Source organism: Balaenoptera acutorostrata, chromosome 11 (assembly GCF_949987535.1).
Source record: "Balaenoptera acutorostrata chromosome 11, mBalAcu1.1, whole genome shotgun sequence".
NCBI classification, from domain to species: domain Eukaryota; kingdom Metazoa; phylum Chordata; class Mammalia; order Artiodactyla; family Balaenopteridae; genus Balaenoptera; species Balaenoptera acutorostrata.
The window spans coordinates 57,979,973-58,052,061 of NC_080074.1; positions in this window are offsets into that span (position 1 = coordinate 57,979,973).

The window sequence follows — 72,089 nt, forward strand, 5'->3', positions numbered from 1 at the left end:
ACTGCAACAATGGTAATCATGGTCTCCGCCTTCGTGGGGCAACAATGGGGATCGTGGTCTCTGCCTACATGGACCTTAGTGCATAGTGAGAAAGACAGCATAAGGGGCTTCCCTGGTGGCGCAGTGGTTAAGAATCCGCCTGCCAATGCAGGGGGCATGGGTTCGAGCCCTGGCCTGGGAAGATCCCACATGCCGCGGAGCAACTAAGCCCGTGCACCACAACTACTGAGCCTGCGGCGCCTAGAACCCATGTTCCACAACAAGAGAAGCCACTGCAACGAGAAGCCCTCTGCAACAAGAGAAGCCACTGCAATGAGAAGCCCGCGCACCGTAAAGAAGAGTAGCCCCCGCTCGCCGCAACCAGAGAAAGCCCGCGTGCAGCAACGAAGACCCAACGCAGCCAAAAATAAAAATAAATTAAAAAAAAAGACAGCATGAAACAAGCAAATCAAACAAAATTTCATCATTATTTTATAATTAATTTTATATTAATACATTAATGTATTTTACCAAATGATATGAAAAAATGATATGATATTAAAAAAATAAGATTTTCTAAAAAAGAAACACAAGATGGTAGAAATACCTAATTTAGATAGGAAGGAAGGAATAGATCTCTGAGTATGATTTAATTAAACTGAGATTGAAAAAAAAAGGTAAAAGTCTTTGGAAGTGTGGGCGAAGTGTTAGAGGATAAGCAATTGAGGTGATAATTGAGTGGTCCACGAAGAAAGATCAGCCTGTGCAAAGACCATACAGTAAGAGTTAGAGCATGCTCAAGGAAAGGAAGAAGTACAGCAAGGAAAACACAACATGGTACAGGAGGAAGCTAGTGAGGTGGCAGAGCAAGAGATGAAGGTAAAATCGAGCAAGCTGAACACCTAGCACCTCCTCTCGTCCACATATAAAACTCATTTTCTGTTCTTCACATCTTCCACACTCATATGATGCCTGAAAAGTCCCTTCTGCTTTTGTAGGTCGGTTCTCCCCTGTAAAATCCCCATCACAGATATATGTCTGTGTGTGTGTGTGTGTCATGATCTCCTTAGTTATTAGTAAACATACTAATGAAAACCGATGGCCCTAATTGATAACGTTAATGAAAAATCATATGAATATTCTTCTGTTAGGTAGTTTTCAAGCCCTCTGAACTTTTCCTGTGGAGTGTATGTCTGTGTGTGTGTATGGGTTTCAGAAAGGGAAGACATGTCATTCTCAGAACAAGAGTCATTAACACGGCCCAACCAAGGTTATAGCCCCCTACTTAACTTAATGGAACATATTTTGGAGTAAATTTCACCTATGGTAAAATTTGTAAACATTAATGAAAAATTGGGCTGTAATTATGGAAAGCAGTTTGGAAAAGTTTTCTGATATTTAGATAATAGAAGAAAATACATAAAGATCAAACTAATTATCACTATTTAATCCCTCTAAAAGGATAGCATATTTCACATTCAAGGGAAAATAGATCTCTACCCTTTTATTCAGAGATTGACAGGGATGAGAGAATAGAAAAAAGTGAACTGTCAAAACTTCTGCCAGCTTTTCCATGCTACTGAAGGGGAAGAATGGGCATAAATAGCCCATTGCTTTAGCAAAGGCTTGGAGTCTTTGGATGTGTAAAATTAAGCCTGGAGTCGTGCCAAGCGTAATTTAGAGAACTAACTTGTTCTGCATAACAAGGTGATTTGAGTATCTGTGAAGGAACCGAAGAGTGGGGGGTTAATGAAGAGAAAAAAGTGGGTTCTTAGCAGAGTCTTGAGAGGAAAAGGGGATGAGCAACTCCATGGTAGGAAAACCCTGTTTTCCTCAAAAAATATGCTCTTCCCACAAGTGCTTTGTGTGAAGTTCCTTTTTTTTTTTTTTTTTTAAACCTTTCTTACAACACTTCTTAATTTTATTTATTTATTTATTTATTTTTTGCTGTGTTGGGTCTTCGTTTCTGTGCTAGGGCTTTCTCTAGTTGTGGCAAGCGGGGGCCTCTCTTCATCGCGGTGCGCGGGCCTCTCACTATCGCAGCCTCTCTTGCTGTGGAGCACACGCTCCAGACGCGCAGGCTCAGTAATTGTGGCTCACGGGCCCAGTTGCTCCGTGGCATGTGGGATCTTCCCAGACCAGGGCTCGAACCCGTGTCCCCTGCATTGGCAGGCAGATTCTCAACCGCTGCGCCACCAGGGAAGCCCTGAAGTTCCTTTTAATGTATTTATATGTGTGTGTGCCCGTGTGTGTGTGTGTGTGTGTGTGTGTGTGTGTGTGTGTGTGTGTGTGTGGTGAGCGGGGGGAGAACCTTATAAAGAGATTGAATTCTATGTTCATGTAAGAATAGAGGGAGAATGACAGCTAAGCACTGTGAGATACACGTGAAAAAGATAGTTCAAATGGACCAGAAACTCAGAAGCAGAATTAATTCTAAAAATGAAAAGCCCCTGGAATTAACAGAAATCTTGAGTAGGGCCTTAGAATAGTGACAGACTATAGGTTGGGACAATCAAAACATCTTTTTCATTTTTAATTTCAAAGGACAGAGTGACAGTTGAGTTTCATTAATCAATAAACAGTACAAACTTACAAGCTAGAATTAAGTCACTCCTCTGGCCAAAAGAAGACCTATCTTAAGGCGAAGCAGACATAATAATCAAAAGTTTACTTTATCAGCCTCAAAAATATTTCATTTCCCTACATAGTGCTCATGAGAGCTAATAGCTTAGATACATCTCTGTTTTATAAAGCTAACTATCGTCTTACTATATGATCCAGCAATCATGCTCCCAGTTATTTCAATTCAAATGAATTGAAAACTTATGTCTACATAAAAACCTGCACATGACTGTTTATAGCAGCTTTATTTATAATTGCCCCAAATTGACATTTTTATATGGTTGGTATTTTCTCTGCTCTTACTTAAATTCCTTCTTCTTATAGATATAATTATGAAAACTGTAAGAACCAAATGAGGGCAAGTAGAATTATCATTCTACTTGGAGATTTAGGAATGACATATACATTCAAAGTAAAGAAGAGGAAATGAGGTTCTAGACACAGTAAAAAAAAATTAAAAGTTGAATCTGTTGGCTACTGAGCTATTACCTTTCTGCTTCAATCTTTTCCACCCATCTTGCTAAGCAGGTGACTAATTGACTATAAATTGTTAGAGATTATTGTCAGTTGCTCATTTCTCTTCCCTTCCAGGTTCTAAACAACCAAGAATGATTATGAGGAAAGAAATGGGGATCAAAATATCAACTCTATAAAAGATAAATTAGAATAAAGTATTGGATTTGTAGCCAAGAATGAAGAATCTTCTTACTCCCTGGCCCCTGATTAAAGATAACGCTCCTTCACTAAGTGCCTGCATTACCCACTCAGATGCACACAAAGAAGCTAGAACACAGAAAGCAGATACCTGGCTGGATATGCCATTGTTTGGATGTGCAGGACCAGGCCATCATGTGTCATTGTGTAAAGTGCAAGATAATAAAACCAGAGAGCAAGACATGAGACAAAATGCACTGTCAGTGATAAAAATCTCATTCCAGAGAACCAAACCAATGTGGTTGAAGTGACTTATTCCTAATTATTCTTCTGGTCTACGTTAGCCTGCTACCCATTGGTGATGTAATTGTCCAATTTTCCCCACAAAAGTAATGCATTCTATTTGCCTGGATAGATAGTTGGTTTTATCAGTCATGTGAAATGAGGGTACCAAGAATTGTTACTATGCTTTACGACTGTTTCTTCTTGTTGATTTTTAAAGGAAAACCGGGATTGAAGGATTTCATCCTTTAATTGAAGGATTTCCCCACTTAAATTAGTTGGAACTTATTTACTAGGCTAAAATCTACACACATGATATCTTCTATGATTTGCTCATTTATCTAATTGGCGTCTAGCAATCAGTACATGTTTGAACCTCACAAATATTTAGTGTGTGCATACTTAATTATCCTATTCAAGTCAATCGAAACATCTGCTTAGGTAAAGCAAACAGTATTCCCCAGTATGCTGGTGGGTAGCAGTTCTAAGAAAGTAGCTATCTAACTCAAACTTGTCACTTTGTCACTTACTTACAAATAGATACCAGCTAGTTATTTAAACAACAGTCCACCAAATCAGACAGGTTATTTCCAATGTATCTGCTGCAAGGAATTTATTCCTTAACATGAATTAAGTTAAAAGCCTTAGGTCTTTTTTTTTTTTTTTTTTAACACTGTACACTTCACCAGTTCAATTATATTGACTATCATATGTCATTATCCATGACATCCTATTATTGTGATAATTCCAAATATCATTCTTGGTTATATGAGCTATTCTCTGAAACATTATTAGCAGTTGGGATTTTTTTGCTTGTAGAAGGAAAAACATGAACATTTAAGTTATACATTACTTCAGCATTCTAAAACCTTATTTGAGGTATTCTAAATGTGTGCCTGGCCCCCATTCTCTAGTGATTATAAATTCGATATCAAAAATCAAATTGGACAAGATTAGACTAAAAAATCAGGCCATGACAAAAAATGTTAATAATAAAGAATTTTTATTAAAGTTGTATCTATTGTCCGATTTTACTGACTCCTTGAAACCATATTTTTCTTAAAGAGCCTTCAGTTATAAAATATGGATATATCTTTTTGAAAATAGACATGGTTACTAACTTAATAAATGTCTCATTTGTGTATATCTCATATTCTTGTTGCTTTCAGGTAAGTACTCTTTCAGGAGGTTGTTATAAAAGCATTAGCTGGAAATCTCTGAATATCCTTGTTTGATATCCACTAAACAAAAAGGAGAGAAAACTAAATGGCGATTTTTGAAGCTACATACAGAAAAATAAAAGTGTCACATGTAAACCAAGGTAGTCAGAGATCCTTGATATATAAAAGTTCTTCTAAGAGCTCATAGTCAATAAAATTTTGGCAAATGTATGAAGTATTTTCATTTATAAACCAAAAATATTAACTGTTGACATATGATCTTTAGAGTTTCTGAAAAACATGCTTATGAAAATTGATGAGTATTTATAGAATGTTCCCAACATCCAAGTTATCATTACATATATCTTCCCTAAATTTTCATACACTAAATCTAATTTTCTCACCCCACCTTCAGAACATTTTTGCCTTTTTATTTATTGGGTTTTGAAATAATTTCTTCTTTTGCTTTCTGTTACCCCCCATTATCGTTGATAATGATGATTATTCAAGCAAATAGTTTTTTTTATTAAAAAATATCTCTATGTTAAAAATAGTTATCAAATTTTGATAGTCATTGGTATATGACATGCTAGAGAAATACCAAGGTCATTTCATTATATAAAATCTGACAAATATTGATAGACAGCCATGCAAAGGGCAAACTCACATGAACTTTTTTTAAGTTACCAATTATCATTTTTAAAGGGCAATTCAGTGCCTGAAAAAAGAAGTTAATTTATTCTAGTTTGCAACTGATTCCTTAACAATGCTTGTTAAGTAACATCCATACTTCAAGTATGGAAGTACTTCCAAAACTTACATACTTACAAAAATGAGGTAATTTTTTTCTTTACATTTTAAACATATTTAAAAGACACCTATTTAACTAAGTTTCATGGCCAATAAAAAGTGGTAGTTTTCAATATTATTTTATTAAATCATATAATTAACTATAATGTAAAATTTAAAATCTAACTTTTAAAATATCTTATCCATTTTACTTATATGTTTTTAGTATTATATTCATTCACTTGCTAACTTATTTGCTAAAAAATACAACTTTTCTTAGTGAACATAAAGCTCTGTATTTAAATTCAGTGTGTATACAGAAAATAGCATCACATGCTGGTTTTTCTGAAGTTCACCTTGTCTTTTGAAGTTTCTCAATAACTATCATGGCTTCAGGAGATTTACTGAACATCAGAGAATCCTTTATAATAATGACCCACCACGCCTAAATTCCAGTCTCTCAGTTTCTTTGTTGCAATTCTTCAAAGAACTCCAATTAACTGATCTCATCTTCCTGACCCAAGCCTCACAAATCATAGTTAACCAGGCAATCTACGGATGCTCACCATTTTGTCAGGGGTCATTCCTGATCCAGTTAACTGTTGGTGTGGGGTCCTGTGATATAAAGTACACCTGCTGCCCTTCAGAAGGTTCAGATAAGGGCAGTTTTCTGAGGAGCTTTGGGCAGGTAAACATTTAAACTATGCCTACTGCATTTCCTTGCAAGGCAATGTCGTGAAGTGAAACAGATTGGGTTGTTGATTATAGCAGCCCTGCATTTGATCCCGAGCTTTCAGACCTTAAGCAAATTCCTTAAACTCTGAGCTTTAGTTTGCTTATCTATAATAAACTCCCTGACTTTAGGCAAGGTACTGAACTTTTCAATATCACAGTTTTTTCATCAGTATATGTAATCAATAAAGACTATCAGTATCCGCTACATATTTTATGAACTAATTGATTTTTATATAGTGCTTAGCAGAGGCTCTGGCATATAGGAAACCTTCAAGTCAATATAGTTACACATGTTCATATTAGGAACATTTGGTTCCAAGAGCTCTCCCTTGGGAGGCCTGAAATGCATAGCACTGCTTGTAGCTGTATAGAAAAGATCTAACACTATGGTTCATTTTTAAGGAGTACAAGGGTACTTCACACGTGAGCCTTATCCACCTCTTTCGGTGTTAAGGGGATTGTGTTTTGCCATCTGTAAGTGAACTCAGACAGGGAAGTGGGGTGCATTTGCTAGGTCCTCTTAAATATATACAAAAATGTTTCTTTGATTACAAGTAAATAGTTTGGTATATTTTAGAACAGCAAAGTTTCCTCTGAGTTATGCAAATTTTCAGTCCCTAATCTTTGTGTGTCTGTGTATGTGTGTGTGTTTATCTCAGAGAGTGTCATTTCATTTTATCTACCTGTATCTATCTGTCCGTCCATCTGTCTATCTATCCATACATTTATACATGTCTGTATTTATACAGTGTTTGTACATGTGTGTGTGTGTGTCTTTTTTCCAAGACTTGTCTATATATCTAGACAGCTATGGAGAGATTTTTTTTTTTTTCATAGAATTCCTGCAAGCTTGGTTACCATCATGGTTTCAGAAGTTGGACTAACTTGGTCAGAACCCTCACACTTTCTAAAGAAAACCACTGTATTTGTATTCAGTAAACATGTAAAAAAAGGACACAGACTCTTCAATGCATCTTAGTTTAGAGGGACAGTTAACAAGCCCTGCAGGGAATAATGCAGATGGGGAGATCTCACATAGATGTGTCACGGAAAGTAGAATTTGAACTGTAAATCAAATCTTTATTCATCGATTTTATTGCTTCAGAGGTGTTTTAGCCTCATTTTTGATCTTCAGTAGACAGGATCTGCTAATGCTGTCTGGAGGACAGAGAGGGAGGGTTTGTGTTGTGGAAGAGAGAAATTCACAAAGATACTGTGTTCAGTTCTCATGATAAAAGTTAAAAATGACAGACTGTTGGCAGTATATGTTTCCAAATGGAACTGCTTCATTTTCAGTGTGTTACCTGATTCATTTAAAATTTTTCTGCCCCAAGGTAGTAAACATTTAAACTACCTGAGGGGAATTTATTTCATAAAGAAAAGCGCATACACAGTTTTTGCCATGTGAATTAGACTCCCTGGTGCATGCTCTCTTGGAGAGTAGAAGTGGGAGTTATTTGGACTTTCAGGAAGGAAAATAAAAATATAATTTTCTTATATATGTGTCTTTGGGGTATAGGACTCAAGTCACAGTTCGGACAACTCAATACAGTTATCTACCCATTTAACAGTGTCTGAAGAAAAAAGAATTACGATTCTTTACCAGCCGATATTGTAAAATGGTCTGAAATTACCTCAACAGCAGCAAATCAAAAAAGAAAGACCGTTCTTTTTCTCCCCAAATTGCATGTCTCTCAAGTGGCCTTTTCTACCTTTCTTTCTCTCTCTCTAAAGCTCCCTTTGAAAAATAACAGTCATAACTCTTTAAGGAAATGTGATCTATCTTTCCCTGGACACACCAGTCTGCAGAGAGATAGGGGTGGTCACAAAACCATTATTTTCCTGAATTTTCCCCATCTCCTATCATTAAAACCAGTTTTCTTCAAACTCTGCCATAGAGTTGAGATTTCCCAAGAAGTGCATAATGAACATGCCATAAATCAACCCTCCAGGCTACCATTTTGGCTCCTCTTCTGCCTTAGCTAATTCTGATGATATGGGGGTTAATTTTATGTGTTAATATGACTGGCTACATGGTGCCCAGATTAAACATTTCTGGGTGTGCCTGGTTGGTGAGGCTGTTTCCAGATGTGACTAGCATTTGAATCCATGGACTCAATAAAGTAGACTGCCCTCCTCAGCATGGGTGGACACCATCCAATCTATTAAGGGCCTGAATAGAATAAAAGCCGGAGAAAGAAGGAATTCACCCCTTATTTCCTGCCTCACTGTCTAAGCTAAACACCTCATCTCATCTTCTGCCCTTGGACTGGGATTACATCACTGGCTCCCCTGGAGAACAGGCCTTCAGACTTGAACTGAATTACACCACCTGCTTTTCTAAGTCTCCAGCTTGCAGACAGAAGACCCTGAGACTTCTCAGCCTCCAAAGTAGCAGTTCTGTTTCTCTGGAGAACCCTAAAACACATAGTGTCTCCGTCATGCTCCAGAAAAGAAGTTTGAGCTATACAGCCAAAGCAAGCAGAATGTTTTGCTGCTGCCGCTGCCTGTCACCCAAGACATGTACCAAGGCTGCCTGTCCCTTAAGCCCTTGCTTCCTGATTATATCATACTGGCTGCTCTGCCCCCTGTTATGGCTACTATGGACACTACTGCAGCTAGCCACTTCAGGCGACACCACTGGGGCCAGTGCCAGCCAATTTCTACACTGCAGCAGCTACTGAGAGATGCAGCGGTCCCTTCTGTCTGTACTTCTGGCGTCATCTCTCATTCTGGCCCATATGATGGCATCATCACTCTTTGCCTTTATAAGTGCTGACGGCAACAGTTCTGATGCCCCGTGCCCTCAATACTTTGGGGAGGCTTTAAGAGAGCGAAATTTTAGTTTTCACTTGCTCTTTTATTACAGGCTTTTTACCCAAGGATAAAGATATAAATCTGTAAGTGTTGGATGGAGAACAACTTGAGTGACAGGCATGGGGCTGTATTCAAATTTGCCCTCTAGCAGGAATCTACTGCTTTTGAACCAGACTAGCATAATTTTACTTGTAGAATCTTATAGAATATAAGAATTTTGGGTTTTCATATAAATAGGGCCCCTGAATGGTCAACTTACAAGAATGCCAGACATATCCAAGTGTTCTTCAATGATAGGCTGAACACAGAAAAGATTCTAAGTGGGATTTTTGATAAACAGCACTCAAATATTGATTAATTGCTACCATGTAACACATATCACACTAAAGCAGTCGGGGGCAAAGTCTGCAATGATCAACTTTCTTTAGAGCACTTAATGGTATGGGAAATGAAAAAAGGAATATAAAATCATGCTCAAGGTGCTCCGTATTTGGATTAGTAGCTAAAGTTCTGTTTGTGATTATCTAATGCTGGAGAATAAAAAGGGGGAAAGAAAGTTATTTTCTGAGAAATATTATTTTGACTTTTCTTCTCTTTGAGAAACAGAATTGAGATTCTTAACTAATGTCAGAATTCCAATAGGATGTTTTGCCTCCAATATGGATAATAAATCAAAGAGAATTGTACTGGTCAATACAATCTAGGCCAAAAAAAATCTGATTCAATAAAGATAAAAATGAGAGCACATAGGTCTTAGGAGGAAACAGCCCAAAGGGAAACAATCCTTGTATAAGTGAAGTGACAGCTTGGAGAATAGGGGCTAGGAAGATTCTGCATCTGCTCTGATTAACAGCAAAGGAGTTGGTTGGGGGTTGGAGAGTACTGTCAAGTCAGAGACCTGCAGACAGACAGGACCTGCTACCTTTGGTCATTTAAGCATCATGTATAAACAACCCACCCAGCTTCAGCTCCAGCACCCTCTAGTTTCAAGGCAAGAACTAGCCACCAAAGCTGAGTCATATTCTAGGAGGTGGTATTAGCACAATGCTAGACAAAGGCTACATACATCCTGAAAACAAAAATACCTACAAATTGAAAGTGTTTATTCCCATGACATGGGTGGGAGAATGAACAGAAAGGATAGTAGACACAGCGTCCCTCACTTGTTTGCTGTTGTTTGCTCAAGGTACCAGATGAGGCATGAGCTGGCAGAAACTGAAAAAGCCTTTCCATAAAATTTCAAGCTAGCACAGAACCACACTCTGCACTTAAAAAAAAAAAATGTTTACCTTATCTTTAATGATCCAAGGTTGTGCAAGACACACTGATATACCCAGAATTAGGTGGAAATACAGCATCTCATCAGTGCTTCTGACAACCTGGGGGGAAGGGGCTGGGTGCTGACTGGAGACCCCTAAGGTGGAGTCAGTTCCAACCTCACTGGGAGACTCAGTGCCCTATCTCCATGGAAAGCAGTCTGGGATGCGACGCTAAGGATCCCATATGAGCATCTCTGAGAGGTATTTCCCATCAAAAACAACCCCAGGTTCCCTACCCCACCCAAAGCTACTGTCCAGCTTCCCCTCTTCCCCCTCTGCCCGCCAAGATAGAGGAAATGGAGTGTCCATGAAAGGATAAACAAAAGCAACTGTGCCCCATATTAGGGAAGAAAAACAAAGGAGGGGTAGGGTAGCAAGGTAGCTGTGGCAAACGGGGATGCCATGATTGCCAGAGGACCACATGCAGCCCAACTCCGTCAGCACCCTCTGTAACGCTGGGGCAACTGCTGCAGGGGCACAGAAAAAAGGCAGGTCTTTCCAAGCGCTCCCAAAGTCCTACGGATGTCTTGAATCATTCCATAGACAGTAACCATGTTTGTCAAGAAATATTCAATGAAATAATTTTTTAATGTTTCTTTGCTATAAGAACATTTGTCTACAAATAGAAAAAGTATCTATTTAAGCTTCCCATGATAACCTTTTTGAATGACCCAATCTTCTATATCATCCCCAAGAGTTCCAATTTTCTAAAGCAAGCAGTGTTTTTAGTTAAACGTTTAATGTTTGTTGCAATTAGCATATCAGTTAATGATATCAGTTTATGAGGCAATACAGTTGTAGTTTATATGCCATGTGCACATTTTATAGTATGTTGGGGCCTGTTGTAAAGATGAATGAGTAGACAATGTATTCCATCTTAGAGGGTTTTTGTATGGGATGTTTGTGCCATGGTGTTAAGGTCTACTGATTAGGAGATCAGAGTTCTGGTCCCAGATTTGCTCCTGGACACAAGAAATACACCTGGCAAGTCACTTAACCCTTTGGAGTCTGATTTTGCTATCTGTAAAATGAGGCGCTGCATCAGAGAGTCCCTTTTCTTTTTTTTAACATTTTAAAAAAATTTTATTGAACTATAGTTGATTTACAATGTTGTGTTTAATTTCTGCTGTACAGCAAAGTGACTCATATATATTATGAGTCACTTATACATATATATTCTTTTCATATTCTTTTCCATTATGGTTTGTCACAGGATATCGAATATAGTTCCCTGTGCTATACAGTAGGACCTGTTGTTTATCTATCCCATATGTAATAGCTTGCATCTGCTTATCCCAAACTCCCAATCCTGCCCTCCCCCAACCCCCCTTAGAGAGTCCCTTTTGATTTGAAATGATTTTCTGGCTTAGATCATAATTTTTAAGTTTTAGATTTTAATTTTACATTACTACCAAATCTTATAGCTATTTTTTGCTTTTTATGCTTATTAGAGAAGTGAATTGACAGTCATTGTGCCAGGAAGTATCTTAGTTGGTCTCTTTGTATAAAATGTTATCCAGGCCTAACAACCCTTCCATTGTTGTGGTCATCTCCCATCCTAAGTGAGGAAATGGGCTCTCAGGGAGCAGTAGATTTCCTCAAATTTATATTGCAGAGCTAAGATTTGAAAATAGGGCTGCTTAACTTCTAATTCCTTGTGGCTTCTACTAAAACTGTCTTCTATTAATCCTATCTATGACTTATTTGTGTCCAAATATTAAATCTGAATGCAATCTTCCATTGCATCATTTTTTCTGTGTAAAAATACTAAAACTTTATAACCATACACTTTAAAATACGTACATACACTTCACAGCACAACTCCAGAGAAAGCATTAGCATAAAAGCAGCAAGAATGTACTAGAGCAAACACCCAGGGTGATACGTCGATAGCAATGTAAACAGAAAGCCCATGTTGTTCATAGTAATAAAAAAAAAAAAATACATTCCCATAGCTAACTGGCATTCAACATTAAGAACTGCCTGTAGAAATATAATATAAAATTTTGAAATATGAATTTGTGTGTGTTCTCTCTCTCCCTTATATATCTTGAACCTGCCTTTAAGCAGTCAGAAGCATCCCTGTGGCACTGAGAAAAAAGAGTATTACTAGACAAAGAGAGAGAAACCATTGATATTCAGGGTTTCAAAATATAAACTAAGCTGTTTAGAACAAAAAGGGAGGGAATTCCCTGGCGGTCCAGTGATTAGAACTTGGTGATTTCACTTGTCGGGGAAATAAGACCCCACAAGCTGTGCAGCCTGGTCAAAAAGAGAAAAAAAAAAGAATAAAAGGGGAAAATCTTGTAGATAATGGAACATAGGAACTTTGGGGAGGATCCCTGTTGACAATCCCTGCCCCGCACTAAGCAAATGACAGCAGAAACTTGGTATCCTTTCCCCTTTCAGCTAGAGTGCAAGAGGGATTACAGAAAGGAGGGAGCTAGAGAAAGGAATCCTTTATCTGTGTATGAAGTTTAGGCTCATCCCCAAGTGGCCCATTCATAAAACCAACCATAATCAAAAAGCAAAAGCTTTGAGAGAAGAACTGTGGGTATGGAACACCACCCAGGTTTCAAATTGATTTCTCTGTAGTACACAAGCAAGGCTGACCAAAAGAGCACTGCAAGAGCTTTGTAACCTAAATTGCCGTTTGAACCACAGTCCCTGAAAGAGGGAGGGGATGTGCATTCTGAACTTAAATACTCCAGCTCAAATGAAAGATTTAAATAGAAACCAGAGGTACAGAGCATAATATTCAAAATATTCATGATACAATCTAAAATTATTGAGCATAGCAAGAACCAGGAAAATCTCAAGTCAAATGAGAAAAGACAGGAGATGACAATGCTAAGAAAACACAGATATTAGAATTATCTGTCAAGAACTTTAAAGCAGATACTATAAAAATGCTCTAGTAAGCAATCATAAATTCTCTTGAAATCAATGAAAACTGTCTCAGCAAAGAAATAGAAGATAAAAAGAAGAACCAAATGGAGATTTTATAATTGGAAAATACAGTAACTGAAATAGTAAAAACTCATCAGATGGACTCAAATGCCCATATACCCAGAGTATATGAAGAATTCTCAAAACTTAAAGAGTAAGAACAAAAACAACCTAATTAAAAAAAAAACAAAACAAAAAAACAGGCAAAGACTTAATCAGGTGCTTAACCAAACAGGATATACAGATGAAATAAATTCACGAAAAGATGTCCAACATCATTAATCATTAATTAGATGCAACTTAAAACCACAATTGGATATCGCTTTATGGCTATTAGAATTGCTAAGACACAAAACACTATCACAAGTGCTGGTGAGGATGAGGAGCATACATTGCTTGTGGAATGTAAAACGGTACAAATATTCTGGAAAACATTTTGGCAGTCTCATAAAGTTAAACATACATTCATCATGTGACTCAGTCATCCAACTCCTGAGTATTTAACCTACAGAAATAAGGGCTTATATACAAGCAAATTCCTGTACATGAATACATGGATTTTATAACAGCTTTATTTGTAACAGTAAAAAACTGGAAACAACCCAATGTCCTTTCATGAATGAATGGATGAGCAAACCATGGTTCCCTCTTTGAATAGAGTACTATGCAACAATAAAAAGAAACATACTATGGATGCCTACTACAATTGGGATGAATTCCAAGGGAATTAGGCTACATGAAAAAAGCCAATCTCTAAAGAATACATATGGGAATAATTCCATTTATATAACATTCTCAAAATAACTAAGTGATAATGATGGAGAACAGATCAATGGTTGCTGGATATTAGGTTTGCATGGAGGGTGTGAATACAAAGGGATAGCATGAAGCAGCTTCTTTGGGATGATGGAACATTTTTGATTCTGATGATGGTACTGGTTACTTAAATATGTATGTATGATAAAATTTCATAGAACTATACACACAAAAGACTGCTTGTAAAAAACTGATGAAGGGCTTCCCTGGTGGCACAGTGGCTAAGAATCTGCCTGCCAATGCAGGGGACACGGGTTCAAGCCCTGGCCCGGGAAGATCCCACATGCCGCGGAGCAACTAAGCCCGTGCACCACAACTACTGAGCCTACTCTCTAGAGCCCGCGAACCACAACTACTGAGCCTGTGTGCCACAACCACTGAAGCCCGTGCTCTGCAACAAGAGAAGCCACTGCAATGAGAAGCCTGAGCACTGCAATGAAGAGTAGACACCGCTTGCCGCAACTGGAGAAAGCCCGCTCACAGCAACGAAGACCCAACGCAGCCAAAAATAAATAAATAAATAAATTTATTTTTTCAAAAATGATGAAATCTGCATATGGTCTGTAGTTAAGAGTATTTTATGCTAATATCAATTTTCTGGTTTTGACTATTATACTATGGTTATATAAGATGTTATCACTGGGGGAATCCAGGTGAAGGGTTAATGGGAACTCTGGAATTTTTGTAGTTTCCCTCTGAGTCTAAAATTATTTCAAACTATAATTTTAGAAAACATCTAATTCTAATAGGAATACATAGTGAGCTTGTGTCAGAGAATTAATTTATTAATGACAATACTAGCAAGATGACAAAGCTGGCTCAAGAGACTATGAGAGATGTTTAAACAGTCAACAAAAGAATGGATGCTGAAGTGGGAAGCAGCTGCATAGCACAGGGAGATCAGCTTGGTGCTCTGTGACCACCTAGAGGGGTGGGATAGGGAGGATGGGAGGGAGATGCAAGAGGGAGGAGATATGGGGATATATGTAAATGTATAGCTGATTCACTATGTTATCAAGAAGAAACTAACACACCATTGTAAAGCAATTATACTCCAATAAAGATGTTAAAAAAATTTTTTTTAAACACCAAATGCATGAAACCACAGTTATGTGTGAGCCTGGGCTGATTAGTCACTAGTCCATGGAGATGTCTTATTTAAGCAGAAAGAGTGGGCGATTTTAGGTGAGATGGTCCTGAAGTAAGAACCAGATGTGTGATAAAGTTCATTAATAGAAACTCCCACAAATCATGGTACCAGAGTGAGAAGGACACCTGCCAAGCGGTTGATGGTTTCATGCGGCTTGCTGATTAAATTCGTGAGCTATTGGATATGGTACGCACATTGACTAGAATTGATTTGACTTAATGTGCTATGTACAACTAATAATAATATGTACTATGTAATATCAAGTATATGACTTGCAAGTTCTTTTCAAAAAAAAAAAAGAATGGATGCTGAAATGAGATTACTAAATTAGAGACAAAAGTGTTTAAGAGGCAATAAAGCTATAACATTTGGATATATATAGATACATATAGATGTGTATAGATATAGTAAATATATGTATATATATTTACATTTGCATCTTTACTGCACAAAAGTTAATTGCAATTTCTCTTTTTTCCAAGATAACATCTAATTTTACAGGCCCTGGACCCTACTCGATATGCAATAGTAAGTCAAAGAAAGTTACAAGTTCCTAAATAGTCAGATGGCTCCTAGGCAGACTTGTCAGACAATGCTCCACTATGACATTAAAAGGACATACAGTTATTTTTTAGTCTTATTTCCTAGTTTTGAAATAATTTTCCTTAATACCGTCCATCTTTTTGCCTTTTGGGGGACGTATGTCTGCTGGTCTCTGTTACTGTTTCTAGAAGGCCTTCTACAATTGTTGCTTGCTCTTTACACATAGCTCATTCACAGAAGGTTGATCACTCTTGCCCCAAGAATACTGAGTGCCCATGCAAACTGATCCTACAGGCACAGCCAGAGCACATGAGACCAGGACACTCATTAACATCTCCCCTAAATAGGGGTGTGTCCTTTGATTCCAAAAGGAGCAGTGGTAGTGTGAAAGGAAAATGCCCAACACTAGTACTTGGGAGGAAATAGACCATGGGAAAAGCCACCTATGTTGACCCATACTATACTAAGAATCCCAATGGCCACACATGAATCCAATCCAAATGTGTTTAATAAATCATAAAAATAGCCCTTCTGATCTCAGGTTTTGTGATAAAAAATTACTCTATCCAAGTGTCAACTGTATAAGTAGAAAGGAAGTATTAAAATGCACAATGAACACCAGATTCTAGAGAAAAAATGAAAATGACCCAACAATTTTTCAACAGTGAATTTGCTTGATTGCTGTAGCCTCTACAATAAAGAACATCAGAGTGCTGATAGAAGATTGTTGCCTACCATTTGTTATTGGTTTGGGTGAAGGTCTGCTGCAAAATCTACTTGGCTGAAAGATAACGCTGGAATAAACAGCAGAATTAGGCAATAAAAGAAGCCAGCAAAGGGTACTTCAGATGTGGTTCATTTCTAATTAAACTGAAGAATGAACAATGCATTTTTTCCTATTAATTGTACAGTGTTTGATTTCTCTAGAGAAATTTAAGTCTGGTAAACAGTTTTCCCCTTGCATGCAGCTTCTAATGTATTGACATTGAAGGAAGGATCCAATTACTATGTGATTAATTGTGGACTGCTGTTGGTCTTAGACTGATTACAGTGATGGTTTATGGAGCAGAATCAGTATTTGGCCCAAATGTCTTCACCTAAACTGGAAACTTCTACCTAGGGGTCAGAACTACATTGAGAAAATATTGCAAGCAGAAGCACATGTAATAAGTATTCAGCTAATTCCCATTGTCACTCAGAAACAGGCTGTTACTAAGCAGTGGTAATTACAATTGCAGCATGTGTACTGCTGTTGCCAAGTTTAAAATTAATGAATATTTTATTGTCAACATACAAATATAGAAATATACTGCATTTGTAGTGCAGACAAATCTTCAGTTCTTCAGCAACAGAGACAAATAAAATTTACTCCCATGAAAATTTAATTACAATATGATACATGAAAAAATGAGTGACATTTCATAAATTAGAAAGAGAATTAGAAATTCAAAAATGCTAATTTTTAATAAAGGCAATTAACACACACTAAAACTAAGTGTAATCTTTGGCTTCATCAAATGATTTTTCCATTATTCTTTAGTGAAGCATTAAAATTCAAGATGTGAAGGAAAGAAAACATTCAGGAAATACTAATTATGACAAGAAAAGAGAATGAATTCAGACTTCCCTTCAGGGGTTCCTTTTAAAAATGTGACTGATAAATAGAAAAAATTCTCTTCATCTGCTATATCTGAGATGACTCTCTGTGTTTTGCCAATGCTTTCTTCTATTCTATCTGTAATATCTTAGCAGGTTGGGAATCCTCTAAATCCATCCTTTGATTACTTGTGTCATATGGTTCATTTAATCATGGTAGAGATGAGGACCAATTAAAGAAAATAAATGGTCTAATATTAAGGCCACAGAAAAAGGAATGGCTCTATTGCTATTTAACACATGACTTCTTTGATGAATCTTTAAAAAGAAAATATTGTTGAAGTCTATTTGCCGCCTAGGGTAAAAATAAACAGTTTTTCTTTCCCAAATTTTGCTACCCTACATAGGGTACAGATATTTTTGGGTTTTTTCTTGCTTTTGAAGGAGAAATATAAACATAAAATTAAGAAATTTACTAAATGTGTACACTGTATAACAGGATTTATTTCCATCTGAAAAGAGTACCTCATAAAGAGGGTTTACTATTGTACAAAGGGAGGAAAAATGAGGTATCTTACTATCTTGAAACAAACTAAAACTTCCATTATATTTTGTTTTTACTGTTTTTATAAATAATATAAATCACATTTTTCACCCTTCCCACCTGCCCAACACTGGAAACAATTACTATCCAATATTTGGTATTAATTTTTACCATGCATGTTTTCTATTTTAAAGTATATATACAGATATTTTAATATATGCACAAACACATGTAAAATTATTGTTTTCATATGAATAATCACAAGCTATATATATCTGTCTTCAGTTTGCCTTTTTTGACCAGTCCATGTTCATGAGATTTATCCACACATTGAAACATGTAACTCTAGTTACTACAGTAAGTCTTCTACATACAAACCTTCAAGTTGCAAACTTTAAAAGATGTGAACATGGAGGATACTAATGAAGACCTGATGGAATTGGAGGCCCAGAGAAAGAAGGAAGAGAGACAAGAGGAAGAAGTAACTGAAGAACCGAAGAGATTCACTACGCAGGAAATGGCAAGGGGATTTTCTTTGTTTGAGGCGGCACTGTTAGTTTTGAGGCACAGGACCCAAACGTAGAACGGTACACAAAGGTTGCAGCAGCCGTTCAGAATGCAATCCAGTGCTACCGTGTCATCTATGATGAGAAAAATAGCTACTACCCAGACATCACTGCATCGTTTTTTCAAGAGGATAGATAGAACTGAATCCAGCAAGGAACCAGAACCTGTGCCATTAAAGTCAGGCGTGAGTGAAATCGCAGCTTGCTCTCCGTCTCCTATTGCTGACGATCCTTCAGCTCTACCATCTCCCACCTCCTCTCCCTCCTCCAGTCAGTAACTCTTCTTGCCTGTTCACTCGATGCCAGCCCCTGTATGCCAGCTGTTGTACTGTACTACTGTACTTTCCAAGGTACTGTACTGTAAGATTTAAAATGTTTTCTTTATTTTGTGTGTTTGTTTGTCTTTTTGTATTATTTGTGTGAAAAGTGTTATAAACCTATTACAGTACAGTACTATATAGCCGACTGTGTTAGTTGGGTACCTAGGCTAACTTTGTTGGACTTACGAACAAATTGGACTTACGAACGCGCTCTTGGAATGGAACTTGTTCATAGGCAGGGGATTTACTGTATATGTGTATAACTCAACTTATTTATTTTACTATTGATGAATGTTTAGTCGTTTCCATTTATTTTTCATTATAAAGAATGCTGCTACAATAATTCTGGTATAAGTATTCTTTTTTACACATATAAAAATTTCTTTAAGGCAGTAGTCTTGGAACAGGAGTATGTTTATCCTTGATGGCATGCAAAATCCTTCCAGTGTTACACCCATGTAGGTAATTTTAAGGTATAAAGTTCTGTATCATAAGCTTCCATGTGAATTCATTCTTAACTGTCCTCATATTTTATAAAAGAATTGACATCTTCATAACAGCAACTCTTCTGGTACACAATAATTCTGATATATCTCTCTAGTTACTTAGGTCCTCTTTAATATGTTTCAATAGAATTCTGTAAAATCCTTCATAAAGTTCTTCCATATTTTTGACAGAATTATTTTTAGCCACATTAAGCTTCTTCTCTTAAATTATATTTTTAATGATTTGTGTTAATATAAGAAATATGATTGATTTCTGTATATTGCTAGATTCAAAAATGCTAATAGTTTTTCTACACATTCTCTGGGGTTTCCTATGTAGGACAATTAAATTGCTTTCAAATAATGATAACTTTGTTTCTTACTTTTGAATCTTCAAAGATTTTGTTTCTTTGTATTGTCTTACTTCAATTGTTAGAATCTCCATTAAAATTTTCACATAGTGAAATACAGGGTTTTTTCCCCCCCCCCTTTCTTTGTTTTACTTTTGAGGGAGTAGGTTAAATTTGCAAATACTCATTTAATTTCTTTGATGATTAGGTCTATTCATTTTTCTTTTTCTTAAAATTTCTTTAATAAGTTATATTTTTCAAAAAAAATTCTGGTTTTTCTAAGTTTTCAAGTTGATTGGCATACAGTTACTTGTAATAGAACAGGTTGTTAAAATGAGACTGCTTCTGTCTCAGCCTTAGCTGAAACTCCAAGACAAACATGATAGCTCTCAGGTACGTCTTCTTAAAGCCAGTTACCATTTATGAGATTGCCAGCATTTTTTTATCACCCACTGTTTATGGTAGAAAGAGTAAGGGTTAATAATGCTTGGAGAGAGCATGTCCATGTCAATGTGCTCTTCACATCCTTCTTCCTCTGTGTGGGACAGAGGCAGTTTCCTTTCCCCTAGTGAGCTGAGTAAAGAGGACTTAAAGAGAACCACGCAGAGAAGCTGAGAGACTATGTAGAGATTGGTGATCAATTTTCATAGGGACAAATGACACACAAGAGGTAGTCTGAAGTTAACACAGCAATGAGACAAAAGGCTGTACTCAAACCAAAGGCTCTTCCTCCAAGAGAAGGACAAAGGTGTGAATGTCCACAGAAGGAAGTCAGCCAAGAGTTATGTTAAAAGGAACACAATCCAAGAGGATCATCTGGAGGAACAATGTGACCCAGCTAGAAACTCAAGGGCTGAGGGGAGTTATAATTGGCCAGACAGCAGGGGTGTCCTCTATCAGGAGATCCCCAGTGGGGGTTTCTGAGGAACACATGCAAGTGCTCATGAAATCAACACCAGATAAGAATGCATCTGCCATAGCTAGAGGTGAACTGTGTTAGCCAAAGAAGCATTTGTTCTTTTCTCTTAGTCCCCTTTACCCTTAACATCTTCCCCAAAGGAGTAAAACTCCACAAAAGGTTAAGGGAAGAGAGAAAACAACCATCCTCCCCACTCCCCCCATTTACTGAAGACTGAAGCAGGCCCTAATTGGAAGAGGAAGGAAAGCTTTTAAGAAGTTCAGAGCAGTGATATTAGTGCCGACTGGATTTTATTACTAAAAATATTTATTTTTACTTTTATTTTTAAGATCAGAAAAATTACGGAATTTGCCAGAGATTTTTTTCAACGGCAAGACAGAATAATTTTCACTATATCTTTGCAAGGCAAGTGTAAGAAAAAGTGAAGTTCATTTCTGCTTATATCTAAAGAGATCTAGTCCATTGAATAAACTGGTATGTTCTCTGGTATTATTTTTTAAATCTCTCCTACATCTGTAGTTATGGCCCACTTTTTAATTCATTTTATTATTTATTTGTTTATTCTCTTTTGATCAATGTATGGTCCACTTTATTAGTGTCAAAGAACATATTTTTGTCTTTGTTGATCCTCTTTATTATAGCTTTGTTTCCTATCCCATTATTTTATATACTTGTTTATTATTGTCATTCATTAAATTTCTTTGGATTTGTTCTGTGATAAAGAAGTTTCTCTAACTTCTTAAACTGAACTTTAAGTTCATTGGCTTTCAGCATTTCTTCCTTCCTACAGTAAGCCTGTGATATTATACACGTCTATGTAACACTTATTTGCCATCACTCCAACAACTATTCTCTAATTTACATTAAAATTCTTCTTTGCTTTTCTGGTTATTTAGAAGTTTGCATTTTAAAAAAAAGAATTTTTTTTTTTTTTTTTTTGCCACACTGCACAGCTTTGAGGATCTTAGTTCCCTGATCAAGGATCGAACCTGGGCCCTTGGCAGTGACAGCTCAGAGTTCTAACCACTGGACTGCCAGGGAATTCCTAAAAATATTTCTAAATGTATTTTTTTCCTCTTTTGTTATCATATTTGTTATTGATTTCTAACCTAATTACATTATAGTTAGAAAATACTGCTGTATGATACCAATCCTTTAAAATGTGTTGAGACTTGATTTACATGGACAGTAATTTGCAGAAATATTCCCTATGTTCTTGAGAAACGTATGTTCTCTAATAATTGGGCAAAGGGTCCCATTTTTTGTTATTAAATCATTCTCATTAATTGTATTGTTCAAATCTTTTTTCCTGCCCAGTCTATCGAACATGAGAGAACTGTAGATGGATACATCTGTCCTTATACTTCATGTTTATTTCATATTTTATTGAAACTAACCAACTCAAGATTTATTATAGCTTCCTGGGAATAGAGATTTTTACTATTAAGATTAAATTATCAAGAACTGCAGGTATAAAGAGCGCACCCCAAGCTCTCTGAATAAGATTGACCCCGTCCAGGGAAGGCACAAAGTGAGAAAGGGTAAGAACTCTCCTTTCCAGACATCCAGGAGGTCACGAGGGAGTCCCAAGATATCAGACTAAGAATATTCTCCCCCAGGCCTCAATCTCTCTAAATGCAAGATTTCAGAGAGAATTCAGAGTGCTCAAAAGAAGACTGTCCTGACCCCAACCTCCTTTCATTTCTAGTCTCTGAAACTCACAGCCTAGACTCCACTTTCTCTCTTGGGACTACCAGGTATAATCTCATGGAGATTGGGAATATAAAGTCCTTATAATTAGAACAGTAAAATGATTCCTTTGTGAACTATTCATGGATACTAAGGTAATAAAATCTAATTATAATATATCAACATACTCAAGAACTTATCAAGCCAATCCAACAATTTAGGAAGGGCATGAGAATACTAACGGAACCTAGTTGGTGGCCTGCGGGGCTCAGCTTCACTTTGGTAGGTGGCACTAAAGCACTGGCCTCTATTTTGTTTGGTTTGCACTGTTGGAGCAAACCTGTAGGTGCTCTCTCCCTCCTCAGTAAATTCAGTTAGTAGGCCAATAGAGTCTCAAAGCTTTTGCCTAACAAAAGCATCTAAGTTTCTCTCTGCCTCCTAGCCAGAGAAATAAAAATGCCTGTAGAGTTTATAGTTTTATAGCTCTTTCAATGCATTATCTCATTTAATCCTCATAACAACTTGGGAAAGTAGGCCTTTATTTAACTTGGAAATGAAATTGAGTTAGTTTTAGAAAGTAGCAATTGGTTCCCCAAGGCTAGATAATTTGTCCAATGTCACAATTAGTAAGGGACAGTGTTAGAATTCAAGTTAGTTTCTCCTGACTCCACCATTATATAATACATTCTTTCCACCATACGTTTCACCCTGTCCAGAGTTCTTTGAGTTATGGAGGTATAGAAATATCTCCATTTTACAGGAGAGACTTTGGTATAATTAAATGTTTTACAAATGAGCCATTACAAGAGTGAGTAGAGATTGGACTCTTCCAGACAAAACCTTGAATCTAGGATTCCTGATTCCTTGCTCTGTAATCTTTCTGCTAGCTGACCCTGCCTCAGGGAATGTACTAACAGCTCCCTGAGATAATCCGTTTTCCTCCAAGGCAGAGTCCCACCCTCTCCAAATAGTTTCATAAAACATGTGCTAATCAGCACAGTCCACAGTCTTCAGCACTTAAGGCAAAGCCAACATCCCATTTACTTCTTAAAAAAATTCTATATGATAAATATGCATAGCAGTCAGCTTGGACTTCACATGTAGCCAGGTGAGGATTTCAAAAAAATTCATCTCAGCAAAAAGTGAGACAACATTTTCCCTGTTCCCTTCATAAGAATTCAATCTGTAATGATCCCTCAAAAAGCAGAAATTGCTTAAAATAAAATTCCATTTATTTGCAAGTAAATGAAAGGTGTTTGTGTTTATTTGTACATTTATTACTTTTGCCCCAGAAAGAATACAAGGTAACTTACAATGATATATAAATGAGATAAGAAAGCACAGATTAATTTTAGAAGCAAAATGATGCAGTTGTAAAATTAGCTAGAGAATAAGGGAATGAATATCTTTGCTATGCATACATCACAAATTTAGTCAAAATCTTTCATTGAAGAGACGGTTATCAAAACTTTTTTTTTTCCTGGTCCATTTACACAAAACCAAGAATACATTTTAGTGGGAATACATCCCACTTCTGGGTGTATATCCAGACAAAACTCTAATCCAAAATGATACATGCACCCCTATGTTCATAGCAGCACTATTCACAATAGCCAAGACATGGAAACAACTTAAATGCCCATCAACAGATGAATGGATAAAGAAGATGTGGTACATATATACAATGGAATATTACTCAGCCATAAAAAAGAATGAAATAATGCCATTTGCAGCAACATGGATGGACCTAGAGATTATCATACTAAGTGAAGTAAGTCAGAAAGAGAAAAACAAATACCATATGATATCACTTATATGTGGAATCTAAAATATGACACAAATGAACATATCTATGAAACAGAAAGAGACTCATGGACATAGAACAGACTTGTGGTTGCCAAGGAGGAGGGGATTGGAGGAGGGATGGAGTGGGAATTTGGGCTTAGCAGATGTAAGCTATTACATACAGAATGGATAAACAACAAAGACCTACTGTATAGTGCAGAGAACTATATTCCATATCCTATGATAAACCATAATGGAAAAGAATATTTAAAAAAAGAATGTGTATATATATATATATATATACACATACATATGTATATATGTACAGCTGAATCACTTTGCTGTATGTCAGAAATTAACATAACATTGTAAACCAACTATAGTCAACTGAAAAAAAAAAAGAATACATTTTAGAATATTTAACTGAATGGATAATCTGTTCTTCAAGAGGTCCTTTGCTTAGCTCAGACTTGGTAAATATCTGGTGGTAGAGAGATACATTATAATGGAGAACATATTAATCTAGAATGCAACTATTTGGGGTTACCAGTTAAATACAGGTTCATAGGCTTTGAAGACAACCAGCCTAGATATAACACTACCTATCTCTGATGAAAACTAAGGAGCCTGACAAGATTGAATTCCTGATTAAAGATTCTCATGCTTTCCTTGGAAGTTACAAAGGTAGGACCCACACGTAAAATAAAAACTTTTCTTAGAAAATTGTTTTGCATCCTCTCTAGCAGAAGGATACTTGGGCAATCAGGGCCTATTGACAAAATTCCTTTAAATGAAAGTTCTAATGAATTTAGTTATGCAGATTTTCTTTGAAAAATGTGAATGCTCTTAAGAAGCGCGGTTCATATTATAGTATTTTATATCAAAAATGCTTTAATTATTACCAAAATTCTAAAAGTAGACACTCTTTGTGGATTGCCTCTATAAATCACGTAAAAAGGTACCTATCTAGAAATTGAATGCTATTGACCAGAATTCTTCCTTCACGTAGACACATCCTCATCTGTGGAAATTTAGATTGTTCTTATTTAAAGCTTCTATAGACAAAAGGTTCACGCTTGCATTTTTGAAACTAACAGTGTAATTTATTCAATCATCCAAAAAACATTAATTGGATACCTACTATATGTCAGACATTGTGTTTAGGTGCAGGATACAGCAGTTAACAAAACAGACAAAATTATCTGCTCTCATATTCTAGTGGTAGAGCTAGAAAAAAGTCAAAATAACTAAAATAAGTTGTTTATTAGAGTATAGTGGATGGCAGTGAAAAAATCTGGAGGAAAATGGAATGGGGAAAGGCAGGGATGGGAGTTGCAATTGTAAATAGAATTGTTGGGAATTCCCTGGTAGTCCAATGGTTAGGACTCAGCGCTTTCATGACTGTGGCCCCTGGTCGGGGAACTAAGATCCCACAAGCTGCATGGCGCAGCCCCCCCCCCAATAAAAAAGAATTGTTAGGGAAAGGCTCAATGATATCATGAGATTTGAAAGAGGTGTGGTCATGAGCCATGTAGATATATGGAGAAAAAACACACTAGGTGTAAAAGCCAGCAATGGGAATATGCATACATGTTTGACAATCTTCAAGGTCAGTGAATATGGTCCAGTGTGTGAAGGGGAAAGTAGGAAGAGATGAAATCTGGGGAGTAAATAAGAAGTCAGATGATGGTGGGGCTTTTAGGCAATTATAAGGATGTTGGAATTTTTTCTGATTGACTTGGGTAGTGGCTAGAGAGCTTATTCCAGCCAAACGGTATGATCTGATTCACATTTTAACTATATCACTCTGGCTGCTGGGTTGAGAAATTGGAAGCAATTGTTTCCAGGTGCATCATTTTACATTTGTCTCACTGCAATTCTTTTTTCACTTTTTCTCCCTGGCACTTATCTATTTGAAATCCACTAATGCATTATGTTTATTTGAGAAAGTGCTCTATCATGCAGCTTTATATTTCATTTTGTATTCCTTCCTCTATATTTATTATAAAGTGTTAAATAAGATTGGACTCAGCACCCAGAAGCTTCCACAATTAACACTTTTACATCCAAGTGTAATAAATGTGTTAAGCATTTATGCTACAATTTTAGGTGATAAATGAGGATATTTAATCATATTACATGCACATGTCCAATATCATCTCAAATCCACAAACACAACGCACAAAGGAAAAAAGATCAAATAGCAATATCCCAAATGTCCAAAAGATTATTTTCTCTTTTCAACTTTCAGTATATTTTAGTTCATGTGAGGAAACAAAAATTGTTAGAGGGTGCTAGAAGTCACCCTCTACGTATACATTGTATATGTTGAGGTTTTTTTGAAAGCAGACACTGAGAAGTCTGGGGAGAAAGATGTTTATGAGGGATCAACACATGTGACAGAAAGGCTGGGGCTGGAAAAGCAAGACTGGGAGGAATAAGACAAACTGCAGGGCAGGTCTGACAATCCTAGTCGACCCCATGAGAAGTTCCGAAACAAAACTTGCCCATAAGAGAAAGCCTGCTTTAGACCAGAATGGCCCAGCCTTTAAGTCCCCACCTCAGTCAGTTACTTGTTGAAGGAGTGGCCTCAGATGAGGCAGTTTTCTGGAGCGAGGCAGACCCTGAGCCGCTGACAGCTAGCCCTCTAATGACCAAAGTTCGCTCTGCTGAGCCAGTCCTTTCCTGAAGGGTGGCATAGATTTGTGTTTCCCACACGCACATGCCTTGTGCAAAACATGTCAGAACACATGCCCTGTGATAACGTGTTGTCTTTCTAGCCTCGTGGTTCTCATCCCTTCTCTGAGGAGGAAAATAAGTAAAACTGAGCAAAGAGATTCCTGCAACAAAACTAAACAGAGGAAGAAAAGGACTCTAAGCCCTCCGGCATCTCTAGGTGGAGAAGGGAGGGACAGTGGGGGTCATTTCCACATTGTAATGACTCATGATGGACGCAGCAGTGCTTTGAGGGACCAAGGCAATGGGAACAGGATGTTATTAGAGGCAGAAGGGGTGAGGAATCTGACACTGCTTTCTTCATTTCTTTTTTTTTTTTTTTTTTTTTGAAATTCACGTTCTTTTATTTATTTATTTATGACTGTGTTGGGTCTTCGTTTCTGTGCGAGGGCTTTCTCCAGTTGCGGCGAGTGGGGGCCACTCTTCATCGCAGTGCGCAGGCCTCTCACTATCGCGGCCTCTCTTGTTGCGGAGCACAGGCTCCAGACGCGCAGGCTCAGTAATTGTGGCTCACGGGCCCAGTTGCTCCGTGGCATGTGGGATCTTCCCAGACCAGGAATCGAACCCGTGTCCTCTGCATTGGCAGGCAGATTCTCAACCACTGCGCCACCAGGGAAGCCCCTCTTCATTTCTTTACCTTCCATGATGGCTTCTGTCCCTACAAAGCCACTGTTACAGACCTGGCCAAAGACACAGACAACTACTGTTTTGACAAATCTCAAGCACATTTTTCGTGTTTATCTTTGCTAGGTCTCGCCTTAGAATTCGACACATCTCATTACATATGGTTTTCTTAAATACATGTCACCACACTCTCCTTGTTTGCCACCTTCTCTTTGCTCGTTCTCAGCTTGATTTGTCAGTTTTTCATTCTCCTTCTAAGACCAAAATCTTTACTTTCTCAGAACTGTTTCCTACATCCCTTCACTTCTCTATCTGTGTTAAATCCCACATGACGTTACTTCTTTGCATTGAGTTTCATAGCAGTTCTATGAGATGACTCCCACATTTATATCTCCAGCCAATCTCTTATTTGAGTTCCCGACTTGTATATCAAATATGTCTTTGAAATTTCCACATAGGTGCCCCGAAAGCATCACATACCTAAATGTGCAAAACTGAACATTTAATCCTTAATTCCCCCTCCAATACACGATAGCGCTTCTCCAATCTTCCAATATTCTTATAGCCAGAACATCCAATGTTTTTTATATTCTTTTCCAGAATATCCAATATTTTAAGCCTGAAATCTAATACTCATATGCTTAGTATACCAAGTATAGTTAATTTGGATTCCAAAATATGTACTTCCTCTTCTCTCTATGGCCCCTGCCATGACTCTAGTACATGTCATCCATCAGGTCTTATCCAGACCCCCTTCTATAACCTTTTTACTCTTTACCTGCAAAAATCCATTCTCCAAAGGGTAGGCAGAGTGATGTTTTTAAAATGCAAACAGGATCGTATGAAAAACCTTCTAATGAAATGTATAAAAATCCAAATTCCTTACCACACTCTACAAGTGCTTGCATCATCTGGGTTTTGTTTGACTCTCCATCTTCCTTCCTTGTTCTTCCCTGAATTCACTCTGCCCCAGACACACTGACATCCTTTCTCTTTCTCTAATGCACTGAGCTCTTTCCCACTCTTCAACTTTTGCATATTCTACTTCTTTTTCTGGACTGCTCCTTCTCACTCTCTATGTTTGTATCAAATGGCATAGAGCACTTCTCACAACTACAGAGTTTACATCCATTAGTTTGCTTAACTGTCTAGTATCTGACTCCCATATTAGAGTATAAGCTCCATGAAGGAGAGGAAAGCATGCTTTGTTCACCACTATATCCCCAGCAATAAGCACAATACCTGTAAGTAAGTCCCTAATAAATATTTGCTGGATGAGTTAATAAAGTCTTTAATCAACATAAACATTAAGAAATGACAGTTTTAAACTTTCATTTTAGGAAGATAAAATGTATTGCAAACTTGCTCAGATGTTGTAAATAGTGAATACGAAACACAAAGGCTTGAAGACATCCTCTGGTCCAGATAAGCTTCCACCCAATCTCATCAGGATGACCTTCAGAGCCTCCTCACTTGTCACTTGTCCCCTCACCTCCTCCTTGTCCCTGCTAAGATGCACTCTCCACAGAGTAGCCGCATCTGGGACTAGTCTTTTGTCACGTTTCAAAGGAAAGCAGAAGAGGCAATGCCAAAATAAAGTACAGTTTCAGAAGAAGCCTCCAAAGACTACTTATGCCTATTTAGTTCTTTCCCTCCAAATCCCTTGAACTTCTTAGTTACTGAAAGAAAAATTACTATGGACATATCTTTTAAAGAAGGCATTGAGGGCTTCCTTGAAAATCAGGAAAAGTCAATACTGAAATGGCAGTGGGAAGCAGCATAGAGACAATCTCCAAAGGGAACTCATCAGTATGTCTCCTTTAGTATCAAAGACACACAGACAAGCTCAATTGACTTTAATTAAGGTCTCCCTAGCTCACCAGAAGGTGAACTTTCCTAGCATTCCCAGCACAATAGATAAGTATAATAATTTGCCAGCTAGGATAAGTGTGAAAGATACTTTGGCCCCAGGGTAGCTATATAATCCTTAGAAGTAATTAGTAAAAGATTAAAACGTGTTATTCTGCATTCACGGCAAAACACCTTGTTATCATAGCAATGGCCTAGATTATCTGTTAAACTGACACCTATTGAATAAGTATCTTAATAAAATCAACACATCAAAACTCAGAGAAACAAGTTTGTGTTTTAATGTCATCATAGTATTTCCTATGATCATATTTAAATGCAGTCTTCCTTAACACGTCTGTTAAACTGTCATGCTCCATAATTGGTAAATTTATAAGAAAGCAGCATTTTCTTTGAAAAGAAGCTCAGATTTTTTTTTAAATCCAAAATCATGTAGACCACAGCAATATTAGGCAAAGAACAAGAAAGTTTAATAAGAAGCTGGAGTTTAAAATTTATGTTGGATGCCAAGTTTGCAAAACCTTTCAAGAAATTCTATCCATGGCCCATTATAGCAATCCTGTAAGGAAGTTCAGTGCTTAAATTAAATTAACATCGTAATTTTACAGATGAACAAAATGGAGATGCAGAGAGGGTAAGTGTGTAGGGTCTCTTAGGAAGTCAGTGGGAAGGTGTGTGGTGGGGATTAGAGCCTGAAGCCCTTCTCCTTTTCAGGCTAGCAGGTGGTACTGACTCCATGGGGTTCCTTTCCTGAGGAATAGAACACATATGCAAGTGTCTATGGACATTTAAAATGCATAAGAACTCTTTTGAAACTAGTTCTCTTAATGCAAAAACCTCTTCAAAAAGAATGATTTTCCAGATAGGTAGAACAGAAATCATAGTGAATTCTGACAAGAAAATGTCCCTTTAATTCTATAATCCTCCACTTACTAGATATCTGTCCTTGAGCAAAATAACTTCTCTATGACTCAGTTTCCTCATTTTAAAAATTGATATAGTAACAGAAGCTTCTCTCACAGGATTGTGGGAAAACAAAAAAGTAATGCATTGAAAGGTCAACAAATAACTCCTGGAGTGTCTATCATATGGCAAAGCACTCCAGATACTAAGATTCAGGCACCTGGTCTCCATCCAGGAATGTAGCACTACTGAAAAGCTTAAGGTTGTTTATTTATATGCATACAACCAAGTGTCCTGTGGAAATGTGAAGAGCTAAATTGTCTCATCTTGGGCATATATTTCCCCAGTAAGCTAACCTTTACTTCTAAACTAGGGATTAAGACAAGTGCCCCTTAAGGGGAGAATGCAAGGCAGCTGTGAGGGAATTTAATGTTTGTTCAGTACTTTATTTCCTGAGAGAAAGAGACAATGTAAATAACAGTAAGCAAACTCTCAGTAGAACATCCCAGAAAAACACATGCAGGTGAGTATAAACTCTGTAAATAACGAACCAAGCCAGACACCTATCATCTAGATTGCTATGAATCCATGCACAGAATCTTCATTAAAATTATGTGTGACTGATAGAACTTAAAACAGCAACTAATTCTTTTTAAGGAAAAAACTGCAAAAGCCACATAGAAACAAAAGTATACCAGAATATGTCTTCAAAATTCTTTTCTTTTTAAAGTAATATTCACTGAGCAATTTTTTAATCAAATAAGACTGGTTATGCCTCTTTCTGCAAAATGTATTCTTGAATTTTCAGAGCACTCTGATTTATTTTGTAAGTAAAATGTGAACGGGTAGCATCTAATTTATTTCATTATGCATTTTGTAACTAAATATGTCAAATGAGTTTAAAATATTTTTTCGTAAGCATTATATTACTTATCAAATGCACAGCAATTTATCCTAAAAACATAATGGTAGAAAACCAGAAGCATTCATCAGTTCACAGTTACCATGGTTCAGGGATTCAAGAGAAGACCAGCAGGCTGGGGTCCCATTGCACTGCAGTCAGGATGTTGGTAGGGGCTTCGGTCATCTGAAGGATTAATTAAGGCTGTAGAAGTGGTTTCCAAGATTATTTATTTACATGGCTGTTGGCAAGAGCTCTCAGTTGTCCTCACACATGAGCCTTTCCACAGCCTGCTTAATGTCCTCAAAACATGTCATCTGGCTTCTCCCTGAGTGAACCGGGAGAGAAGAAGGCTGAAGCCACCCTGGCTTTTATGACCTAGTCTTGGAAGTCTCACACAGTCACTTCCTCTTTTTGTATCTATTCATTAGAAGTGAATCACTAAATCCAGCCCACACTCTGGAGGATGTGATTAGGATCTACCTCTTGAAAGGAAGAGTATCAGATAATTTGTGGACATATTTTAAACTAGCACAGTTATTTATTTTACAGCTGTTTCCAGTATTTGGCTCTTATAGGGAGACTAGCATATGTTGGTAACACCTAATTCTCTATCAATTACCTATGAGGTAGTAGAACCATTCAGTGTAGTGGCTCAGAGCTGAGATTCTGGGGCCAGACTGCCCAGGTCAAAGTCTTGGCTCTAATATGTACTAGCTGTGGATCAAGGGTCAATTGACTAACATGTGCCTCAGTGCTCCCTCTTCAAACAGGAGCTAATGATAGTTCTTACATTTTAGGTTTTTGTGAGGACTAAATGCATAGATGTGAATAAAATGCTTAGATTATTGCTTGCCACATTATAAATGTCCAATAAGCTTTAATGACTATTATGAGTTGGTGTTAATTGTAATAGCTCAGCTATATTCCATAGTCAGAAATGTATTTTTCTTTGTCAACAATAGAAGACTTTGAATTGAACCATTAGACAACAAGCATACCTAAAACAGCACGATTGATTACTCAGAATAACAAAAATTCACTTTAGACTATTTCATCACTACATTTTAAGTGAAGGATTTACCTCCTTGTCTCCAATTTGAGAGTGATTTTCTTTGGGGTATTTAGAGTCCTATAAGTAGTTTTCTTTTTACCTTTCTAACATACAGATATTTATTCATCTCAAATAGTTGAATCAAATGAAAACAATGCTGCCTGAAATTAGTTTGGTTAATTTGCTTTCCTCTTTCCAGAAGCTTGTATCTCAGCTCTACCTGAATGTACTTGGTTTTTTTTTTTTCTTTTGACAGGCATATCCCCTACTACGCTGTTTCTTTACAGCTTGATTGCAGTGTGTCAAAACTGCTGGGCTCTAATCATGAACCTTTTTTCAAAGATTCAGTTGCTTCCCAGTAGCTGAATAGTTAAATCCATCCACCGACTGTTACTGTCAGTATCCTGCTGCCTCCCCATATGAGGAGCTCCCAAGCTTTGGCAGTTTAATGAGCACTTTGAGCTGTGAATACTATTTTCTCTGTGAGGCCAGGGTCATAAATCCCTCCAAGTCTCTCCCCACCCAACACCCGTATTAGAGAGAGAGAGGATAAAAGCTTCCTTGCTCTCCACCCCACCATTCTTTCTCCTGGCAGATCAAAAAAATTCTCTCAGCCCTTCTAAACCTGCCATTACCAATCCTGCAATCTCAATGTCTCTCTCTGCCTCCTGTTCAGAACCAAATGTAATTTTTCTAGAAGCAACTTGTGACAGCAGATCTGTCATACACCAAGATGATCAGATTGGGGAAGGCCTTCCAGGACTGTACAGTAGAAAACTGTGCTGTGCACAAATAAACTGTTTACCTGCAAACATATCTTCAAGATCTCCTTTCACTTCTGAGAGTATCTGGGTTTTTTTTTTTTTTCTGATATGACAAAAGAGAGTATTAAATCATATTTCTATCCTACAACTTGCAAAGTTTTGGGTATTGTTAGGTAGGTACCACTCAGTAATTTGAATTCTCCTTCCCATTTCCACCCCCTGGGTTATATATACTTCTATCTTTTAAAACACACACACACACAATTTTTCCAAAATGGAATCACAACATACAGAATATTCTTCAATTTGCTGCATTCTAAAATTAATATGTGGTATTGTATCTACCTAATCAGTACCAACCATGCACATGAGATTTGTAATTGGATTATCTGAACATACATACCATGTCCTCCACTCAGCACTGTATTAAATTGGGTAAATTACTTAACATTTTAATCCTTCCTTAGCTGTAAAATAAGGACAGTATCTATCTCATACGGTTATTGTGAGGACTACATATGATACAATAAGCACTTAGCACATTGCCTAGCAATTAGAAAGCAATCAGCATATTTCAGCTATTGATATAGTTATATTTATTATTGCTATATAACTATTATTTAACACATTTACTTCATTTATTAAAATGACAAAAACTCGTATTCCATTTTATGGGTTGATGAAACTCAATGTGTCCAACCAATTCCCTATTAATGGCTCCTTAGATGGTTTCTAAATTTTTATATTATAAAATATGATGATGGGGGATTAGGAACCAAGATGGTGGAGTAGAAGGACGTGCTCTCACTCCCTCTTGCGAAAACACCAGAATCACAACTAGCTGCTGGACAATCATTGACAGGAAGACACTGGAACTCACCAAAAAAGATACCCCACATCCAAAGACAAAGGAGAAGCCACAATGAGACGGTAGGAGGGACGCAATCAAAATCAAATCAAATCCCATAACTGCTGGGTGGGTGACTCACAAACTGGAGAACACTTATACCACAGAAGTCCACCCACTGGAGTGCAGGTTCTGAGCCCCATGTCAGGCTTCCCAACCTGGGGGTTTGGCAAAGGAAGGAGGAATTCCTAGAGAATCAGACTTTGAAGGCTAGCGGAATTTGATTACAGGACTTTGACAGGACTGGGGAAAACAGAGATTCCAGTCTTGGAGGGCACAAAGTAGTGTGCGCATCAGGACCCAGGGGAAGGATCAGTGACCACATAGGAGACTGAATCAGACCTACCTGCTAGTGTCAGAGGGTCTCCTGCAGATGCGGGGAGTGGCTGTGTCTCACCGTGAGGACAAGGACACTGGCAGCAGAAGTTATGGGAAGTACTCCATGGCGTGAGCCCTCCCAGAGTCCGCCATTAGGCCCAACAAAGAGCCCAGGTAGGCGCCAGTGTTGGGTCACCTCAGGCCAAACAACCAACAGGGAGGGAACCCAGCCCCACCCATCAGCAGACAAGTGGATTAAAGTTTTACTGAGTTCTGCCCACCAGAGCAACACCCGGCTCTACCCACCACCAGTCCCTCCCATCAGGAAGCTTGCACAAGCCTCTTAGATAGCTTCATCCACCACAGAGAAAAGAGCAGAAGCAAGAAGAATTAAAATCCTGCAGCCTGTGGAGCAAAAACCACATTCACAAAAAAGATAGACAAGATGAAAAGGCAGAGGGCTATGTACCAGATGAAGGATTATGATAAAACCCCAGAAAAACAACTAAATGAAGTGGAGATAGGCAACTTTCCAGAAAAAGAATTCAGAATAATGATAGTGAAGATGATCCAGGACCTCGGAAAAAGAATGGAGGCAAAGATCGAGAAGATGAAAGAAATATTTAACAAAGACCTAGAAGAATTAAAGAAAAAACAAATAGAGATGAACAATACAATAACTGAAATGAAAAACACACTAGAAGGAATCAATAGCAGTATAACTGAGGCGGAAGAACGGATAAGTGACCTGGAAGACAGAATGGTGGAATTCACTGCTGCGGAACAGAATAAAGAAAAAAGAACGAAAAGAAATGAAGACAGCCTGAGAGACCTCTGGGACAACATTAAACGCAACAATATTCACATTGTAGGGGCCACAGAAGGAGAAGTGAGAGAGAGACAGGACCCGAGAAAATATGTGAAAAGATTATAGTCGAAAACTTCCCTAACATGGGAAAGGAAATAGCCACCCAAGTCCAGGAAGCATAGAGAGTCACAGGCAGGATAAAAACAAGGAGAAACACGCCAAGGCACATAGTAATCAAATTGGCAAGAATTAAAGACAAAGAAAAATTATTGAAAGCAGCAAGGGAAAAACAACAAATAACATACAAGGAAACTCCCATAAGGTTAACAGCTGATTTCTCAGCAGAAACTCTACAAGCCAGAAGGGAGTGGCATGACATATTTAAAGTGATGAAAGGGAAGAAGCTGCAACCAAGATTACTCTACCCAGCAAGGATCTCATTCAGATTCGATGGAGAAATTAAAGGTTTTACAGACAAGCAAAAGCTAAGAGAATTCAGCATCACCAAACCAGCTTTACAACAAATGCTAAAGGAACTTCTCTAAGTGGGAAACACAAGAGAAGGAAAGGACTTACAAAAACAAACCTAAAACAATTAAGAAAATGGTCATAGGAACATACATATGGATAATTACCTTAAACGTGAATGGATTAAATGTTCCAACCAAAAGACACAGGCTTGCTGAATGGATACAAAAACAAGACCCATATATATGCTGTCTACAGAGACTGACTTCAGACTGAGGGACACATACAGACTGAAAGTGAGGGGATGGAAAAAGATATTCCATGCAAATGGAAATCAAAAGAAAGCTGGAGTAGCAATACTCATATCAGATAAAATAGATGTAAAAATAAAGAATGTTACAAGAGACGAGGAAGGACATTACATAATGATCAAGGGATCAATCCAAGAAAAAGATATAACAATTATAAATATACATGCACCCAACATAGGAGCACCTCAATACATAAGGCAACTGCTAACAGCTATAAAAGAGGAAATCGACAGTAACACAGTAATAGAGGAGGGCTTCAACACCTCACTTACACCAATGGACAGATCATCCAAACAGAAAACTAATAAGGAAACACAAGCTTTAAAACACACAATAGACCAGATATATTTAATTGATATTTATAGGACATTCCATCCAAAAACAGCAGGTTACTTTCTTCTGAAGTGCGCACCAAACATTCCCCAGGATAGAACACATTGGGTAACAAATCAAGCCTCAGTAAATTTAAGAAAATTGAAATCATATCAAGCATCTTTTCTGACCACAATGCTATGAGACTAGAAATCAATTACAGGGAAAAAAACATAAAAAACACAAACACATGGAGGCTAAACAATACGTTACTAAATAACCAAGAGATCACTGAAGAAATCAAAGAGGAAATCAAAAAATACCTAGAGACAAATGACAATGAAAACACGATGATCCAAAAACCTATGGGATGCAGCAAAAGCAGTTCTAAGAGGGAAATTTATAGCTATACAAGCCTACCTAAAGAAACTAGAAAAATCTCAAGTAAACAATCTAACCTTACACCTAAAGAAACTAGAGAAAGAACAAACAAAACGCAAAGTTAGCAGAAGGAAAGAAATCATAAAAATCAAAGAAGAAATAAATAAAATAGAAACAAAGAAAACAATAGCAAAGATCAATAAAACTAAAAGCTCGTTCTTTGAGAAGATAAACAAAATTGATAAGCCATTAGCCAGACTCATCAAGAAAAAGAGGGAGAGGACTCAAATCAATAAAATTAGAAATCAAAAAGGAGAAGTTACAACAGACACCGCAGAAATACAAAGCATCCTAAGAAATTATTACAATTAACTCTATACCAATAAAATGGACAACCTGAAAGAAATGGACAAATTCTTAGAAAGGTATATCCTTCCAAGCCTGAACCAGGAAGAAATAGAAAATATGAACAGATCAGTCATAAGTAATGAAATTGAAACTGTGATTAAAAATCTTCCAACAAACAAAAGTCCAGGACCAGATGGCTTCACAGGTGAATTCTATCAAACACTTAGAGAAGAGATAACACCCATCCTTCTGAAACTCTTCCAAAAAATTGCAGAGGAAGTAACACTCCCAAACTCATTCTACGAGGCCAGCATCACCCTGATACCAAAACCAGACAGAGATACTGGAAAAAAAGAAAATTACAGACCAATATCACTGATGAATATAGATGCAAAAATCCTCAACAAAATACTAGCAAACAGAATCCAACAACACATTAAAAGGATCATATACCATGATCAAGTGGGATTTATCCCAGGGATGCAAGGATTCTTTAATATATGCAAATCAATCAATGTGATACACCATATTAACAAATTGAAGAATAAAAACCATATGATCATCTCAATAGATGCAGAAAAAGCTTTTGACAAAATTCAACACCCATTTATGATAAAAATTCTCCAAAAAGTGGGCATAGAGGGAACCTACCTCAACATAATAAAGGCCATATACGACAAACCCACAGCAAACATCATTCTCAATGGTGAAAAACTGAAAGCATTTCCTCTAAGATCAGGAACGGGACAAGGATGTTCACTCTTGCCACTATTATTCAACATAGGCCAGCAATGGGAATATGCATACATGTTTGACAATCTTCAAGGTCAGTGAATATGGTCTAGTGTGTGAAGGGGAAAGTAGGAAGAGATGAGATCTGGGGAGTAAATAAGAAGTCAGAAAAGACAGTCCTTTCAATAAATGGTGTTGGGAAATCTGGACAGCTACATGTAAAAGAATGAAATTAGAACACTGCCTAACACTATACACAAATATAAACTCAAAATGGATTAGAGACCTAAATGTAAGGCCAGACAGTATAAAACTCGTAGAGGAAAACTTAGGAAGAACACTCTTTGACATAAATCACAGCAACATCTTTTTTGATCCACCTCCTAGAGTAATGGAAATAAAAACAAAAATAAACAAATGGGACCTAATGAAACTTAAAAGTTTTTGCACAGCAAAGGAAACTACAAACAAGATGAAAAGACAACCCTCAGAATGGGAGAAAATAGTTGCAAATGAATCAACGGACAAAGGATTAATCTCCCAAATATATAAACAGCTCACGCAGCTCAATATTAAAAAAACCAACAACCCAATCCAAAAATGCACAGAAGACCTAAATAGACCTTTCTCCAAAGAAGACATACAGCTGGACAAGAAACACATGAAAAGCTGCTCAACATCACTAATTATTAGAGAAATGCAAATCAAAATTACAATGAGGTATCACCTCACACCAGTTAGAATGGGCATCATCAGAAAATCTACAAACAACAAATGCTGGAGAGGGTGTGGAGAAAAGGGTACCCTCTTGCACTGTTGGTGGGAATGTAAATTGATACAGCCACTATGGAGAACAGTATGGAGGTTCCTTAAAAAACTAAAAATAGAACTACCATACGATCCAGCAATCCCACTACTGGGCATATACCCAGAGAAAACCATAATTCAAAAAGACACATGCACCCCAATGTTCATTGCAGCACTATTTACAATAGCCAGGTCATGGAAGCAACCTAAATGCCCATCAACAGACGAATAGATAAAGAAGATGTGGTACATATATATAATGGAGTATTACTCAGCCATAAAAAGGAATGAAATTGGGTCATTTGTAGAGACGTGGATGGATAGAGACTGTCATGCAGAGTGAAGTAAGTCAGAAAGAGGAAAAAAAAAAGTTGTATATTAACGCATATATGTCGAACCTAGAAAAATGGTATGGATGAATCGGTTTGCAAGGTAGAAATTGAGACACAGATGTAGAGAACAAACGTATGGACACCAAAGTGGGAAAGTGGTGCAGTGGTGGGGTGGTGGGGTGATGAACTGGGAGATTGGGATTGACATATATACACTAATATGTATAAAATGGATAACTAATAAGAACCTGCTGTATAAAAAATAAATAAAATAAAATTCAAAAATTCAAAAAAAGAACTAAAATAATTAATTAAACATATAGTTATTGTCGACCACATTTCAGTAATAATCTAGAATCTGCGGTCATAATGTAAAATAATATGGACATGAGTCAGATCCTAGTAGAAGGAATACTCAGTGTAAGAATCTACAAAAATATTCAAAACCAACAAAAACAGAAAATGGAAGAATAAATGGTATTATAACCATTGATATACAGATTTGTAAATATAAGAGCTCTGTACACAACTCTGTGGTAACAAATTGGCAAATAATTTTAATGGAAAATCTTCTGTTCATGTATAATTTAAAAATAATATATCTGAGAAGGATTAGAAGACCTAAGCATCACAGAAGAATCAGAAAAATTTATCAAAGATTTATATCTAGTAATGGATCTAGGGCCAGAGTTTTTCCAGATGATTTCTCTCAAACTTTCCAAAGAATATATAAGTCCAACGTTATCTACCACGGAATTTAGGAAAATCTAAAAACATCTTAATTCATTTTATAGAGCTAGTGTAATCTATTACTAAAATATAAATACTACGGAACTAAAAAGAAAACCAGTGACTATTCTCACTTGTGAAAATATATATCTAAATATAGAGCCTAAAAAAAAAAGGTAACAAGTCTACATGCAGATACACACATAACCTCACAACCAATTTCATCCAGAAATGTAAAAATATTTTAATAATCGTAAGTATTTTACTCTAGCAGCGATTATCAATTAATAATTAATAGCAAAATATAATCTAACATGTTACTGAGAACCCATTCAATTATATCCAAAAGGAGTTTATGTTGAAATATTTAGAAAACTTGATACAAATGCATATTTTCTCAATATCATAAAGATTATTGTAGTGTTCATAGGGTTCGGAATATTTGCCTTTCCCTCAGTTCATTTTACTATAAACTGCTCCTCTGAACCTTCTCTGGCAATGTGAATTTAGGGCCAAGATCCATCAGTATGAATGTTCTACAAGATAATGGCAAGCCCATAACCACAACAGTGATAGGGAAATGGAGCTGCCATCCGGGGCCCAGAATACTTGGACACCACATCAGTGGGAAACTGGGAGACCAAGGCTATGTGAAACTTACTGGACAATGAGTTTGAGAGAAAACTCAGAATAAAAAACAAAGAAGAAAAGGAATAAAAGAAAAAAAGAAAGAAACGAGGAATCATGGTTATCAAAGAAAAGTAAAAGAGAAATAGAGGGTATAAGTTGAAGAAGAAGGGAGAAGAGGACAAAGACATAGAGAAAAAAAGAATGAAGGATCTTTTAAGGTAGTTATCAATAGCTCCACTTTAAAGATAAGGAAAATGACCTGCTCAAGATCAAATGACTCATAAGTCATGGAACTGCAATTTGAACATGTAGACCAAATCCTGAACTCCTAATTCTAAGCCAACCTTCTTTTCATTACACCATGCTGCCTCCTCCCTTTTCCTTTCACTCTCACCATCCTTGAGAGCTTGGAGTCCAATTCATTGAATTCATTAAAATGATCGTTATTACACATTTATACTTGACCTGAAGTTTCTTGCATATCTTTCCCCATTCTGGATTGCAGAATACAGTACTGTCTTTAGTTTGTTTCTTTTGCTTCCTAGTCATTATCAGAATTTTACATTTTTCCTGTTGAATTTAATGTTAGATTCAACACATTGACAGGCTACAGCCTGTCAAAATATTTTTAAACCCACTTTCTGATTTCTACCTAATTCACAGTTTCTTTGAGCTTTATGCCATTAGCAATTTTTATAATTGTCCCTTTTATATTTTCTTCCTGGTTACTGATAAAAGCAGTGAATAGAACAGGATCAAGAAAAGAGAATTAAAAATTTCCCTCCAAGTTATCTTCAGTTCTTTAATTAGCACTATGTGAGTAGAGTATTTTAACTAGATACTAATCCACCAAATTATACAACCATCCCAACTGTATTTCTCCATTTTTTTACAAGTAAAATAAAGTCTCTGCCGTATATTTTATTGAAATATGGTCTCATTATATGCACTATATTTGGCTTATCCTCCCATCTAGAACCTAATTTCAAGTTACTTACATGGACAAACCGAGAATATACCATGAATCTCATATAATCTTACAAGTGGATTACTTTATTATCCTTCCTAAATGTCAATAAGAAATGCTTTTCACTGATATATATAAAGTCATTAAAAGTGATATTAAACATAAGCTTAGTTAAATCACAGCATTAGCTAAGCCATCTATTTTGTATATGGTGTCCTAATTATTTTAGAGACTCCACAGATTATTTCATGCACTTGCATACCTACTTGTCTTCTTAAAGAACATGAGCCTTGTGGTCAAGACTGGGAGGAAAAAGAGCTGGATTCTCTCCCAATTCTACCAGTAGCTACCTTGGTGATGGTATTAGGTCATTACTGATGTAGGTTTCTTTTGATTCATTTATAAAATTAAAAGAATTTACCATATTAGCATTTCCCAAAGTGTTCCTAAAATTTTAGTTCCATGCCTCAATAGACATTCATGAAAATATCATGTCTATGGTAAAACGGCTTTGGGCAATGTCAAAAGATTCTTTACTATAGGATTATCAGAGTCTTAAAATTAAAAATAAAAGTGTTTTCTCCAGCAAAGAGCTATGCTAGTCTTTCCCAACTTATTAAGATATACAACATTTCTACACAGTTTATCTTGTTGGTTAGTGTTCTCCAGAGTATACGCTGGGAATTATAAAAATACACTTGAAAATGTAAGCATCACTTCTACTCCAGAGGGTTCTATAATTGCGATGTATTCTACACCCACTCAATCAAGGTACAAGAGCTAGAATTTTCATCAGAAAGGCCCAGGCAAACTGAATAAAAATGGTGTCAGTAGACTTGAACAAAGCTAAAATTTCGAGGTCAATATTGGTCTTGTGTTGTTGTTGTGGGGTTAAAATAATGTTCAAATAGGAAAGAAAGATATAAATTTAAGGTAGCCTTGATGAAAATTGTATATAAAAATATAAGAATGTAGGAAAATAGCTTATAGAAACTATATGGTTAAAAAGAAAGAAAGCTGATATAATATTTGGATTAAATATTCTGACAGATGGCATTGGCTTGGTTGAACAAAGTATTAACAGAGTTCTTAAAATTTTTTCTTGTTTTTCTGTAGATTTCTTAACTTCTTCGTAAGTTTCTACTGAATACAGAGTGTTAAGAGAAAAAAAGAAAAAGCTAGAAGGCACATAAGATGAATACTATTTCTTAAAAGATAATTATTTGTTAAACTGTAATATATGCTTGCCTTCAAAGTGTTAGTCTAAGCAAGCTGTTGTATCTGTCCCCTCTGTGCACATTTGGCTTCAGGAAAGTATGAACCCAGATGTTCTTCATCATATACCATTTGTAATAAACATCAAGTTCCTTAAAGGTGGTGTTTATACAACTTTGTATTCTTCACTATTTCTATTTTAGTACCTTTCCATAACAAATTCTCAATAAATATTTGTTGATGAAACTGCACTAGAAATGGTACGAGGTGCTAGAGATACAAAGAGGCATGATATTCAGCTCCTTCCCTCAAGGCATTAGTGTTCTAGTCAAAAACAACATGACTTTACAGTACGGAAAGTGCTATGGCAGAGTTATGCACAGCCCAAGGAGTGAACACAAGCAGAGCACCTAACCCAACTGAGGAGGCAACCTCGATTGATTGTTCAAGGATGAATCGGGTTAAAGACTCAGAAAGGATATTCCCAATAGAAGCAACAGAGTATGCAATGGGCAAGAAATGAGAGATAGCATGACAGAGAGAAGAAATCAAAATGAAGCATGACAGAGAGAAGAAATCAAAATGACTAAAGCATTGCTTGTAGAGATCAAGACACTAGCCAGCTTCCACTTGTACCACCATTCTCTCTCTTTGTGATCAACTCACACTGTTTTTAGCTCTTCAAATGCACTATCCTCCATCTTGCTTAAATGAGAGTACATGTTCTATATGATTGGAATTTGTTTTTCCCACTTTGTATAATTAAAACTCATAGAAAACTTTGAAATCTCAACTCAAATATCACCTCTTTGCAGGAGGCCTTTCCAGACCCTGAGACTAGGTCATAAAAGTTCTCAAACCATCCTCTATCTTTCCTCCCTAGCACTCATCATTGTCTGTAATGTACATTTATCTGTGTGAATTTTAAAATTAATGTCTGCATCCTAAACTAGACTATACATTCCACGAAACCATAGACTCTGCCTATTTTATTCAACATTTACTACCAGTACCTAGTAAAGTACTTTTCATATAGAAAGTATTCAACACTCCATAAATTTTTGTTGATCGAATGCATGAGTGTGAAGGTAGAAAGAATCAGGAAAATCAGCAAGAGTCCAAAGAGGGCAGGTATTTTACACAATGCTAAGATTTTTATACTTTATCCTTAAGTCTCTGGGGAGGAATTTAATTTTAAGTAGGGAAGTGGAGTGAACAGATACATATTTTATAGATATAACTCTGACTATGGTTTTAAAAATTGAACAGAGTGGGATAAGACTGTAGGTAAGAGTCCAGTTAGAAAGTTACTGTGGTAACACAGGTAAGAAATTATGGTTACCTGAACTAGGTATTGGATGAGGGATAGAAGGAAGTATGAGATTTGAGAGATATTAAGAAGGTGGAAAAAAACCCAGTACTTAGTACATGTTTGGGGGTGAGAGTGAGGAAGGAGGAAAACGTGTCGCAGTCGATTTTTAGGTTTGTAGTTTGGGCAAATACGTGGATGGTGTCTCTGCCCACTGAGACAATGAAATGAAAGTAGGAACTGATATTTACTTCTTGTAATGTCGAGTCATAAGAGATTTCCAGTAGATATGCAGATTGAATCTGAGGGTCAGAGCAAGAAGACAGCTAGATAATGAGCTTTTGAAACATGTAGACCAAATCCTGAAAAGTGTGATAAAATACACATAACATAAAATTTATCATCTTAATCATTTTGAGGGTACTGTTCAGTGGCAATAGGTACGTTCATATGGTTGTGCGGCCATTGTCACTATCCACCTCCAGAACGTTTCCATTTTTCCAAACAGAAATTCTGTATCCATTAAATAATAACCCTCCATTTCTCCTCCTAATCAGTCCCTGGCAACCACCATTTTACTTTCTGTCTGTATGGATTTGACTACTTAAGTACCTCGTGTAAATGCAATCATACAATATTTGTCCTTTTATGACTGGTTTATTTCATGAAGCTTAATGTTCTCAAGGTTTATACGTGTTATAACATGTATGAAAATTTCTTTCCTTTTTAAGAACAAATAATGCTCATCTCTTATCTTAAAGAAAAGATCTTTATGGAAAAAGTGGCATAGTAATATCTGCCTCTCAAAGTTAATTACTGAGATACGCTTTAAGTAGCAGATGCATTTTTTTTAAGTATAAATTATTTCTCAATTTCAGGATGGGGCATTATTTAACTCTTTCAAAGCTTAAATTCATCTTTTTCTTCCCCTTTTTTCCATCAGTCTACAACTGGGTGCTGAATTTCATCTTAAAAATCCAATTATTTGTTAATCGCCTGTGTACTTCTGGCTACAATGTTAAACATCTAAAATAAAGAACTGCCTGATGATTCTTAAAAATATGCATGAATCTTCCAAAATTCTCATGGAGGGAAACTGATTGGCAATCCTTAGATTTATTTATTTATATTATATAAAATATTAGTCTCTGAAATAGTTCTAGGTGGATGCCTAGAATTACTCTAAGAAAAAAATTTGAGTTTCTAAATTATTTTCAGAAAGTTTTGATATTTCTATTGTATTATCAACCTACCTTTGCCCAAAGTATGATCCAGAGATGGCAGATGGTCCGTTAGGGTCTCCAGTGTGTTGCATAGGCAAGCTTTTCTGGTATTAATCATGAAATCACCCCAATGACTTAATTTTGATCTTTGATATAGATCCACATTTGCCTTCTTATATAATCCATTGGCAACTTATTAAACCAGAATCAATCTGTTTACGCATTTGGTAAGGAAAGAGTAAAGGATAAGAGGGTCAAAGCCAGGCTTCCATCCCCACATCTACTATTTCTCACCTGTGTGACATAGTTCAAGCTACCTTTTCCTATGGGCGTTAGTTTGCTTAGTTTAAAAATGGAGCCGAGTGGTGGGTGATGAGGGTGAGATGGCAACTTTAAGAATGATTGCAAATATTAAAAGAATAAAGGAATGCCAAATTCCTTTGTAAGTAAAAAAAAAAAAAAAAAAGAACTACATGCCATTATTGTTATTCATATACAAATAGGCTTTTTTCAGAGACTAGCAGGTATGAATAAGTCAGGTAATCAGTAGATTTTTTTGATAACTGAAGTGGTGCATAGCATGAAAACCACAAACTTAAACAGAATTTTATAGCCATTCTTTCCTTCTTTCATGAATTAATTTACTCTCATACTGATTTTCTATATAATGTCCTAGTGGCATATTCTGACTTTTGAGTTGTCTCCTTATTTTGGTTTCCTTTCTAAACTGAATGGCACTTGAGAACAATTTATATCTATGAATTTATCACCTAAGCTCAGGGAACATATCATTGTAAAAGGTCAAATATAAACGTCCACTTTTTTCAGAACTAAAGAAACATTTTGAACTCAGTACACAATGAAATTTTAAATTGCATCTTAATACAGTGGGCCATTCCATTCAGAAGTAATGCTTTTTATACAATTTAAGGGAGCAGCATTCAGAGCTTTTAAAACCTTTTCTTAATCTTTTTTCTATTTCTATAATTTACTCTTCTATCATGTACAGGCCAGTGTTTTGTTGTAGACATTTCTCAACAAATATGTCTTAAGCTCTTATACATCTAGTCAAGAAATGTGTGAGATATTCCTGATGATTACTTATATTTTTTCTTGATACCTATGTAAAAATTGATACAAAGGTAAACTTTACCATGAAAACTGGGACAAAAGTTCACTAGACTTCAACAGTTTATAAATTAAGTCTATTGGGAATACTTTCTAATTTAAAAAAGACCTACCTTTATTGGCAATGTACCTGATCTGCTTTCCTTCAGTAACACAGAGTTAATGTAGTATCTTATTGATGGGGTTTCATTTGCATCTTACTATGCTTTCTAGTTAGTCTCTTTACATAAACTTCTATTTTTAAATTTTTTTACATAAACTTTTTTTTTCTACAGTGAATTATGTGCTCAAGTGTTTCTGAATGCACATAAACTTTTTTAACAAAGCAAATATGTATGTTAAAAACCTAGTTAACTATTTAAATTCAAAATTTGACATGTTTTGTTCTTGGTGTACAGTCAAATTTATGTTTGGATGACTATGTTTCAGATCTTAGGATATGCTATGATTCTGATGACATTCATCCATTCATATAATCAACAAATATTTTAGAGTACCTGTTTTTTGTCAGAAGAAGATGCAATCCATGCCCTCATGGAACTCAGATCTATAGGAATAGAATATGTATATGTGTGTATGTATATATGTGTGTGTGTATATACATATATGCATGTATGTATATATATAATATACACACAGAAATTTAAGTAAATAAATTGAGCAAAGTGTAATGAAACAAAAAAATGTGATAGAAAACAATGGTTCAGGGGCTTCATAGACAAAAACTCGGGTAAGATTCTTTGGAGGCCAAATTTTATCTGAGAACTAAAAGAAAAGAAGCTAGCTGTTCCACAAGTAGAAGATTCCAACACGAAAATAAAATATGTGCAGCTCCTTAGGGGAATTCTTAGCAGAAAAGCAGCATCTGGGTGGTACAGAGTGAGTAAGGGAGAGACTAGATGAAATGAAATTGGAGAAGTAAAAGGGGCTCCTGATAAAAAATTAGAATATTATTCTAAGAGAATCAGAGCCAAAAAAGTGGGAAAGTAGACAGTTTTATCCACCATGTTTCCCATCACTCTGTGGGGCACTTTATATTTCTCTCATTTATTCTTCATAATTAACATTTTGAGAAATAGTCTGAGATTATACATTAGAAAAATAGGATTTACTTGCTGTACAGTTAGTAAAGGGAAAAGCTAAGATTCAGATCTGAGTGTGTTTGTCTACAAATAGATGATTCAGTTTTACTGTAGCCCACTACCTAACAGAGAATATAAATACTGAGCTGGGCCATGAGAAGACTACAAATAACAAATGCTGAAGAGGGTGTGGAGAAAAAGGAACCCACCTACAGTGTTGGTGGGAATGTAAATTGGTACAACCACTATGGAGAACAGTATGGAATTTCCTTAAAAATCTAAAAACAGAGTTACCATATGATCAAGCAAGCCCACTGTTGGGCATATATCCAGAGAAAACTCTAATTTGAAAAGATACATGCACCCCAATGTTCATAGCAGCACTATTTACAACAGCCAAGACATGGAAGCAACCTAAATGTCCATCGACAGATAAATGGATAAAGATGTGGTATATGCATACAATGGAATATTACTCAGCCATAAAAATGAATGAAATAATGCCATTTGCAGCAACATGGATGGACCTAGAGATTATCATACTAAGTGAAGTAAGTCAGACAGAGAAAGACAAATATCATATGATATCGCTTATATGTGGAATCTAAAAACATGATACAAATGAACTTATTTACAAAACAGAAGTAGACTTACAGACATAGAAAACAAACTTATGGTTACCAAAGGGGAAAGGGGAGGGGGGATAAATTAGGAGTTTTGGATTAACATATACACACTACTATATATAAAATAGATGAACAACAAGGGCCTACTGTATAGTACAGGGAACTACACTCAATATCTTGTAATAACCTATAACAGAAAAGAATCTGAAAAAGAATATATATATTCATATATAGGTATATATATGTGTCTATATATATATGTGTGTGTGTGTATATACATATAACTGAAAGAAAAAGTAACACTATTCCTGCCACCATCTCAAAGCATAATGTCCTTATTTTTATTATGGTTATTTATTTTATTATATTTAGTTATCTGTATGTGTGTGCATCTCACTATTTTCTGAGCTTACTGAATTCAAAGATCCCAATTTACTCATTTCTATAGTCCTGACAACTAGAGCAGGTTCTTGAAAACATTTGGTGATCAACAAATATTAATTAAATGAAAGATTAGCTAATGAATGAATGAAAAGTATGATATTCTCTAGGTAATAGTGTAATACTAATTAACAGAACTTTCTCATAGTGTCACTTTCTTTAAGGCATTCAGTGCTTTTTGGGACACTATTCAAAGTAACTTGATACCATGATATGATGCCCCTGAGTTTTTATACCCCTTATAAAAGCAGTATGGCATGGAGTATTGGTTCTCAAAGGTTAGTGTATATGAGAGCCACTTTTTTTCAGTGTTCTTCAAGTGATTTTGGGTTCTAATTTTTGTTTGTGTATTATCCTAAGATAATTTTGGAAAACTACCTTTCACATATTCAACTTGATATCTAAAGCTTTCCAACATAATTTTAAATAGTTACAAAGGGTGCAACCTCCAGAGTACTGTAAATACAAGCATTAAAAAAAATATGTTTAGTCATTCTTTTTAATATATCCAATGGAATAAAAATACCATAGTGATTTGATACCCAGCATTTAAAAAAAAATGAAAAACTCATTCAATAGTTGAAAAAGTAACACTATTCATTTTTTTCTCTTTTAATTCATTTGTCCGTTTTATTTTCACTAGAGAATTTAGTCTTAATTTAAATATCTTATGATCAAGAATCTTAATGTTCATATTATCATAGTTCTATGATAATTTTTAAATTAATTTTAAAAACAGTCTATGACCATAAAGTTCTATGTCTTAAGTTTTTTCTTCAGGATTGAGTCATCATTGTGATCAGTATTAGTACATGTTTTAACAAAAGACTGAAAATACATTTCAAATTTTGATAACAAAAATGTAACATAAAAGTAAAATTTCATTGTACATTCATCCTTTAATGAGATATAAGGTACTCTCTTCCAATTTAGATCATGTATCCAAGGGTGAATATTTTTTTTTGCCAGAACAAGAAGGGTTTTAATACCAATCAATTCCTGATTTTTTAAAATAATAATCACTGGCAAACTTTGTTCACATAAAAATGTAGATGAGATTGGAAGGAGTTTCATAATAGCAATATAACATGACTCTTTGAACTACTTTTGAGTTACATGCCCCAAATTGCAGTAATCCATTATCAAAAATTATGTTCAGTGATCCAGAAGCTGACAACTCAATTGGTTCTCTTTTAATTTTGTTAAAAGGAAGTAATTAGAAACCACTGTTCTTGCAGAAAGATTTATTTTCTAGTCATTAGTGGCATTTACCTTCTCAACACCAACATTGATATTTTAAATTATCTCTGTATTTGGCATCCTGGGGGATTGCACATGGCGGTGATGCTGGGCCATTGTTAGATAAGGCCTAGTTATGTGAACTAGGAGAAGACCCAGTATAAGTGGGAATGTGGTAAAAGAAAACCAGGATAACCCAAGTACATTTTCAGGCAGATTAGTTTTAGGAATAGCACTTGTGGAAATTGAAAATTTGGAAATTGATTCTCTTAGAACTATTTGAGCCCCTACCCTTCTTTGGTAAATCTTTATGTGCCTCCAGAGATATATATACCTTTTTTTTTTTTTTTTAAAGCTCATAACCTTGGATAGTAGCTAAAAATGAACAGGTTTAAAACCTAACCTCAGAGATTATAATTCATAGGTCTACTATGAGGCCAGGAATCTGTTTTTTAATTTTTTTTAACAAAGTCACCCTGGTTGATTCGGATGCACATTATCCATAGAGTGCTTTCCAAAAAATATTGTGTGGAGAAAGTAAATGCTTAAATAAGGGGCTTCCCTGGTGGCGCAGTGGTTGAGAATCTGCCTGCCAATGCAGGGGACACGGGTTCGAGCCCTGGTCTGGGAAGATCCCACATGCCGCGGAGCAACTGGGCCCGTGAGCCACAAGTACTGAGCCTGCGCGTCTGGAGCCTGTGCTCCGCAACGGGAGAGGCCGCGATAGTGAGAGGCCCGCGCACCGCGATGAAGAGTGGCCCCCGCTTGCCGCAACTGGAGAAAGCCCTCACACAGAAACGAAGACCCAACACAGCCAAAAATAAACATAATAAATAAATAATAAATAAAAAATTTAAAAAAAAGCTTAAATAAGAACAGTAGATAACGTTATTAATTGCTTTGTCCCGAGAACTGTTGTATGTTACATATTACAAATATTCATAAAATCCTTTCAACACTGATGTAGGTATTACTAGTGTTCTCATTTTAAATTTGTATAAATTGAGTTAATGAGAAATTAAATCATTTGTGTAAGATACACATCATGAGAAATGGGAGGGAACATTAATTAACATAAGGCTGGTGAAGATCAGGGCGCAGATAGTCTAGAATTCCAGGCTGAGAAGTAGCAGCGTTGTTGGGAAGCACTGGGAATCTATGGAAGGACTTAATACAGGTAAAGATATACTCAGACTAGTCTGATAGAAAGAGGCCAGGGGCAGAATGCTGGAACACCAATATTTAAGGAACAGATAAAGGATGAGAAACCTGGATAGACACAGAAAGGATCGATTAGAGAGAGAGAATGATATAGCCAAAGCAAGCCTTCCAAAAGAATGAAGACAGAATGTCACATGGTAGAGACTAAGAAACAAAAGAACACAAAATTGTCCACTGAATTTAGCAAAAAAAGAGATCACTGTTGAAAATGATTTAATTGGTGTCATAGAGATAGAAGCTAGATGGCAGCAGTTTGAAGAAAATAGAGAAAGAAGGAAATTGAAGAATGCATACAACTCTTTCAAGAGACTTAACTGTGAAGAAGAAAAAGATTTGTTGCTACTGCAAGGCTGAGGACATAAGAGTATTTTTATATTTTGAAGAAAAAACACATATGAGGAAATTAATGATAAGGAGATGATAAATAAGTCATTCAAGAAAATAGAAAGGTAGAAACTCCAGGACTCAGCAGGAAGTTAACCATATAACTATTAAATTAATATAGGATACAGACTAAGAGTTGGGTTAAAGGAAAAGATGGTTGGTGCTAAAATTTTGCCCAATAGGTTAAGTGTCAGCAGGTCAGTAGATGACAGTGATAAAGAGAAATAGAAGGTGAAAAAAAAAAAGAGAAATAGAAGGTGATGTTTCTGGATTACATAATCCTCAAATGATCAAGGATTTTTACAAGTGTGTTCAAAGAGCATGCTTGAAAAGTAGCACTGAGGAGCTATGATAATGATAAGCCAGAGCTATAAGAAATAACTGAATTAAAAAGTATACCTTGAGTCAGCCATTTAACAAGTCAATTGGGTGCTTTCTCTTTACTGGGAATTATGCTAAGGACTCAAGTAATAAATAAGGATATTTCAGTGCTTCTCAACCAATGATACTACTCAAGGGAAGGGTGTTCATAAAAATTGCTAAAGAATTTACAGAAGGCTTAGAATTATATATCTATATCTATATCTATCTATCTATATACACACATATATATCCTTTTTGGGAAAAAATAAAGCAGTTTTTGTTGTGTTCATTTTGATAGCACCACATTTCTTTATGCAAGTGATTAGTGGTAATTAGCTACGAAAGGCTGGAAGAAAGCACAATCTGTCTGATACATGGACAAGATGCTATATCATAAAATAACTACAAAGAAATAAAAATGTCTAATAGAAATCTATAAAAATGTTATCAGAACAGAGAGTGGGCATGTTCACGATGCCTAAATGTAGAGAAGATGGGAAAGTTACATAGGAGGAAACATCTATGTTGAGTCTCATCCAATGTACTTTCTAGGTTTAGAAAAGGGGGAGCAGTTCATGTAGGCAACTGTGAGAGTCATGAAGTCACAAAAATTGCTGAATTCATATTTTGGAAGATATTGCATGGATGTTATTTGTACTTATCTGTACAAGAAATTCTGGGAGGTGAGGGTGGAGATTGGGAGATGTTAAACAAAGGAGAAAATGAGATAAAGAATAAAGAAGTTTACCTTTGAATATGTTAACCTCTGCAACAATGTAAAGGATCGGTTTTTTGAGGGGAAACTGGAGTGAAGAACACATGTTAATATGTTATTGAAATTATTTAGAGTAGAGCTGAAAAAAGCCAAAATAGAGCAGAGGCCATGGACATGGGAGGGGTGCAAGGATTTGGGAATGACTTGGAATATACAGCGTAAATGTTTCAAGTAGGGCAAGAGTCGAGAAGGACTCCATGATCCTTAACATAAACAACTGAACAGATAGAAAGTGGTGACATTGACCAAGGTAAGAGAGTCCAAAGAAGAAACAAATTCTTCAAGGTATCATATGCTAAATCAAACCACATGTATAAAGTAAAATAATGCCAATATAAGAAATTCTATATTTTTTTGGCTACACACTTAGACAGTTGAATATTCCACATAAAAATTAAAGCCATATGCCTGACTTGCTGACAATGCATGCTTCTGTTTTTGTTTTCAAAGCAGCTAAGCTGCAAAGGAAGTGAGACATTCCCTAGCTCTCTTTCCATACAGTCTAAATCAGAAATTGCACAGTCTGTCAGTGGAGTTCTGGAAAATATGGATATAAAATGACTCTTCCTTCTTCCTTCTTCTCTCTCCACCTCTGTCTGCCTAAGTCATGAAGATGGATCAGACATTTACAGAAGCAACTGTCAAGGTCTTATTCACTGCAGTGTGAGGGTGATTGCCATGCTGCTCCAACAAAAGCAAAATGGCAGCATTTAGATCAACTGACACATCAGATCTCCACAGCTGTTCTTTACAAATAATACATTAATCAGGGGTAAACAAGGTATTGTCACCCTGACAAATTTTAGAGGACTGCATCAGAGAAATCTCCTGAAATTACTCCCCTTGAATACAAACCAGGGCCTGATATTTTCCAAAGGCACAATGATTTCAGAAATCATAGGCTGTTTCTTTTTTAATCCTTCTACAAAAGAACACTTTCTTGATTAGTGATCTGATTCTACAGAATATGTTGAGTTTCATCCAATGTATTTTCTAGGTTTAGAAAGGGGGAGCAGTCCTCTTTATGAGGCTTTCTTGAAATAGGGGTGTTAGGTAATATCCGAAGGCATTTTTCCCCCAGCAGTGACTTTTATGTTGGTGAATTTTTAGAGCATTCTTTAAACATTCTTTATTCTACTTTCACTGCTCTTTTACACTGGGTCCTCATTGTGTTCTGCCTAAGTTACAGTTTACTAAATGGTTACCTTCACTCCAATTCTTTCCTTCCTTCACTCTTTCTTGTACAACATGCCCCAATTTAATTTTGTATGTGTCACCTGACCATTCAAAAACCTTAGATGACTTTACCTTTCTCTAGCATATATTCTCACATCTTTGCTTGGCCTCAAGATTCTCTAAAATCTATTACTAAGCTGACTCACAAGCTTTGTCAGCCACTGCTAAATACCCATGTCCTATAGCTAATGAAATACTTTGTGCCTTCCCATGCCTACATTTTTAAAAAATAAATTTATTTATTTTATTTATTTATTTTTGGCTGCGTTGGGTCTTCATTGCTGCATGCAGGCTTTCTCTAGTTGCGGCGAGTGGGGGCTACTCTTCGTTGTGGTGCGCGGGCTTCCCATTGCGGTGGCTTCTCTTGTTGCGAAGCACAGGCTCTGGGCTCACGGGCTTCAGTAGTTGTGGCACACGGGCTCAGTAGTTGTGGCTCACGGGCTCTAGAGAACAGGCTCAGTAGTTGTGGCACACAGGCTTAGTTGTTCCACGGCATGTGGGATCTTCCCGGACCAGGGATAGAACCCATGTCCCATGCATTGGCAGGCAGATTCTTAACCACTGTGCCACCAGGGAAGTCCCCATGCCTACATTCTGAATTCTTACCTCTTTTAAAATTCAGTTCCGTTGTTATCTCTTTGATGAATGTGTTTCCATTATTCTCCTGAAATTACCTCTGCCTTTAAATATTATTTCTAAAGTATATATTTATTTCATTTTATTTGTAAAATGAATGTATTTCTTGTTCGACCCCCTTTTAGTAGTCCATATTGCGATGTGGAAGTAAGCATGTTGAGGTTGGACTTAATGAATTTTTTAGAGGCAGAAGGGGTAGTTATTCAGGGGAAAAGGAGGGCTTAACAGATTTGGTGAAGTTTATATTTGACCTATAAGACAAAGGAGAACTTCAAGAAGAGCTCCTTGTGAGCTTGGAGTGTACAAGGAAATCTGATATTAATTTTCGTTAAGTATCTCCATCTCTGTGTCACCCATCTCCCTATTTCTCTGCCCTTCAGTTTTCTTCTCTGCCTTTCCTCTGGTGGAGGCACCTCCTCTGACACAGATACCTCTGGTTGCATTTTGCTGAGCTAGAGATACATTTAACTTTTCATAAATTGTTATTATGAAGAGAAATATGAATCAAGCAACAAATGTGAGCTAATCAACATATATCTGCCAATAGTGCCAGATCCTTATGACCCAATATAATTATTTTAAGCTGGAGTTCCCTAAACTTGCAAGAATCATCCCAGGATATGGTCAGAAATGAAGATTCTCAGATCCTACCTCAGGCCCTATGAATTAGGTCCTTGTCAGCATAGTAAGACCAGAAAGAAAAATCAAGATTGCAAAGAAAGAAATATACTTTCATTATTCACAAGTATTATTGTCACTTTAGAATACCGTAAAAGAATTTTTAGATTAGTAGTTGGCATTTAACAAGGGAGATTAGTAAGATTTATTGACACAAAGTCAAATACAGAGATCAGTTTCATTTTTCTGCAACAAACAGAAAATGAAATGTTTAAGTAGATTAGCATCAAAAGTATGAAGTGCCCAGAAATCTACTTTCTCTCTGTGGAGAACATTGAGCACTATTGTTTTAGTCTACTTGCTGCCTAACTAAATACCACAGACTAGGTGGCTTAAACAATAGAAATTTATTCTTTCCAGTTCTGGAGGCTGGGAGGTCCAAGATAAAGGTGTCAGGAGGTAGATTTCATTCTGAGGGTTCACAAGTTAGGTTTCACTCTTCTCTTGGTATATTGACCCCTGTCTTGCTATGTGTTCACATGACCTATGCTTTTTATGCTTTCACAGAGAGAAAGATACAGCTCTATTTTCCTCTTTATATAAGGCCCCCAGTACTACTGATTTAGGGCCCCACTGTTATGACCTCATTTAAACTTAATTGTCTCCTAAAGGCCCTATCTCCAAATACAGTTACACTGAGAGTTAGAATTTTAATATATGATATTGGAGGGGACACAATTCAACCCATAGCAAATATTAAAACAGATCTACATAAAAATGAGAGAAATGTCCTGTTGGAAGACAGTAATGTAAAATGTAAATTGTCTCTGAATTGATCAGTTAATCACTTGTAATCCAAATCAAAATCCCAATGTGGTTGCTCTTGGATTGGAAGAATTAATATTGTTAAAATTGCCATACAACGCAAAGTAATCTACAGATTTAATGTGATCCCTATCAAATTACCCATAACATTTTTCAAAGAAGTAGAACAAATAATCCTAAATTTAAATGGAACCATGAAAGACCCAGAATTGCCAAAGCAATCCTAAGGGAAAAGAACAAAGCAAGAGGCATAACACTTCCAGACTTCAGACAATACTACAAAGCTACGGTAATCAAAATGGTGTGGTATTGGCACAAAAACAGACATGTGGATCAGTGAAACAGAATAGAGAGCCCAGAAATAAATCCACACATCTATGGTCAGTTAATCTTTGACAAAGGAGGCAAGAATATACAATGGGAAAACAACAGTCTCTTCTGCAAGGTGTGTTGGGAAAGTTGGACAGCTGCATGTAAATCAATGAAGTTAAAACACACTCCCACACCATACACAAAAATAAACTCAAAATGGCTAAAAGACTTAAACATAAGACAAGACACCATAGCACTCCTAGAAGAGAACATAGGCAAAACATTCTCAGACATAAATAGTACCAGTGTTTTCTTAGGTCAGTCTCCCGAGGCAATAGAAATATTGATAAAAGCAAAAATAAACAAATTGGACCTAATTAAACTTACAAGCTCTTGCACAGCAAAGGAAACCATAAACAAAATGAAAAGACAACCTACAGAATGGGAGAAAATATTTGCAAACAATGCAACCAACAGGGGCTTAATTTCCAAAATATGCAAACAGTTCATACAACTCAACAACAACAACAAAAAGTAATCCAATTGAAAAATAGGCAGGAGACCTAAATAGACATTTCTCCAAAGAAGACATACACATGGCCCACAGGCACATGAAAAGATGCTCAACATCTCTAATTATCAGAGAAATGAAATCAAAACTACAATGAGGTGCCATCTCACATCGGTCAGAATGGCCGTCAATAAAAAGTCTACAAATACCAAATGCTGGAGAGGGTGTGGGGGAAAGGGAAACTTCCTACACTGTTGGTGGCAATGTAAGTTGATGCAGCCACATGGAAAACAGATTCTTTAAAAAGCTAAAAATAGAGTTACCATATGATCCAGCAATCCCACTCCTGGGCATATATCTGGAGAAAACTCTAATTCAAAAGATACATGTACCTCTATGTCCATAGCAGCACTACTCACAATAGCCAAGACTTGGAAGCAACCTAAATGTCCATTGACAGATGAATGGAGAAAGAAGATATGGTACATGTATATAATGGAATACTACTCAGCCATAAAAAAAGAATGAAATAATGCCATTTGCAGAACATGGATGGACCTAGAGATTATCATACTAAATTAAGTAAGTCAGAAAGAGAAAGACAAATACCATATGATATCATTTACATGTGGAATCTAAAATATGACACAAATGAACTTATCTATGAAACAGAAACACAGACAGAGAGAACAAACTTGTGGTTGCCAAGGGGGAGTGGACTGGGGGAGGGAAGGACTGGGAGTTTGGGGTTAGCAGATGCAAACTATTATATATAGAACGGATAAACAACAAGGTCCTACTGTATAGCACTGGGAAATATATTCAATATCCTCTGATATACCATAATGGAAAAGAATATATGCATAACTGAATCACTTTGCTGTACAGCAGAAGTGAACACAGCATTGTAAATAAACTATACTTCAATAAAAAAAAATCCCAATGAGGTTTTTGTGTGTGCTTCCATGTGGACTTGAAAAACTGGTTCTATAATTCTATAGTTTATAGAATTATATTTCTTATAGTATATAGTTATATTATATAATTCTATAATTTATTTGAAAACAGAAATGGCCAAGAATATTCTTGACACTATTAATAAACAACAAGATGGTTATTTTTCTTCAGATTTCAAGCATATATAAAGCTATATTCTTTGAACAGTATGATATTATATAGGGATAGCCAAATAGCCCAATGGAACAGAATAAATAGCCCAGAAACAGATCTAATAAAATGGATGTTTTTTATAAAACTGAAATGATTATACACATCAACAGAGAAAAGGGGACCTTTTCATTAAATGGTGCCAGGACAACTCGGTAACCATAAGGGAAAAAAATTGGAGAGAAAAAGGATCCTATCTCAAAAAATACACAAAACTACATTCCAATGGGATTAAAGATCTAAATGTGAAAAGGAAATTTCTAAAAAATTTAGAAGATAAAATAAGAATGTATCTTCATCACCTTTATAAGGAGAGGATTTCTTAAAACACAGAAAGTACTTATTAAAAATAAAAAGACTATAAATCAAGGGCATTAAATTGAATTATATGTATGAAATGTAAATTGAATTGTGTGTATAATTGAAATGTGTTTAATTGAAAATTTGTAATTCAGCAAAAGTTGAAGAGAATAAAGACAAATTACCAGGTGGGATATTTTTTCACAACATATAATTAACAAAAGACTAGTATTTAGAATATACATTAAACTCTTTTAAATTGGTAAGAAAAAGACAAATAACCTAAAGTAAAAATGGGCAAATTATTTGAACAGCCACATCAGAAAAGAGAAAATCCAAAAAAGTTAATAAACATAAGGAAAGGTGATCAATTTAATTGATGATCAAAGAACTTTTTTTTTAAACTATAATACATTTTGTATCTACTAATTGGCAAAAATCAAAGAGGCAGATAATAATCAGTGTCGGTGAACACATAAAACAACAGGAAATTTCATGCACTGTTGCGAGGGGCTCTAAACTGGTAAACTTCTAGTAAAGAAATGCATATTCTCTGACTCTGAGTTTGTATAAGAAATATAATCCCTAGAGACACATACAAGAATGTTCATAGCAACGTCAATTCTAAAAGAAAAAAAAATGCTGGAAATAAATATTTATCAAGAATAAAAAAGATAAATAAATCTTGGCAAAACTAAAGAAAAAATTAGAAAAGTCTGAAAATGTATTTCTTAACTTGGGTAGTGGTTACATAGTGTTTGCTTTATAATTATTAACTTCACATATATGATATATATGTCACATATATGGTTTATACACTCTTCTGGATATGTAGGATATTTCACAATTGAAAAAAAATATTATTCAGTCACTTGTAGACCTAAGAACTGTCTTAATTCAGTAATGAACATGTGCATTAAGCTTAATAATCAAAGATTTTTGTCTGAATTTAAAGTTTAGTCTTCTTTCCCCAGTTCTGTGCCCCTTCAATAGGAATCTCTAACAACCTCAGTATGGAAGAGAGGGAGCTACTGACCTTCTCTATCTCCCAGGCTTGCCCAGCTCCTTCTCCTCCCTTCTACCAGCTGCCTGCCCCTTGTTCTTTATTCCTCCAGAGTTGGGATAATAGAAGAATAAGTGAGGAGGGAAAAGAAAGGTCTTATTTAACAGGTACTGTCACCATCAGGTTTTCGTGTTATTTGGAAAGTTGAAAGTTGACTCTTTTCCTCCTGAGGTTAGTTCTTGTGAGATCCCCCAGAGGGAACATCTGACTGCAGCTGCCTCAGTGAGGCAGTGCCTTTCCTCTGGCTGGACATTTAATAATACATTCAAATAAAAGATGATGAAAACAAACAAAATCTTAAGCTTCTGTCTCTATGGGTACAAGTGCAGTCTCTTTGTAGTACTGCCCATGGCAAGAAGCAATCTTGACGGAGCTTCCCTATTAAATGATCCAGGCTGGATCTTGCTCACCCAGGAGGTCCACATCTGAACATGGGAAAGAAACTCCTGTCTCCAGTTGCCCCCAGTGCAGCAAGGTTTAAACTTCTCCAGAATGAGCCCAACTTTAGTGCACGTGACTCTGGGACCAAACTAAAGTTCTTAATTCAAATTCAGCCTCATGGAGGGCTAGAGTAGAGAGGAGAAATATTACAGCACGCTGTCTCCAAAGCTCTTGTAACTCCCTTAAAAAAAAAAAAAGTTTTGTCTTGGTCCCTTCATGATTAATCCTTTCGTGTCTATTAGATGTGTGCTTTGCTACAACCTTGCTGTCATCACTGTCATTGCTTGTTTTGTCTTTTGGAAGGCAAGAATCCTTTCAGCTTTATGGTTTTCTCTCCATCTGTTGAGACCTTAGCAGAAAACGGGTCCCATTTTAACAACTTGCTACAACACTTTCAATCAATCCACACCACACCTCGACATATGGGTCCTTCACTTCCTAAACCTGTCCTGAGTTCTGCATCTTGATGTTTTGTTGGTTTTCCTTTCTGCTGGCCCTTAGCAGAGCAGAATAACAGAAAACTAAGACAGTCACTATTCATCCTTCTGGGTTTTTTTCCTTCATAGGTTGATCTACATCTCTTATCTATTATGTTGCCTCTCCAAGTCTCTTTGTCTTTATGGGACCATACTTTTATGATCCATTTACTGCATATTAGAAGATTTCAGAAGAGAGAAGTATTAGCTTTGTAAATAATGTAATCAGAATACCAGGAACTAGCTCTTATCCTGTCCCCATGGTGCCTAGAAAGGGCTTTATTCAAGACTATTTCATAAATGAATTAAATAATAAATGAAACAAAAAATTTCTCCCAACAGTTAAAGAAGAAAAGAGGCTTCGGGACTTCCCTGGTGGCGCAGTGGTTAAGAATCCGCCTGCCAATGCAGGGGACACGGGTTTGAGCCCTGGTCCAGGAAGATCCCACATGCGGCTGAGCAACTAAGCCTGTGCGCCACAACTACTGAGCCTGCGCGCTCTAGAGCCCGCGAGCCACAACTAATGAACCCACGTGCCACAACTACTGAAGCCCGTGCGCCTAGAGCCCGTGCTCTGCAACAAGTGAAACCACTGCAACGAGAAGCCCGCGCACCACAACGAAGAGTGGCCCCCGCTCGCCACAACTGGAGAAAGCCCGTGCACAGCAACAAAGACCCATCAAAGCCAAAAATAAATAAATAAATAATAAAATAAATTTATTAAAAAAAAAAAAAGAGGCTTCTTGTATCATATATTGTATACTATTAGAATAGTATGCTCTGCCAAATATTTATGTGTCAGCTAAGTAATAATCTAAGCAATGAAAGAAAAACTCGATAATTTTTCTTGCTTAGATTTTATGATTGCCAGGCAATGTGTTTGTGTGTATATTTGATGAGCACCTGGTATGATCAGAAATTTTCAATTATTGTGAAGCTGCAGCTAGTATATCTTACTGAAACAATTTCTCTCAGCATGCAACTCTGTCTTAGGAAAGAATTTAAACATTTGATAGCTTGCTTTGCTTCTGTTTGATTTTATTCTTTTATCTTGGCAATTGTGTAAATCTCATTATAATCATTGTGGACATAAAAGTATAATAAATACCCATTTACTTTACCAATTATACTTTTAATTATTACCCAGAATGAGCTTGGTGGAAAAGAAAGAAAAATCAAAAACCCTCAGTTCCTTCTTTCTTACCTTAAAAAGAACAAAAATTTGTCACCAGAGACAAAAATACAGTTTTTGCTTGAAAACAACCAAGTATACTTTTGCATAAGCTCATGACATATTTCAACACATGAGATGGTTGTTTTTGAGTGTATGGGGGTTTTCATGTACTAAACTGAATGTAAATCTAAGATAATTTACAAGGTACAAAAAATACAAAAATACACTCTAAAGATATGTATAGATTATACACAAATAAATCAACACTTTTTTCTTTTTTCCATAAGGAATCCCTCTCTCTCCCTTCTTCTTCTTCTTCTTTTTTTTTTTTTTTACTTAACCTTTTTTAAACTTAATAAATACTTGAAGTTTTTGTTTATTTCCTGGATATTTATCAAAGTGCTATCAGAAGACTTTCCTACTAGGTACAGCTTGGTGGTAACATAAAATAGTGACTTATTAATGACCTTCAATATTTAAGGGGTTAAAATCCAGTAGTTTGTAATCACCTGGATAAAGAAGAACAAATAAAGTAGATTTTAAATGTTCTCACCACAAAAAAGAAATAGTAATTACGTGAGATGATGGAGTGTTAGCTAATACTACCGTGGTAATCAAATTGCAATATATAAATATATCAAATCAACATATTTTACACCTTAAAATTATACCATGTTATATGTCAATTATATCTCAAAAAAGCTGGGAAAAGCTTTTACAAGAACAAAGAGAACAAAAAAGCATATGAAAACCAGGTGTAGTAGAAATGTGATTGACTGCTTCATTGCAGATAATTTTTCTATCATGGTAATCTCATCATGCTTGCCAGAAATTGCTTCAGGCATGGGTATGTTGCCCAATTTTTGCTAATGAGACATGAAACCTGCTAAGGGGTCTGGAAAAATATATCTCTTTCTTAAGAGAGATGTGTAAGAAAAGATAATCTCTCATCTTTATCTTGTCTGATAAGTAAAAAGAAGCTATCTTCCAACCAGCCTAAAGATGAAGATACCACCAAGAATTACCAAAGAGAGAAAGAAAAAAGAGAAAAAGAAAAACTTGGAGTCTTTGATGCCATCTTTGAATAGATAAATCAACCAGCACTGGAGTCCACCCTACCTCTTAACTGTAATGTGAGGTAATAATTTTCCATATTGTTTAAGCTTATTTGCATGAGGGTTTGCTATTTCTTACAGCAGAATGCATACTAACCAATATACGAAGGGAGATGAGGAAGTATTAAACAATCTAACGAAGAAAAGCCAAATGGCAACACCAAAGCTGTTTTCAAAAGGATGGGTAGAGTGAATGATTTTGTTGTCTGTAGAAGTCACAGAGAGATGAATTTCAGCTTACTATAAAACTTGCTGTCAGGGCTGTCTGAAAAGGTATATCTGCCCTAGGAAGTAGTAAATTCCCTCTCACCAGAGATTGGCCAACCACTTCTTAGTTAGCTGTAAATTAAAGAAATTAGACTATACACCTCATGATATTTATTTGTTTCTGTGAAAATTGGAAGAAAGATTTCCCAAGCTGATGCAAAGTGTAATATTAAAGCTTAACTATAAAACAATCTTCCTTTTCATGTTTATTTTAGGGAAGCTGCACTTACATTTCCAGTTCTCTAAACTAAGCATTAGTTTGCTGAGTTTCCAGATTGTGTTAGTAATGGTTAGTATAAAAACACTATATGATTACTATATTAAAGAGTTTAATTTCTAATTGGGACATGTATTCAATCAATGAAAAATCCTGGCATATAATTGAGTATCAGAATTTGTGATAGAGCTAATAAAGGGTTTGTTATAACAAGAAGTAGAAGAATCAATATGGGCTAAAATAGTTGACCTTGAACTTGACTTTAAGAGAAGGTGAAAACTAACCAAGTGCTGATCTTGCCAGCGTATGCATAAATGTTATATAATAGTGTCTATAAAAATAGAGTCAAATGGACACAATTTCATTTTGAGTTAGTACTATGCAATTGTCTTAATAGATCCCACTATGTGGAGGTATTAAATGAAATGTTAGAACTAGGCCAGGGTTAAGATTAAGATACAAATTTAATTTGGTCTCATCATTCTGGAGAAAGATACATTTTTAACAATAGGGTTAGGATTAATATCATTATTCATATAGTAAAACTAGGAACTGTTAAAGTTATTTCAAAAGGAACATTTTTCCTGTTGAAATTATTTAGGAGAAATAAAATTTCTAGCAATGTTCTTCTTACTCACCTTTCTGCCATTTTATTTGTGAGTTATGAAGAGAATTTTGATTGTTTAGTGTAATCATTTTATAATGTGACATCTCTCTATCTTACCTGATTGTCTTTACACAGGACCTAAAAAAGCTAGATACTGCAAAAGCTCTTACAAATAACAACAGCAACAGTCATGGGTTTTAGAACTGTTGGAAAGTGTATCAAAATTAACTAGGAGAATACAGTAGAGATATTCAATAAATTAAAACAGTAATGAGAAAACTACATGGAAACTCCAGCAGGAGTTGTTTATCTAGCATCAAATCTAATAAATCACATTAATTAAAAAGAGAAAGATTCCATTTGCTATTGATATAAGTTCTCTGATTTTCCTGGTGCCAGGTACCTTAGTCTACTTTTCATGTATGGAGTCTTTAAGAAGGAATAAATGAAGAAAGCACCACATAAAAAGGCAGAAAGAAAAAGGGAGGGCCAATCCTAATCACACAGGGTTACTAACAATTCCATAAATCATCTGATCCAAAAGGACCACGTGCTGTTACCAGTAGAAATATTACTCTCATTTGCCTTTTTAAAAATTTCTCTCTTACAAATAGTGAGGGAAAGATGAGTTCAGCTAAGAGTTCAGTATCTCCCCCCCGCCCCCAATGCACATGGGCTTCAGTGAAAGAAGGTATTTGCAAAATATGTTCTTAGTATACTGTGCTCCCTTTGCCTTCCATGCACTACAATTGATCTCAAACTATTCCACTTTCTAACATAAAATCACATCCCATGAGAATGGACCTAATGCTATAAAATCTAAAAGCCTGGATTCCTCCAGTACACACTTCTTCTAACTGACCTGTTCTAAGTCCACTGCTTCAAGCATAGGGCAAGAAATATAAAACAATCATGTATTTTCTTTGAATCTCAAGCATGTATAGTTCATTTGTGATAAGGAAATTCAAAGGTTGTCTAAAGCTTCACTGAGCAAGGATTTGTTGATTGATAAGTTTGGTTTGCCTTTTAAACTTTCAAGAAAATTATAAACTCACCAAAACTTTTCCCTGCAATTTAGATATCTTTCTGGAAGATTACACCACTATGTCTGGATGATATTTCCTGCACGAAAATATGTCTCATTGGACATAACATTGTGAATTTTCCATTCCTTATTTTTTAAATCGTTTTCATGAGTTGTTAAAGCATAAGCAGTATTAACAAACTTTACATTTGTAGGTGACATACATTCAGGCAGATAACTTTTAAAGGAAAAAAAAATAACATCCCATTATTTAAATAGTTCCTCATTAATATTTAAATATTGGGAATTCTGATTTTTTTCCATCTTTTCTCTTTTTTGGTATTAGAGAAATATAGCGTTAAGTCATTATCAGGTTTTGTTTCTTTTTCTGATGTTATCTCAGAACACACTCCTGTTCAGCTGACTCAGGTTTAACCTTTTGAGTCTTAAAGAAAGCATAACTGTACCCAAAGGTCTTTATCCTTATTTTCCCCTTCACAGTCAAGTTATTAAAAATATGTCTAACTCAGTCCTCAATTTTTCATTTTTAATTTCCTCCTCAATCTAATACAATCTGGTTTCCACCTCCACCATCCTAATGAAATGATCTTTTTTTCCTAAGGATAACAATGGCTTCTATATTGCCGAAAACAATGCATATATTTTTGTTTTACCTTAATTGATCTTTTTTCAACCCTTAAACTACAGATACTCCCTCTTAGAAAATTTCTTCTTCTTTGATATCAGATATAACTTTTCTGTTTCTCTGTGAAAACCTTTTAACTTCTTCCTTCATATATTTAACAAATTCTTTTGAATGCTATTGAAGATCAGGTTCTCTTTCCTGTCCCCTCTGCTGTATCTACTCCTTAAACGTTGAAGCCCTCCATCTATTTGCTTTTCTCAGTATACGCATTTACCTAGGTTATTTCATCCAGACCCACTGCTAAGGATTCAAAAACTTATTTCTCCAGCAAGACCTCACTCTTATTATTCTCAACTGTGCACAAAACATCTTTATGCTGGTGTTCAAAAGACACCATATACTGATTTGCCATAAGTTGTAAAAGAAATGTTTAAAATATTTATTCTGGACTATGCCATCTTAAAAGGTAGGAGGTGACAGCACGTTCTAATTTTTATTTGCATTTCCCTGATGTTTAGTGATGCTGAGCACCTTTTCATATACTTGTTTGCCATTTGTGTATCTTCTTTGCAAAAATGTCTATCCAGGTCCTTTGTCCATTTTAAAAATCAGGTTATTTGATTTTTTGCTATTGAGTTGTATGAATTCCTTATATATTTTGTATATTTATCCATTATCAGGTATATGGTTTACAAATATTTTCTCTTATCCTGTAGGTTGCCTTTTCCTTTTGTTGATTGTCTCCTTTGCTGTGCAAAAACTTTTTATTTTGATGTAGTCCCATTTGTTTTTGTTTTGTTTTGTTTTTGTTTGGTTTACTGTGCTTTTGGTGTTATATCCAAAATATCATTGCCAGACCAATGTCAAGAGACTTTTTCCCTATGTTTTCTTCTAGGAGAGTTATGGTCACAAGTCTTACACTTAACTCTTTAATCAATTTTAAAGTTAATTTTTCTGTATGGAATAAAATAAGGGCTCAATTTTATTCTTTTGCATGAAGACATTTTTTTCCCCAATACCATTTATTAAAGAGACTATCCATTCCCAATTGTGTATTCTTGACATACTTGTTAAAGATTAGTTGACCATGTATGTGCAGAATTATTTCTGGGGTCTCTATTCTGTTCCATTGGTCCCTGTGTCTGTTTTTAATGCTCGTGCCATACTGTTTTGATTTCTATAGCTTTGTAATATAGTTTAAAATAAGATAACCATCTAAAAGCAAATTTTCTGGATCACAGTGTATAGATATCTAAAATTTTAAAAGATAGTTGTTAATAACCAAAATGACTGTATTGTATTTATATCCCACTAAAATTACCTGGGCACTTCTGTTTCTCATCACTCATGCAAACATTTAGTAATTTTTTTTTTTAACTTTCACTAATCTGATTGGTGAAAAAAATGGTGCTTCATTTTGCTGTGCATTTCTTTATTATTAAAGAAGACTGATGTAAAGCAACTATACCCCAATAAGACAATTAATTAATTAATAAAAAAAAGATTGAGTAACATAACTTATTCACTGTCAATTCATATTTCTTATTCTGGAAACTAATTACCCATATCACTTATTAATTTCCCTTAATTATTTTAAGAGATATATATTTGTAGATTAAAATCAAATCATGAACTATATAGGTAAAAGGAACAGACTATTGAACTCCAATCCTAAAATTATCTCAAAAATGTCAAATTTTAAAACTCGAACAAAATAATTTTAGTATTATTGAAAGGAATTACTATTGTTTAATTTTCAAAATAAATAAAGTTAGGAAATTTATTGGTACAATATTAAGTTAGGTAGAAAATACGAAACAAAATGCTTTCCAGTCGTAAGATATTTTATGACATATAAAGAATACTCTGATTGTATGAAATTTGGGGAAAAGGTAACATTTAAGGTTGAAATTTGAAAAGGTTGCAATACATTCTCATGTCATTGTCTCTGCAGCAGATTTTGGCAAAAGTACTGAATTGAATTGATTGTGTGAGAGACTTAGCAAGAAATGGGGAAAATTGGTCCATTGTGGCGAATGAATGAAAACAGAGAAGAATTATGATCAGAGCATCAGAAAACAGAAGCTACCTAATGCATAGAAATTAAACATAATGATATTTCACAAATAATTAACTCTTTTAAAATGTATTGTTCTATCAGGTTCCTTAAAAATAAGTATTCTATATTAGAAATCTCAGTATAGCAGCAAAACATTAAACTTTAACATTTTCTTGATGTTTTCAATAACTTCTTATATGAAATTTGTCATTTTACATAATTTACCACAAAGATAAACTGAAACCAAATGTGGACTTTGAATTAATTTTAACTTATTATGTATGGAGTTCATGCTTTATAGTACTTTTTAGATATTATCCTATACATATTAGAAATGCTCCAAGCAGACATCAGATTATTTTAGATTTTGTGGAAATTGACACCCTAATATTGTTTATCAGAAGATTAGATCTGTGCCTTTAAAAGAAGCTGTAAAAATTTGAAACAGGATTTAGATTTAGATCTCTGACCCTCAATATTTAAATGAACCTATGAGGAACCAGGCCACAAAATAGTACTTTTCACAATTTTTTTCCCTATCCTGATTCTTCTAACAATTACTAAAGGCTTTATCATTATATTTCATTGTTTAGGTTCTTATTGCAATGATCAATTGGTCTTCTTCTTTCTCTGCAACATAAGAAAAGCGATGATGAATTATGTCCTTGAAACTACACAGATAAATGCAATCTAGTGCTGAAATAAGACTGAATGGATAAAGCTGTGGCTCTCAAACATAGTAAGTCTTAGACGCCTTTGGGCAATTCACATTTTTCCTGCTACCCTTAAAACATAAGATGTGTAAAATATATATAAAACCTGCAAAAGTATTTATTTTGTTCATTTCCTTCATTATTAGATCTCCCTTCAGGTGTGACCCGCACAGGAATGTACTTCTGTGCAGGAGAGCTGCGGTTAATACATTACAGAAAGTTCATAACGATTTTGAAAATGTAGAGGAACTATGTGTTCAAGGAATCAGGTTAAAGATAGCCAAATACTTTCCCAAAGCTACGCCTATCCACTATGCTGGAAACCACACATTGTTAAATTTCAGTATCTCTCACGTTGTTCAATATAATGATAAGTTGAAAAAAGGAGGAAATTTGTTTAATTTTTCTCACCCAATCTTTCAGTTCTCCTTTAGGATAGAAGGACCAAATTTATAGGCTAAGAAGAAAGTAAATCAGCATATCATTAAAACAGCAAGACATATGGGTAAAACATGAACACTTCTGCCAGTCACCTGGAAGTTTCTAAGGGTCCACATGTTTGGTATGATGTTAACTAAATATTTGAATTACTAATTGAATATTTTTATTTGGGAGTTTTGGTATAATATAGTTTTTTTTAACATGTCTGTATTATACCAGGATGTTCGTGTGGTAGAAAAATAAAGTAGTTCATTGTGGAAAAATTACTGTTATGATTGGCTTGAAGGAACATGTTAAGATTCATCAGATACCAATATGATGGTTGATAAAGTAAAGGTAATTATTGCAATTGCGCACAATTAGTAGGCACAACTCTATTCATCAGTCATTTCTTCATAATGATTTTGCTTGAATCATGATAAAGCAAAACTTTATTCACTAGGAACTATATTTTTGTCTTTGTAGGATAATGTAAATTGGTAAGGAAAAAAAGTAGCTGACATAAAGCAATGCCAGCTAGCCAAAGGGCACATTGAGGATTTTGTTTTTTATAAGGTTTTTGGCACTTTTCTCTGCTGTTGTAATATGCTCAGGCACTCCAAGACTCTAGTTAGTGAATAGAGGTCTTCACTTATTGACAAAGTCAGGGATAGTGCCTCATAATCATGTGACAAGTCCCACTTATGCATGAAAACGAGCATTAACTGAGTATCTACAGTGAACACTTAGAGAATGAAATAGAAATGAAAATAAAACATGATGTATGGTCTTAAGTTCTAGCATTTTATGACCTAATGCTAATAGACAACACTCTAAGACAACTAGTTAAACTAGGAGATTTCCTTTAAGTTCCCCTATTTTTCCATTACTTTCCTTTGGTTGGTTATTTCTTTTCATTGTGGGTGTCCTTAAGAAAGGCAAGGTGGAGTCAAAAGGGATGAGTCATGTGACAGAAGATGTAGATACATAAATTTCATTAGATAGAAAATACTTGCAAACCCAAATGTGAGATGCTATAGGCTATGGAGGCCTTAGGTAAGGCACAGTTAATAAGAAACAAATAAAAGGAAGGAGAGAGGTGTGTGTGTATGTGTCAGAGAGAAAGAGAGATAACCATGAAAACTAAAATTATAATTAAAGTTTACTTGGCTCTAAATAAGCAATCTTTATACAGAAATTGGACATGTTAGAGAATTCCACATGACAAAGAACTGATGGCTGGGTCTGGATAATAGCCAGTAAGAAACAGAGTCCCTCAATCTGATAGTTTTCAGGGAACTGATTGCTGCCAACACCATGTGAGTTTGTAAGCAGATCCTTCCTCAGTTGGATCTTCAGATGAGAACCCTGCCCTGGCTGACACCTTCATTGCAGCCTGTGAAAGACTCTAAACAGAGGACCCAGTTAAGTTCTGCCCAGACTCCTGATCCTCAGAAACTGAGATTATAAATGTACGTTGTTTCCAGACACTGTGTGTGTAAATTGTTACACAGCACTAGATAATACTCCTTATAATCAGTAAATAGTTTAACAAAACTAATATCAACTTCACACAAATAAAATTAAGGTTTTAAGTCCTTGCCTTGCACACAAATGGAATTTTAGACTACCTTTTAATGCCCAGTTTCTAGAAGTATATTCCTGTGATATAAGACATCCAATCCTATTTGCTGCTTTTAAAAGTAAAATAGGAATTCAGTAGATTTGATGAATAATAAACGCTGCAATGGAAAATATTTCTTCATTCTGAGTCGTTTTGCAGAAGTTTTGTTACTTTCAGGGTTTTTTTTTTTTTTACATATAACCATACACCACTTGTTTATGTATTCACTACCAAAGTCAAACAGAATTCCCACTGACTGAGATTTAAATCATTTAAAAGATGATTTTTAAACAATACTCAGTGAACAAGGAAATCTTTTCCTCTGTAGCTTTTGTAACCAAAAACCTCATTCCTACACCCTGCTCTTTTTTCTTCTAAAAATGTATTTATTTCTTGTAATAGTAGGTCTGGTTTTAAAGAAAAGAGCCTTTATTTTGGCAGATGAAAGAAAGGGAGAAACCTGCAAGCAATTGCAGGTAAGCAAAGAGAAGTGTTTAGTTGTCCAAATATTTCAGCAGAACAAAAATGAGCAGAGGGAAAAAGGAGTGGATTACACCACGTAATCAACTCTTACATGGTGTTTGCATTTCAAAAACATCACACAACTGTTAATTTGCAGAGACACTCAATTCTTAGGAGGCAGTTGCATATTATGGACAGTTTTACCAAATGTCTTAGTCGGGCAAACTTTGTGGGCTGGTCTAACACAAATATCAATCTAGATTGACTTGGAAATTGTGCTTAAGACCAGCAGCCATTCAGCCCAGTGCTTTACACTTGGAGAACTTACTTTGTTTGTTTCAAAAAATATTAATGCAAGAGCCATGTAATGATTCTGGCTCCATATTTGCCAACATGGCATCAGGACACTTAGGTGTTATTCTAATCCTAATACTGCAAGAGAATTGTAACCAAAGGGAAAGAAACACCCCCAGATCTCTGAAGGAACAACAAGTTACTCTCCCTTTGAAGGGAGTGAGGATGCCTGGCATAGTTATAATAACTCGTGCAATAGTCAACTCATTCTCCTTAACTCAAATGTCATATTATCTAAAAGAAATAATTTTATAATCCATGTCAAGGATTTTAAGAAGGTTTTAAAGATTTTTTTAACCATCAGTGTATACTTTCAAATATAGAAAAATTACTGCAGAGACTAAAACTCCACTCTAACTACAAATAAATATGAAATTTTGTTTGACAATGTTATGGCATACCATCACACTTTTATTTTAAAATCATTTTCTTTCATCTTGAAATATTAAAAAAAAGGTTTTTACATTGTGCTTAATTTTGTTGACATCTAAAGAGATGCTCTTTTATTCGACAAAGAACGATTTTTCAATTGTCAATCAAGAGTTTATTAATTGGGCTCCAAATATTTATCTCTCTGGAATTTCAATGGTTATAAGAAGAAGAAATGAGATTACATATTCATATTTCAGTTTATACACAAAAGTTTCAAAAACACTCTAAGGCATTCTCCCTTTCATTCAACTCTTTAAAAGGGAAGAATTTAAGCAGTGGAACCATCATCAGTTTAATTAAGATAGGAAATGTCTAAGGCAAAGTAAGCAACCTGGGACCTAATAAAAATGCCATAACTGAGTGAAATGAAAAACAACCCTCAACTTGCTTTGGCATAATCAGGTGTGAATTTTTCCGAGTATATATTGTGCACAATGAAGCCTTGATTAGAACTGTCTATAATAACTAGCAGAACTCTCCAATATTCTCACAGTAGGAAAAGCAAACAAAAGAGCTTCCGGGAAAGTTTGGAAGTAAATGAAACTCTAAAATAATAAGCTAATATGTCTTCTATTTTAGAAAAGAGATAGAAAGATATGGTTTAGTTGGGAAGAGGCTTGAGCTAAAATGCACGTGTGTTCAATACCATGACTAAAATTACAAAGATTTATCTTCTTTAAAATCAAATTTATGTACTTAGCGGGAACACATACTAACTAATGATTCTTCTCAGATTGCCTCATCAAAACTTTCCTAAAATTAGCCTTGGATAAGCTATGAAATAGCACTCAATAAATACTTATCGACTGATCTGTCATAAGTGTATATAAGTGAAGTAGCTATTACCTACAGAATGACCAACGGTGGCTGTGAAAACTTTCATGACCCCTATTATCTCCTGCACTCAGCCCATCTTATAAGTAAAATGGGGATAAGTACACATGCCTATTTCATGGGGTTGGAATAATGAATACTTGAGTTAATATGCATAAAGTGTTTAGAACTGTTCCTGAAACAATCAACGCTCAATCTATGGGAAACTTTAGACGTATGGGAGAACAGAGGGAGAAGTCATTAAGTTAGACTTGGGGATAACAAAAAGCTTCACAAAAGAGGATGCACTTGAAATATGAATAGGATATCCTTAGAAAGGGAAAGAAAGTGAAGAAATTCTAACCACACTACTCTCCTGCTATTTAAATCCTTTAATAGCTTCCCCAAAGTATATGTGTGTGTATGTGTGTGTGATGTTTGTGTATGGGATATCACACACACACATAAATGATAATATGTAAATGCCCTAATTTGGCTTAAAAGACCCATCCTGGCCTGGTTGGTTACATTTTGCTAATTATGCATGCTCATCTGTCACTCTTCTCACCCCGGTAACCATCTGATCTTATTTCCATTCCAA